Below are 72,089 nucleotides of genomic sequence, written 5' to 3'. Positions count from 1 at the left end.
TACAAAGCATGCCCCAAAGGGCAAATGGTAGTTTCAGTTCAATTTTAATTTCAGTTTGATATATAAAGTCAGATATCACAAATCATAATCAGCCTTGAGGGGCTTTACAACATACAACATGTATGATCTACCACCTCGTTTCTACTTTATAAAAAAGTCTTGACCTCAACTGCGCTGTGGCAGTACATGTCTATAAATATCCCGAGCACAGAAAATAGGAAAATGGAGAAAATTGACCTTGTTGAGCCTTTAAGTGGTTAAGCGTTCTAACTATTTCCTGGAGGTAAAATTCTTCTAGGTTGCATTGTCGACAACACAATTAATAACCCCTGCTTCATCTACATTCAGAATTGTGCTGCCTAGAAATAGAAAATGTGCTGTTTATTGCATTTGTCCTTTCATAAGAATATTTGATAAGAATTTACGCAATTTTTGTTAAAACTCTCCAAATGATATTAAGACCACACCTGCAATGGTGAGGACCTGTTGTACAGTATGTGTCAAATTATTTGAAATGAAGGTGGATTACAGCTTTAATCTCCACACTGGATTAAAATGCCAGAGACAGAGTCTGGGCAAATCCATAGCTCTCTATTCACAGAGAAGTGCTAGCCCCTACGCATATGTATAATCTGTTTAGTATGCCCAGGCAGGTCCAGTGCCTTTCCTTCAGATGCTCATCCCTTTTCTCTCCATCTATTGAATTGTAATGGGATATTTAAATTTAAAGAATGATGTTACACATTAGGGGGTGAAGAAACAATTCCCTGTGGTGGCCATTACTCCACAGACTAATGGGGGAACACCCTGCTGAGATATACAGCATAGTGTTATCTGGTGACAAATGTTTGTTTTATGCACGGTGGTTTTCACACAAGTCACGATGTGAGCCGCAAACTGCTGTTTTATTAAACTGTAGGGATGAACTCATCCATGACTCCATACCTGCAATGTAAAAGCTTTGAATTTTTACCTTTGTTTGATATTATAAATCCATTTCCACATCCATATACATAACTGTACATGCTTTATTTACAGTAGGAGGATCAAACCAGCACAGAGATTATTAGACTGAATATTTTAAAGTCCAAATCCATTTGCAGGCCCATAAAAGTCTGGGACAATATGCTGAAATGCTTCAGTAATTACTTCCATAAGACAATTTTTCCATTTATGCTAATTTAATTCTTGTTTGTTTCAGATGTTTTTATTGGAAAGCATAATATTCAAAGATAACAAAACATGGTATCAGCTTGCTTCTTTTCCATATGAACAAACATAATGACAACAGAATAAATAAAATTATAATATAATAACCAAAATAAATAATATTATTATTTTTATTATTGTTATCAATATCAGGTACATTATAACATTTCCATATAAACACTCAGAAAAACAAAAGACGTTAAAAGGACAAACTAAAATAAATAAGGGGAATGATATTTAGATAAATGGAATAATTAAAAACATAACAACAACAACAGAATCATGATAACAATAATATAAAAACACCAGAAGCAATAAACGTATTGTACCAGATATAGCATAAAGCTAATTTTTATCTTTCGTCCCTGGGCATGAGATAAATCGCACAAATAACAGTAGAAAAATGACAATTCCACATAACATTAATAAATACATATAAAAATATAAAATGATAATGCCACTCAACATGATGAAGATGACGATGATGACGACAGACCAGTGCATAAACAATAAAAGAGGCATTATCAAACCTTAATGACAACACAACTGTCTTTTTAACCATTTGTTCCGTTTGCTTGTTCCATTCGTCAGGAGCACATAGATTAAATACATGGTGCCATGTGGACAGAGAATTCTTTTAATTAAAATACGTATTCGCTCTGTTTTGTCTGTATCCAAAAGCTTTCAGAAAATGTGCATAAATATACTGTAGATGAAATACACACAGAGGACTCTGTCTGCGTCCATATATGGGAAACTACACTGTGAACTTTGCTAAGTTTGGTCTGTTTGTCTGTTGTAAATATCAGCAGGCGATATATAAAAGACCCTTTTGACATTTAGCAGGAAAAGCACAGCAGGTGTAATTAATTACATTAATAATGTCTGCATTCGGTTTGGATGTCTAGTTTCAGGGTGGTGGTGGTGTGCATGCTGGCTCACTGGAATTGCTTATGTGAGACACTTTGTGGTACAGAGCGATCATTAACATTATTAGTTACACCTGCTTTTCGTGCTAAGACAAGTGAACATGGCTGCGGTGAAAAGGTCTTAAAGTTGCACACATTTCCATAGCAGAATAACTCCCTAGTATACAGTATTTGAATTTTACATTTCATAAATTGAAACTGATTAATGGTTTGAAGTTTGTCAATGAGGAAATTAAAGACAAAAGTTTCATTGTTGCTAAATTGTTGCATTATTTTCAAGTCTTTTTCTAAAATCATTATTTAATTATTATTAATCATTTCCTATCACAACTTTACCCTCTTATCCAAATTTGGTCTCTTCTGGCTTAAAAAAACCAAAATAGCGAAGGCTGAAATGCCGAACTCGAGGCGCCGACAGTCATACAGTCTACTTTTTTTACATGCTACCCAAAATCCATCTCTGTAGTGTGTAATTTTTTTGTTGCCAAGTGACAACAGAGTTGGTTATGAAGGGGTTGTGAGCATATAGACTATAATAACTAGAACTGAAATCATTAGCCTGATTTATTTTAATATGAAATATAAAAAAAAAAAAACCAAACAAACAGAGAGGTTACTGTGCTTCATTGCTTTTCCTCTGGTGCTATTAGGTATTAATTTCAATCATTTAATCGGTTGTGTAAAAAAAGAGAAGAGCCACGCGATGCCCGGCTGGCAAGCATATTGTAGCAACTTCAGTTGATTATTGTACCCATGTATTTTGGCCATTGGCTATAAAGGGATGTTAGAGGAGCAGTTCTGGATAAAGCATATATAAAAGATTGGTAATTTGCAGCTTGTTCAAAACAACAAGCCTGAGTTCATTTGATGATTACAGTTTTGTCAACTGGAAACTAAACATGTTTCTAGTGGTATATTTTTAGTGCAGTATGGTGAAAAACAAATATTAGTGCTAAACTGAACTCAAGATTTGACTTTTCAGTGATTTTTGTAGGATGGAAAGGGGGAGTACCAAATATACACATTTTCTACTTTGGTGAAACTAATAAATTAAACAAGCTTTATTCGTTTTTAGGAAGAACTCCACTCTAATCCTTTTGGAGAGCTTCTCTGCCAGCAGGTGTAACTCCATTACCGTAGACAAATATTGTGAAGAAACTTGTGAAGAAATTTACTTTCTGAATTGACTCGACATCTTGAATAATTACCCGAGAGCCTGAGTGTGCTAACAAAAAACTCATATTTCTGTGAGCCTGTTTACACCTGGTATTAACGTGCATCGTGGGTGATTACATCACAAGTGGACAGCACTACGTCCGTCTGTTCATACCCGGCACTTGAGTGCGTCTCCACATGGGTCTTCATTGACCACTTGTGATCAGATCTTACTTAATTCATAAGTAATTTCTGCAAATTACTAAATTAACTAACTAAAGTTTTGTTGTGCTAATCCTTTTTAAAGACACGTATACAGTCATAGGAGGGCAGTCCGTACCACCTTTGCCAAAACAACTTTAGAAAGTGAAAATTTGTCTGTGTTGTGTTTATAGCTTATTCTGCTGCTTCCAAGAATACAAACTATCAGTTGTTGCTGCTTTAAATATATGTTAGTTTTAGTTGTGTATCCTTAATCACACCTTAATCAGACAAAAGTGTTGGACTTAAATCAAAGAAATTCAAAGTACATAAACAATATGTTAAGTTTGGCTATAATTATCGCTGGAGATCAATGCAGATTAAAAGATAAACATTCAGCATTAAAGTAATGTTTTCAGTTACTTGGGTTAACCCTGGGTTAACTTTAAACATCATTTATTTGTCATTTCATGTGTTTTAAGTTATTTAAATCTGTCCTACTTGGATTTATTTGTTAGATACTATATTTTTGAACATACACAGTTTAGCTTAATGCTGGGTATACGTATTATGAGAAGTGTGTTCTTGTGATTTAGCATCAGTGCAAACCCCCAAAATAACTGTAACCTCATGACCACTGTTACAAAAGAAATATCAGGTTTTTTTAATCAAGTTTAAAATTATCAGTGTACTTGCTATTTGGATCTGTGACCTAAACACTTGAGTCACTGTCAGGCTGTTAAAATTTATAAATTCAGAGTTCACCAATCTCCACATCTCTTGCGCTCCAAATATGTCACGACCAAAACATCAGGGAGTCTCAGTCACATCCATCTCCCACACAGGAGTCAACCAAACTGCGGGGAAGCTTTGTAAATTTGTCAGTGTGAGAGAGACAGAAACAGAATTTTTCACTGGAAGAATACATGATGATAAATGATTGTATGAAAGATAAACCATCTTTCGTGAAACGATCTAAAAGGTTTGTGTAGAAAAAAGAAAGCATTGAAAACTGTCGATCTGTGCATTAGTAGGAAACATTTGTGCCCATGCGTTTACTCTGACACTCATGAGATGCTCACATGAAACACACAACACTCTCAGACTAGATGGAGCCTCTTGCACAGAATTTCAATGACGCTTTATGTCGACAAGCTTTAGTTTATTACATAAAGATCCTGCAAAATAAATGTGCATCAAAGAATGTTAAGACTTTTAGGTGTTTAACAAAGAACCATACTCATTATTCAGTGTGACACAGCACAAACGCTTTAACAGATAGTACAGAAAACAAAACTAAACAGTTCAAAGTTGTAGAGAATGTTTGGTGGAACTAGACAGAGATTACAAAATATACTCAATATGAAACTGCTTAACAGCCATGTATGTTATAGTAATAGTAATGAGAGTTGTTTGTCTGTATTATGTACTGTCTACTTTTTTCGCCTAAATGATACGTTCATATACAACAAATTTGCAAAAGCAATTATGTTTTGAAAATGAGAAAAAAAAAGGCCGCCTGCAACACATTTTGTATTGGATCAGAAACACGTGGCCGTGTTTTAGTGATTAAAAACACATTTGTCCTATAGACAGTAAAACATGACGGACATAGCTATTGTGACGTCACGTTGGTTAGTGGACTGCCATTTTAAGCCTTGAGTTTAGCATTTCTGCAATCACTATCTTGGTTTTCGAAGCTATAAAATTAAAAATTGACGGGTGAGGTTAAAAAAATTTCATCCCCTGTACAGTTGTCATGAATGGTGAATTTAGCTAGAGACCAAAACCGTTTGTGAAAAGTTGGGCATTTTAACCTGGTTCTGTATCAGTATTGACTCTATTTTGGAGCCAGCCCTAGTGGACATTTTATGAATTGCAGTTTTTGGCACTTACGTTTTGGCTTCATTTTCAGCCTCAGATGTTGTTGCTTGATTTATCGTGATAATTATATTCTGTCTGTGTTTCACATACAGTGCATATTAGCGGGAAACATGATCTGCTCTGTGTAGCGGACAGTGGCATGTCTGCTGGAATTACAGCTGTCCACAGTGGTCGTAATCAGCTTGGGCAGCCACCTTTCTGAGATCTGTATTCTACTGAGTTTATTTTTCTAGTTTTAGATTTTAATTATTGTCAACAAATTCCATTAGTGGCTTTTCAGACAAAAAAAACAGGCCTGCATGTAAAAAGCAAAACAATAACAGGAGCTACCTTGGTGTGGGTATGTTGCTTCAGTTTGTTCCCTATCATCAGCCCACTTTAGGTCTAAAGCCTCCATTAGTAAAAAAAATCATATAAAAACAAAATTGTGTTTGACTCCTCTGAGTGGTTAAACATTTGGAATCATATGCACGAATCTCCCTGTTATAATATTTAGCCAGGTTTAAAGGAAATATGGCAAAATCTTTCTAAAGCATTGCGGCATCCAAACAACAGAAGGTGACTAGAAATGAGAATTTGTGCACTATTTGCTAGACTCTCAAAATCTTAATGGTGATTGACAGCCATAAACACCTACATACATAAAGTGGAGTTCAAAGGGGTTCATTTGCATCCACAACAAGATGGTTTTTGACAATTTCCCAGCTGCTCACTGTAGGAAACTTTCGAGAGATAATGATCCCCCTGACAGATTTGCTGCAATCAAACTTGTTTCTGCAGGTTCTCTTCATTGCGCATACTCCACCCTAACAAGGACAATTTCAAAGGAAGTGAGAAGGTGTGCATCTAGGAGAAAGCTTGTGTGTCCAAGAGAAAGTTTAACAAGATGATAATACTGTGGGATTGCCATGACTTTGTCAAATTACTGAACGTCTCCTGAAAGAGGCAGCACTTTTAAATGTCTCACTATCTCACGCGTTACCCACTGAGCAACTATATTAGGGTAAAAGATTAAATTGTGAACCCTGTCCAATTTTTAAAGTAAGTTTTATGTTTATGATTTTTGGATGACCAACCCTCAAAGACAGATGTAGCTGTCGACAGGAGCTATGATATGTTTGAAGTTGTCCAAAGGAAGAGAGAAACCCAGGCTGGGAGAGATAGAAACAAGGACAGATTGACAGATGGAATGAGAGGCGCCAGTGATTCATAGCATGTCAAAGAGCCGTGTGATGGTGAGAGGGGGAAAAAAGAGAACCTCGATCTCACCCCTAGAACAGTGGCATTGTTGTTCTCTTGTTCATTATTCCTACCACATGTGGTCTGCATGTTGATGTGGTATTAGTGTTTGAACTAGTGCACCTTACATCTCAATTTGTAGCAACAAAGGGTAGTGGCATCGAATTACACTGAATAGATTTGCTTGTCGGGCAAATAACGTAAAAAAAAAAGGACTATGTTTGGTGAGTGCATGTTGAGGTTATTGTGCCATTGTTTCAATCGCACTGACGATTACTAAAATACAGTAAGCTGCTTAGTAGTTTATTTTATGCACAAACAAAAACTGAGAAGTGATTAAAGGTAATTTAAAGGGGGAACAGGTCCCACTCCCCTGGCTTTTTGAGATGGTATTATTGTTGGTGCTACAACCAGATCACTCTCTATTTTCCTCAAAGCTTAGCAAATAATCATGCCAACATCTAGATTTCACTTATAAATTGCATACTCACCTAGAGCTGGGCTGGGCTATGGTTGGTTTAAATATATGGAAGATTTATTTTATTATATCGCTCAGCCCTATACTCACCTTTAACTATTTTCGCACAGCGATAAACAAAGGTAGTAAAGGTGAATAGCACCAAAACAGGAGAGAAAAACTGTCTTTGTTCCAACCCCCTGTAATTTTAAAACACCATGAGTCTAAAAAAATGCGTCACTGGACCAAAAGCTCATTTTTCTGGCAGCCTGTTATCCAAAAAACAAATGGTTGTTGCTTTGAAGTCTTGTTTCTCTAAAAACACACGCTCCCTGTAGTTAGTTTCCGTTTCCCAGCGGCGTTTGAGCCACAGAAACCTTGTTGGTTTGTTTTTAACTAACCCTTCCCTACTTTTCAAATTATTTTTATGCCAGCAAAAATTAGTGTTTTAAGCTAAAATATATCTTTTTCTTACAATAACCAAGTGGTTGTTGTCCCTTACCACAGATTAGCAGTTAGTGTCAGTTTCCGAGCGGCGTTTGAGACATGGAACCCAGGTGTATTTCACCAACCCGTCCTTGCTTTTCCAGCAACTTTTGTGGCACCAGACTTGGGTGTTTTAAACCAAAACGGGATCTTTTCCTAACCATAACTAAGTGTTTTTTGTGTCTAAACTTTACCACATATTCACCACAGCATTGTTGACAAATACAACATATCCCTAGTTTACAGAAATGTACAATGCAAACATTCTTTATGGTGATTGGATTGTCTAACTGCATGGAGTGTGTCTTTTTGGGACTTAGGGGCCAGTGCCATTTGTTTTTTGGGTAACAGGCTGTCAGAGAAATGGGCTTTTGGTCCAATGTGACATTTTTTTAACTAAAGCGGCTTCAGACTTTTTGGCTGTTGGATAAATGTGCAGTTTCCAATGAAACCTCATGTTGCTAGCTTGTTAACACAGCAGCGCTGATGACACCACTTTTGTGACACAAAGTAAAATACCATCAGAATGAATCAAACAGACCTGTAATGCAATAGACATTTATTACCCAACAATGTAGGCTTTCAAACTAACATTGATACTTTTTGGAAACTGCTTACAGCCATCGGGTTGTTCAATGGTTGATGTACTTCCTTTGTGCTGGAAATTGAGCCTTTACTCTCCCAGGAAAATTTACCTGGTGGCAGAACGAATTGCTCGGTGATACTGAGGCTTGTAGGGAACCAATCTAGATGCAGATGTCATTATTCTACAGCTATCACGATGTGCAAGCAACATTTCCTTCATAATGATAAGTTAAAGCAAATAAGATGTTTATTTCCAATAAAGTGTTCATGGTAATGGAGGAATGTGTCACCCAGTGCAAAAAAAGTGGCTCATTAATGTGTTTTCAATAGTTTTTGGACAACACTGAAGGTCTATGACAGTGAAGAATAAGCTGTATCAGGCTTTGGCTACACAAGCACTGCTTTTTAATAGCTTTTTTATTCTTAGTTTGTTGTTTTTTTCATGGGTTTTGTTGACTGCAAGAAAAATATAGATTATCGCTTGCCTTACCGTAAAAAAAGAAGAGTGAAACCATACACTACAGAAAGCCAATAAATGCTGTCTAGATAATACCCAATATTTCTACATTCCAGTGCTGTGATATGACCAGAAATATATTGTCCAATAAAACACTTTAGCACTTAAACTAATAGTTCATATTCCTCACAAACTGTAATATTGCTGTGTAATTGCAGAATAAGTAGCTTCTCACTCCAATCCAACTGAGTCCTCAGATTGCAATCCTTTTCCAAACGCAGTCAGGCCCATCGACAGCACAATTGATTTCCTGATTAATGCCCCGGCCCACCTACTAGCATCGAAGCCTAGAGACATAATTTCCTTGTGAGCGTGATCAATAGCTGCATCAACATAAATAAATGCTGGAAGAAAAGAAATTTTGTTTAGTTAGGGCACTGAGGCCAAAAACCTAAGTAATAGCTTTTTAGCCGTCTGCAGCCTCTGAATATTTTCATGGAATTAAGTTACAGAGTGCATGCTGGGAAAACAAAACAAAAACAAAAAAGAAGCAATACAGATGTCAAAATAGAATAGATACAAACAATAAGACATTCAAGGTTTGTAAGTTATGCTAAATGCTCTCTCACATAAAGCTTTGTGTTGAAGAGAAACCAGTTCAATGAATGCAGTCATCTGCAAAGTGAACAGAAGACGTGGAAGCTCGACCCGAGTGTAACATTTGCCGGTGACTACAGTGCGACATGAAGGAAGGGAAGTTGCCTCAGTGCTGGACTGCTGACCTCCCTCTCTCGCTCGCCTTTGCATGATGAACAGAGATAAAATATGTAGCAGGCGGTCGTCTAATTTTAGCTTCCAGCTCCTCCATCATCACTTTCTAAGTTTTGTGCTTAAAAAAGGTCTCTCGGACTCATCATCGTCTCCTGAGTATATTAGAGGATAATGTCTACAGTGTAAGACAGATGTGTGGTTAGAGACTTTGGTCTGTAAAGGTTATATTTCAAACTAAAAATAAACAAGAGAGAGCACATACAGTGTACTGGCAGAGCAGATATCTATCTGAACATGTTATTCCAGCTGTCTACTCAAAATTACCTTGATATCCAACTAATTTGAAGCAGAAAATACATTTTTAGTCAAAAGAAAGGCATAGCAAATACTTAACACAAGGAAATGTTGCTAATAAACATAACTGGCAATTTGCAAAAATGTTGATGCTAAACATATCAGCAAAATGCTTCCTGACAATGTAATCTAGTTGTTTTCAGCCAAAATAGCCAATCTTACAGTATCCACTTACAGCTTTATTCCTTTATGACCTTTTTATTAACATTAAACCAAATCCCAGTCTTTCATAACCTTAACCAAAGTGCATTCATTACCCAAACCAAAGACAAGAGTCTCTTTTTATTACTTTTTTTATTAAAATGTAATCACAGTCACTATACTTCCCTAACCTTCACCCAGGGGCGAATTATCAGAATATGGGCCCCTGGGCACTGATATGCAAAAGGGTCCCCCCACTCTCACACATAGAAGCAAGACACTCAGACTTTAGTAGTAGTAGTAGCGGTTTAGCTTTGTTTTTGTCATTGTCTTGCATCTCTTTGTAGTTGTTATCTCAGACTGTATAAATAATGGACGTTGCGACAATGGCGAAACACATTGGTCTGTGGTCTCCTGTTTTGAAGCTTCTTTCACCATGTTTAAGATGCTGTAAATGTACCACTAAGCCACAATCACATAGGTAAAAATACACACAAGCCCCTACTAGGACTGCAAAATAAATTGTTTTTTTTTAGCATCAGTGTGATGTCAGACATTATTGCACTCTGGGGTTACTTTTAGATAATTGAAAGAGATTATCAGTTGAAAACTGCACTTTAAATTGTGAATATCATTCTTTTTGTAATGGTGCCTTTTGTGCTCAGTTCAAGTGGTTGATAAAAAGCTTTGTTGGTAATGATGTTCTTTGATTTATTGTATTTTAGCAGTATGGACTGCTTCAGGGATGATGTTTTTCACAGAGGTTAGCTGTTGTTTTTAGTTTTGGAGCCAGCCTCAAGTGGCCATTTAAGGAACTTCAGTTTTTGACACTCTTAGAGTCACTTTTCAGCCTCAGAGGTTGCCGCTTGATTGTATTGCATCTTTTTGTAGTTTTGTATCTCTTTGTAGTTGTTTTGTGTCTTTTGGGGGGCATTTTGTGCCTTTTTGGTCATTTGTCTTGCTAGGGTTGTTTTAATCTCTTTGTAGTCGTAATGCATATTTTTGTGATTTTTTTAATTAGTCTGAAGTCATTTTGTGTCTCTGAGGTAATTTCGTGTTATTTTTGGTCATTTTGTCTGTTTAGGGTTGTTTGTCTCCTCTTTGTAGTTTTTTTTGTCTCCTTGAGGTAATTTTGTGTTTTTTTTGGGTCATTTTGTCTCTTTGGGGTTGTTGTCCCAATTTCTGTAGTTATTTTGTGTCTCTTTGCAGTTCCATTGCATCTCTTTGTAGTCATAATGCATATTTTTAAGGTTTTGTGTCTCTTTGTAGTTGTTTTGTGCTCTCTACGGTTGTTTATCCTACTCTTTGTATTTTTTTTGTGACTCCTTGAGGCAATTTTGTGTCTTTGTTTTTGGTCATTTTGTCTCTTTGGGGTTGTTTTCTTAATTTTTATAGTTATTTTGAGTCTCTGCTGTTTTTTTTTATCACTTTGGAGTCATTTTGTTCTCTGTGTGGTCAGTGCATGTTAATTTTAGTAACATCTTGCAGGTAAGGGCCAGGGACCGTTTAGTAATCCTTCCATGCCTTGACAAAAGTGCTTTTGTTGCTTAAGCTTAAGATAGACGTCCGGATGCAAACCTTAAGTTCTTGTCCCAAGGTCCTGCACTTTTAACACCGGCCATTGTCCCCAGCCACCTACCCGTGAAGCCTGCATGGTCCGTGAATGTTGTTTTTCATTCCCTAAAAGAATTGTTGTCTCTGGACACAGTCCCGGCAGTGATTACATTGCCATGACAAAGCAGTTGAGTAACATACAAACATAATTTTTTCTGAGACACTGCTGGCTCTTTAATTTAATTTGGACTTAAATATGTTTAGAATAATCAAAGCATCTTTATAGGTTGTTTTCTCCAATGTACAACGATTTTCCAATTTCTGCTGAACACTTCCAACATAAAATCTTCCACAGTGGCTATCATTTATCGTCGTAGTCCCCCGTGTCGTAAAGCGACCCTAAACAAAAACTGTGATTCATTTGTAGTATGCCCAAGACCAGTGTTGGTTCCAGCCACTGATGACTTTGAGAGAATAATTAAAGTGTGGGCTGAGCGTTGCTCGGGGATATTTTACATGCAGTAGAAGGGATGGGACAGGGGAAGCGGCCAGAGATATTGATTACTGCTGGGATTACAGCACCATGAGCATCGCTCTCAGTCCAACAATGTAATCATCAGCCTTCTACTTGTAATGCGCAGGTCGCCACAGCCGCACCAGGGGAGAGAAGGAGAGAGGCAGGGGGAGAGGTGCAAGTGGACACTGAACAGATGGATAATGTTTCATCTGCCGTTGTCCTTCAACTCAGGTTGAAATTTGCAGACTGGGAATTTGTTTTTAAGGAGGGTTTAAAGGAGCTGTGTCACACAGTAATTACTTGGATATCAGCGCCTGGTGTGTATTTATTGTCAAAAATATCTTTAGGAAATAATTGTTTTGTCTAACACCTGCTCTGTTAAATGAATTATATCTGTTGCTGAGGAATAAGGCTGTATTCTTCCCAGAGTTTAAGCCGATTGTTTCTCCTTTGCTCAGTGACTGTCACCATGGCTGTTAGCTCTAGATTGGATTCAGGGAATGCATTGATGTAAGTTGGCAGATACTCTTAAAAAAAAAAGCTCCTCTTTGAGAGTTTAATCTTCAAAATGCATGACAGTGCTGATCCAGCAGTTTTCCCTTACTTTTAGACAAATATTTTTCACATATCTCTCATAACTATCAACTTCCTCAATGAGGGCTGCATCACATTCATCCTGTATATATATTCATTCCCAGATATCTTTCAAACATTGATTTTAAAATGTTCTAAACTACAAAGTGTAACCTCCTACTCCTCCCTCTCCACCTTCAGCATTGCATCAGTGGCTTTATTTTTCATTACTGTGATGCATTTGTTGTGGAACTCGTTGTGTAGGAAGAGTCAGTAAGATGGTTCCTCACAATCTGATTTTTTTTCTTATGTAAGAGACAATAGAGTCCCAGTACACAAATAAAAGAAAAGCAGTATTGAAGATGTTTTTATGCTGCACCATAACATTTTCATTTTCATGAAATTTGAATCTAGTTTTAGGAGTTAAAGGGTTAAGTCATATTTAAAGTAAATTGATGTCACATTACAAGTCTGCCAGACTTTAACATTCAGGCATCTTTTTACAGTTAAAGAAAAACTCCTTTTATCAACCTTCATACTGTATCTGTGATAGATTTCTAAGACCTTCTTCTCTTGAGATTTAAAGTCACATTTGTCAACGTACAAGCATAAAATATAAATATTGGACATTATTGTGGACGCTGCACAGTCAGCTATGTTCTTTGTTTGAATGCACTTGCACTTTGAAGAGGAAGTGCTCTCGAGACGGTCAAGGGTATTTCTTGGAGTTCTTTGAGGCGACGTAGCCCTGGGGCGTCCCTTGCAACAACTCCCCATCTGAGGCAGAGAAGCCGGGACATCTGAAGTAAGCGGGCCAGGTGACATCACGGTGTTCCTGTCTTCTCCTTGCAAACTGTCACACTTGCCAACTGTCTGGCAAACTTTCCTGCAACTTCTTGACATGGATTCTTATATAAATGTTAGGTAAAAGTGTGCTGGAGTGGAAGGCTTAGTTGTAACACTTCTTAGTATGAGAGCTTACTTGTGGTTTTATAATATCTGCGCATATAAAAGCCCCCTCTTTACCCCGTCTAACCCTCACAGCAGTAAATTCTTTCTCTGTACGCCCACTCAAATTATTAGCAGTGACAACCGTTTTTATTTTCACTGGGTAACTTAATAAAAAACATTGTATGTGCTCTATTAAGGCTTGTATGTGTGTTGCATGCGGGGATGTATTTATATTAATGGATCTATCACCAGATGGCACCTAACAGTTGGTTTATCATTGTCGAGGAGAGACAGCAGTCCATGATGTCAATACTCAATCGAGTCATGCCTAGTGGGGGTGGTGGTGGTGGTGGAGGGGATCTGGACTTGATCCTGGATAATGACACCATCCAGCCTCATATGGGGAAAAGTGGAGCTACTTTCCCTCAAGGCAGAGGGAGGGGAGGTAGATAAGCATCCTCTCTGTGGCTCCCATCTGACTGAATAGGATGACCAAGGAAACTGGGGCTGGTATTAAGGTGGTTTTAAGACACAAATACAAATTACATAAACACCCATATGCAATCTATTTTCACAAAACGTGCTCACACTAAACTCTTACATGCCTGTAAAATTAATATGGATGCCAATTTGGCTTACAAAAAGTGTCTTCAACCTGGTCTCACAGAAATTTGTGAAAAGACCACAACCTCTTAACATTATGTTATGTGGTAGTAACACATATTGTGTTGAAATTATGTGCCAGCTCCACTGACAGTACCTATTGAAAGCCGATTTGTAAATTGATTGTAGTGGACACACAAATTCCCTGGTTCAACACTGTCACACAGAGGATGGTGGTATAAAGAACAAGAAAGTCTGCATAGGTAGGAGGTTGGGGTAGTGGATGGCTTAACAAACAATAGACTTTCACCCAGGAGACTGCTGTTTGTGTCCTGTTTAAAAACGAAAGCCATCTTAGACTTGTTTTAATTTAACATACTCACACCCTTTATGTAGTTACATGAGGTACTCACATCGCTTTACGACGTGCTTACATCGCGAATGGAGCAAGCATAGTTATTTTACCTGAAAACACAATCAATTTCTGAACTCTTACAGTGGTTTTTGTACCTAATCCAATTGTGCAAGCCCATACTTATCAAATATTGTTATTTTGATTATTTATATTAGTTATTTTGAAATAAAATCGTTTTCTTGACCTAACCCAACAGTTTTGGTGCCTAAACCTACTTATACTACAGTGTCCATTAATAAAATAGTTTTTTGGGGAGGTTTTATAAATCAGAAACACAATCTTTGCTAAACCTAACCAAGAAGTTTGTTCTTAATCAACCTTGCTATCCTATAGGTATCGTACCTAGTTATTTTAGTTTAAAACATTTTTTTCCCCCAAATTTAACCAAGAAGTTTCTAAATCTAAACCCAACTGTGCAAAACCAAAACATTTTCCAAACCTAACCAGGTAGTTTCAGTTTAGTTTAACTTAGTTACTCTCATCAGAACTACAACTATTTTCTAAACCTAACTAGGTAGTTTGTGATTAAACCCAACTATGCTTCTCCATATGTACCAAACATAGTTATTTTAATCAAAAACACAATCTTTTTTCTAAGCCTAACCAGGTGGTTTCGGTGCCTAAACCCAACCGTGCCACCCTGTATGTAAGAAATGTAATTATTTTGATCAGAAACACAATCTTTCTCTAAACCTAGCAAGGTAGTTTTGGTAGCTTTAACCAAACTGTACCACCACCATGTAATTCAGCGTTCAAAGATTGTGATCTTTTCGTGTTTCTGTGAGATCACAAAAGTCAGAGAACAAAACAAGGCTCCTCAAAACCTAGCACTAATTCTAGCTGAAGTGCAGCTGGAATGTAAGCACCAGTAATTGTGTTGGGTCACCCCTTACAGATGCCAGTCCGTGAGATTACACCATTTGTTTAAATACAGCCTGGTCAAAAGGATAAACTCAAATCAAACGGAACCGAATTGCCACCTCAGTTTGCACCGTTTGTGTGTTTGCGCTGGCAGCAGAAAACAAGGACAACTGGCACAATATTGACTGTCATCAAACACAGATGTTCAAACCCATGCAAAGGTATTGCTGCTTATTTGGTTGCGGTCCAATGTGCAGAATTAGATAAGAAAACTAAAAATGAAAACAATGATTAGCAGTCGTATGAACAAAAGAGTGGAATTTTCAACAGGCACTCACAGAAATGCAGCGAGTTTCCTGCTTGCAAAAACATTCCCGTTTAGAGGGTTTAATCAACTCTGTGTTAACAACCAGGTTACGCTGCAATTTGTGATCAATTATTGCTCTGCTCAACACAACGAAATCAACCTGAGCAAAACATCCGCTTCATGCTTGATCTGCATCGAGAAAGACAGAAAAAGTGTGTGAATTCCTTTGTTTAGGAAAGGGAGTGTCTGCAGGGCTTCTCTGAGGTGGCACTTGTCATTGAAGGAGTAGAGAGAGATAACCTGGGGGCCTGCAGATAAGTGAATCTAAAGACCTCAATAAAGCCCCAGCCAGGAGAGGAGGAAGACGCAGGCAGGTATTAGTCCATCCATCATTTCCTTCACCCGATCAGAGAGTACAAAAATATACCACTCTCATCTAATCTGCCTAGTTCTCTCTATCTTTGTCATCGGTGGCTTCAGATAACCAGCAGAGGCTAATCCCTGGATCATGGATGACTAGAGGTGGTGGGCAATATGGGTTTACGATTGCAGGATCCTATTCTCCAGTGTTAAAGGCAAAAAATAAAACCTGACCCAAGTTTTTTAATCTAATCTTAAAGCTCTAGTGTGTAGGATTTAAGAGGATATATTGGTGGAAATTTAACGTGTTTTCTTTGGTGTATAATTACCTGAAATAAGAATCATTGAGTTGTCATTAACTTATGAGCCATTTATATCTACATAGGAAGTGGGTCCTTATCTTTGGAGATCGCCATGTTGCACCTCCATGTTGCTACGGGAGCCCAAAATGGACAAACCAAATACTTGCTCTAGATAGGGTCATTCGCATTTTTGCATCAGCCACTGTATTCCATCATCAGTGACAAGAGTACTGGAAAAACCTTTATTTAATGTGAAACTTAAATATATGAAACTTTATTCAGTGTTTTTACCAGTTTAAATGAAAGATGTAGCAGGATTAAGGGACAAATTTTCATTCAATTTTTTTCTTACACTACGTTTTAAAAAAATGACAAATAAATCTGCCTTGTACCTTAGATCAGCTGGTCCGTTTGTCTTGGAGAGGAAGAGACCTCTGTGGACAATTTGGCTCACAGTAAAAACCTGCAATCTGCAATCCTCACCACTAGATGTCACTAAATCCCCCTAAATTTTACACACTGCTCCTTTAAACCGATTGTTTTTGTTATTATTTCATCACAGTTACCAGTGATTTTAGTGGCTTATTTAAATGGTGAGATTTGAATATAAGTTTTCCTAAAAGTCTCTTCACACATGGTTTATCTGAAAACATGCAGTTCATCACTACATAAGCAACATTTTTTTAGCAGTTGCTTTCTGTTTCATGTATTTAACAATGGCTGATTCTGTAGAAAGAGATGTGTTTCGAGATTATCCATTTTTAATTTCTTTGACAGTAGCTGATTATTGGAGGATCTCCCTGTCAAGGTTAAACTCTAACGGATTCAAGGGGCTAAAAAATTAGGAAACGTCAATTATTCCTGAAGCAGGGGAGACACAATGGCAATGACTGCCACTAAACCACTGCTTTAATAACATCAAAACCATAACAAGTGCAACAAGTCTGAATTGTGCTCGCATCAACATGCAGGAGTATAATATCTGCACTTAGTATTCAGCTGTTGTGCATCAAAGTGGCATTGGAAATATTGTAATTACAAATGGAGCACAAACAAATTAGTGAACATGTCTGGCAAACATTATTATGATGCTGTTTAATGGTGGGTGAGTCAGACTTTTCTTTGATATCAAAGTTGCAGGAATGTGATGGTTAAGGATGTGCGGCTGTATCAGTATTAAACAGTGAGTCAGATTTGTTTAATTGTGTAGTCATTAAAAGTCCTTTGAATATGTACTGAAATGTGTTGCAGTGATTGAAAGCGAGAAGAGGTGAATGGTTATGGGCTCTGATGACTGTTGGTAAATCTTTATGGTTATATTGTGACACAAACAGTGACATTGTGGTACATATAGAATTTTGTCGTTACCTTCACTGCTGATGAAAGAGCCCTGGCCTCATTGAAGTTACATCAGGAGAAAATTATTCAAACTGCAGTGTTCTAATTTTTGATTAAATTTGATTTTTAACAAATTACAGTGTTAATGCATGTTACATTTTCATCCTGATTTTGCTACTGATCCTTAAGGATTTAGGACTTTAAAAAGTTACAGAACTGATTGAAAAAGAAATATTATTTTGTTATTGAGATGATCCGATATAGAATTTTTCCTATTTGTATTAACTGTATAAGTTGACAACCACATTTTAGAGGAGCACTATGTAAGATTTAAGGCAGGGTTTCCCACACATACACTTATTTGCGGCTACCCGCCATGATTAGAACGTCTGCTGCCCCGAGTAGATTTTCTATTTTTGGAGCTGGAGCGTTAATTATGAATGCTGTTACATGCTGTGAATATATGTACCATTCAGTTTTTTATTGCACCACATTCTTGGTGTGCAGAGCATACTCTGGGCACAGATGGAGCAGCAGTATGTCAAGTGCGGAGAAAGTGAAACTTAAGTGTTCATTCTGCTGGGTCTAAAAGTTTGCATTCACATGCAGCAGCTGCTCCTCTTATCACTTGATCTGATGAGCTCTGATTGGATCAACAGATCCATTATCCACATTACTGTTAGCTCAGGAGTTTGGCAGGTTTAATGATGCTCCAAAGGATAGACTGTTTATTGTGTGACCTAGGTGACCTAGGTGATATTTAGAATGAGGTTCATGTTTTGTTTTGTTGCCCTGTTCATGATGACTTGAGAAATGTACTTTTTACTAAAATTTCGTCAATTTAGGCCAACTTCTTTTGGTTGAATTAAAACCTTTTTTGTTGCAAATTTCTTCGCTCAAGTTTGGGAAAATCTGTGTTTTCCTGATTCTCCATGTCACAGCGGGGCTACTGTAGGAAACATGCCGGTGGTACATAGATTCTGGGGATATTGATCCACTCCCTATGTAGTTGTAAACGACTCATTTTAATATAATGAAAATGCAACAATTCTTATTTTGTGGTAACATATTCCATTTCTGCTCATATATCCCCTAAATCCTGCACACTGGATTTTTAAATGGTATTTTACAGAACAAATATGCTATGCTGCAATTTTGATCGACCAGTGTGTGTCAAAATCCAAGTTTATACATGCAGTCCACCTTTGATAGACTGTATAAATGTACTGTGCCATTATGGTGTGGCATTAAAAAAGAAAAATTCCCCCATAGGTCTGCATCGCCACCCATCAAAGCATGACAGGAAATGTTGCCGAGACTTGCCACGGAGAGATCAATAGCAAGCTGACCTTTGTCACAACCTACACGACATTTAGCATCTTACTTTAAGGTCATTGTGAGAGATCGGGGTTGTTCCTGCCCCATTTGATCTTTTATTGTGGGCTTTGATGAGGAGTATTAAAACAGGTCATTCGCTTTATGTCCCTCTCTGTCCCATCAGCAGGCGGATGATGTTGGCTTCACTAAAACTCAAGCCAGAGGTCGGCGTCAGTGAATTAATTGTGTAGCGCTAGAGACGCTATTCCCCGGACAACATATTGATCCCAGGATGTTAAATATGCTAAACATTTGTCTGACAGAGGTGCTTTGAAAATCAGTGATACTACCTCCCCAGAATACCAGCAGCGAGTCTGTAGGAGACTGCGTTAAGTTGTGAGGATGCAGAATTGTGGTCATCAAGTCTTTAATCACGTGGTCCTTTGCTTTTGTCACCAGCAATTACCATGTTAAATAAGTCCTTGATTAAAATTCTTAATACCTTTATTATTGATGTTTGCTTTTGTACTGAGCAGGTTTCAAAATGGCTTTTCCAGCTAAGACATGTAATCTCCTCATAGTGAAGATGTGTGTGTGCATATTCTCCTCTTCTCATATGTATGCTTGTGGGGATGTACTCTTTCAGGAGTACACATTCCTCTATAACTTTCTCCAAAAACCTTGAAATCTGGTGATTATGTGCTTTTAATGCTTGGAATGATGGTTTAACCCTTTGAAACCTGAGCAAATTGGCTTGGCAATGAGCAACTAAAGAAAAAATTACCCCAAAACTAGCAAGACATTAGTAAAAGGTATTAAAATTAAATTACCTGAAAATTAAAATTACCTAAAAAATTGTGAATAAATAAATAAATCAAAACAAGGCAAACAAGACTTTGAAAAGTGCTTAAAAATTATAATAATTATGTAACAGTTTCAAATATGTAATTCTGATAATTATGAATAAGTTTTTACCTACCTTTTTAGACTTTATTGTCCACCTCAGTGGAAATTTGTCTTTGACTTCACTGAAACAGAGCAAAGGTACATACAAACACATAACACAATACACAATTAAAATTATGTTAATTATAAATATGGTCTTCTGGAAATATTTTCCTGCCTTTTTTTTAATCTAAATTTACCAATTTATTGCAATTTACAGAACATTTCTTGCAAAGTTTTGCATTGCCTTTCCCCCCCATTTTTCAAGGCACAGGCACAGGAAAAGTAATGTCCAAACAGATGTCAAATGGTTAAAAGTGTTAAGAATTTTCCACATGAGGCATCTTTTTTAAACACAAGGTCCTTCTCCTTAACTAATTTTCCATCTCTAGCTCCCTCTGTGGAGACGCTTTTGCTGCTGCTGACATCTGCTGGTGTTTAATTTGGGGAAAACCTCACAGGACTATATTTTGCAGAAGTCTGGTCCCTCCAAACTCCCAGCTGATTTGTGCCCAACTGTCCATCCTGTCATACATGTCAAAGTGCCTTGAGCAAAACAACATAAAATACGTTTGACAGTCAATATCTGAGTTCCTTTTGGCTTTAGACAACCAGTCTTGTATTTCAACAAACCAGATTGTTTGCACCAGCCACAAGCCCTGCAGGGTATCTTGTCCATATTTGATGTTGAACTTTATCCCGTTGACCTGAGCGCCCGTGAGTCTGCAGCCTGTCATTAGTCTGAAGTCTGAGGGAAAATGTTTCTCAGGTTCCAGCAGTGTGAAATGGACTGACTGTAAAACCTGTTTAATTACCGCTACTTCCATCCGAGGCCCATCTCAGGACTTTTGTTCCACCGCAGAGTGAGACTCCCCCACACTGTGCGGCCTTCTGCGATTGAGGAGACATGTGTTTGATAACCAATCATAGCGATGCTGTGGGAATTGCTGGGAGGGAGAAGTGTGGAAATTTTCTTTTGATTATTGGAATCAGAGCATTATGAAATTCATGTTTCCAGATCTTTTGGAATTTTAATTATTAACTCCCCACTGTTTGCTTCAATGTCAAAGTTACTGTCAGAGTCACTGATTAGTGTTGCGCATTGTGACATCAAATGAGCTCTTTCCAGCCAAAAACAATTAATCACTTATCACCTGTAAACTTTCCAGTACATTGTTATGATGTTTTTAAACTTATATATTGATATTACAGTCACCTGCGTGGAGAAGTGTGGTGAAACAATGCATGCAGTGTGATTGAAGAGATACTCTAGCCATTTAGCACAGATTCAAGAATAAAAAGTAGCTGAAATTACACCCCTGTCTCCTAGACATAGAGCATTTTGTGCAACTAATTTGAAACATTTGAAATACGCATTTTGAGGGAAAGGTAATGCTAAGTAGTTTCCATTTTCCACTTTCTGGTTTTCAATTTTTGCTGTCAATAGGCCATTAACCGGTAGCTATCTGGTTAACCCATACAGACTGTTTGGCACATTTTATGTCCTTTTCATTCTTCTTTTTTTAATTTTGGCTGTGTTCATGCATATGGTATGGATTTTTTCCAAGATAGTTCATATTTGTTTAATCTTGGATTTCCAGCTTAGCTCCTACAGTAAATCTACTGTCACCTCGCACATAAATGTAGTGTTTTTATACCTGAAACATACATTGTGTCTGAACATAATCCAGGCAGCAATTAGTCTGCCAAAACATCATAATTATGAAAGCAGTTTTGTAGCATGCAACGATAGTTTCTATAAAAACAGAAGTTAGTGCCAGTGAGGCAGGACATTTCTGCCATTAATGTCCACAGTGGTGTAGATCAAGTTACAAAAACCCCAAATCTAAACCCATACTTCTTTTGAACTCCACATTTGTAACACAGGTTTTCTGTCTTTAGTATCCAAAGATGCCACACCAGCAATCAAGTGAGAAAAAAAATACGGACAAACCCAACATGAAATTTCTGCGTCACCTCTGCTGCTTGGAAGTTACAGACTGCTGCTTAAACTGTGGTAAGAAATTGTAATAACAAATACAGAAGACTTAAATTATATTGCAAAGGACAACAGAATAGTGTTGAGCACAGGTCAGAGCTAATGAGAGAATAAACCTCGTAGCATTCAGCTCATTATGCTTCTCCTACAAACTGGGTCAGAATCAAAGGTCCATTGGGGAAAGAGTGCTAACCACCCAGATCAGAGTGGCCAGAGCACTTTCTCTAATAGACCTTTGAGAGGCCTCATTAGCTGCAAACATTTGAACTCAGATCTGCAACACGTAGCCAACTTTAAATTTAAATAAAAAAAAAAAGTCTCCACTTGCACATGCACACAAACAAGAAATGGAAAGAAACATGCTAGGAATTGCAATCAGGCAGATAAACCTAGAACTCAGTTTGGAAGAAATACACATACACAAGCCCCCGCCCTCCTGCTGGTAGAAATATTTTCAAGTACACTAAGATATTCATGCTAAAAGATCTAAAAGGTGCAACACAACATAATTAATAGCTCATATTACTTACTCACTCAAGAGACATCAACCGATTTACTTTGTTCAGATTTGATACATTTTTGACAGAAAGCCATTTTAGTCTGTTTTTTATTTATTTTTTTTTAAATTTATTTACATATTTTATCATTTATCATGTATCTACTGTTTAGATGGTTACTTGTTTATTTATTATTATTACTGTTTTTGATTTTGATTTGTTTATTTATTATTACATATTTATATATTTATTTGATTGTTTTTATCTTTGTGCTGTCCTCATTTTATTTATTCTAATCTAATATTTAGAGTATTTTACTTATTTATTATCAGTATTACTATGAATTCTTTATTTTATTTATTTATTTGTTTTTTTTATTTAGGTTTTTTCCTGCCTCTGGTGTTTGGTCACTTATAGTAATGTTTCCTTAGTCCTTTGTTTTAAGTACTCTAACTTTAGTGCTTTACTTAATTTCAAAGTCTTGCTTTTTTGCATCCATGTGCTTTTGTGCTTGTGCATGTGAACTGTAGCACTTCGTGTTACAGTTTTGTTTATATGAAAAGTCCTATACAAAAAACTTCTGATTAATTGATTGAATATTTAAGCATTCATTTTCACAATTTTTCACCATATTTCGTTTGACAGAAATCCTCATTAAATCACAGCTGTTAGATTGCTGTGCTTTTATTTCTCCATCCGCTTCTCAACTGTTTCATTATGCATTGTGCATTTCAGCTACTACACAATACAAACCAGCCATTCCTCCAACTAACGTCATTGTCATGCAGCAGCTCTCAGTTCAGTCATATTCTCCCCTCACATCTCCGAACCAAAGCCCCCCTCACAAAGCCTTATAAAAATCTGTGCCCCGGGAGGGAGCAAACTGCAGAATACCAAAGCGTGCCAGGTGCTGCGTTCAAAAAAGCAGGACTCTGCTTAAACAGGGATGCATTATTTAAAAGACAACTGAGAGGCATAAATAGAGTGAATGCATGACAAGGCCCTACAATCTGTAGCCCCTAATAGGCCCCCAGCGGTCTTGGTGTGGTCGTCTTGTGCGAGATCAGTCGACTCTGTCGCCCCTCTGGCTCTGGATAACATGCTGTTTGTCTTAGTTTGACCTTGAGCAGCTATTTCCCAGTCAAACCACGATAATTTAGCCCAGTCGGGCATCGATGTGAAATCATAGAGCTGTGCTGAATGGCAATAAATGCGACTACAGCTACTGTATTGTGCACATAGAAACTTAGTTTCTTTTCTTTCAATTACGTCAAGGTCAAAACAATTATAGATACAATGCTGCGCTCTCTCTCTCTCTGTGTGTGTGTGTGTGTGTGTGTGTGTGTGTGTGTGTGTGTGTATGTGTGTGTGTGTGTGGTGGTCTCGACTGATTGGATGAATTATTCCCTTTGATCGGACATAGATGACTTCATTAACATTTACAGGGCAGATTCCATCCGAACCGTTGTGCAGCATCCCCTCCAGGGCCCTGCAGCACCTGAAATCTGGCTGTCATCACCACTGGCTCACCCTCACAATCACATCATTGTCATGTGACACAGACGCCACAAAGGCAGCCACGCCAAGCTGCGAGCACATGGCAGAAATGAATCGCTCAGCCATGTGGCGGGCAAATGCCCAACTCGCTGCTACAGAGAGAGATAACATAGGCAGAGCCGCAGACGCTGTGAGTCACAATCCACTCGGGGCCGTATCCAATCTGCACGGCAACCTGCGGAGAGCCAAATGACCATCAAACACATGCTAAAAAGAATTACAAGTAATACCTGATTAGCTTTCTGTGTTGCTCATCGACAACAGAGGGAAAATCCAGCAGTGCTGCAAATCAGGACTCTTGTCCTAATCAGGCAGACTAATGCATTTACTACAGTTGTTGATGAAGTCAGTGCCGCATTTTAGGCACTCTCAGGCTCTTCTATTGCACTTTACTCAGCCCTTATACCTCTCTAGGCTCTAGTGAGCAATCCTCACAGATTGCTGGAGTGCAGGTGTGCCACAGAGACTCACATCTCATTAAAACGTGCATTACCCCCTTCCTGTCTGCTTATCTCCGCTCCTACCCAACCCTGCTGTAACCATATGGACCCCATACCGACTCTCATTATACAGCATGAAGTGAATTCATTCCCCGGGAAGACGATGAAGGCCCAGAAGTGTTTGCGTGTTCAGGGTGGCGTGTTAATAATCAGATCTGGGGGTGGAAAAAGGCGGTTATGCTGACTCATTAAATCATGTCTGATAAGCGGGATGATATGGCTTATTTGAGAGATGAGAGAGTGTCTGTTACCTGACACTATAGAGCCACATACAGTAACTATTATCAGCATATCACAGGATTAACACATTAACTGAATCTTTTACATTGTTTTTGGGAACTATAAAAGTGAATATTTCAGCGAAATAACAAAATTGTTAATACTTATGCATTTTTTATGGTCTTCATTTAGAGAATTTGAAAAGAGATGACTTAAAAGATATCAGCCAATCACACATACACTGCAACTGAAACCTGGATCTACATCAGTTTCTCATGCTGCATTGCAGAGCAAAATGGTTTGATTTCTTTCTAAAACATGGGTCCAAGTGACCAATTTGGCAAGATGTGTCCTTCAAATTGCAAAACATTAGTAAAAAGGATGACCTAAAAATTGACTTTTGTAAATATGGAAAACTATATATATAAGTATTAGCATTATATGTTTCAATTTATGTTACAAGAAAAAATACTTTCTTATTTCTGCACTTTTTGGCTCATTTTCTTTTTCGATTTTTTACTTTTCTTTTTTTGTTCTGTTATTGTGATTTACTTGTAAGGTTTTACTAATTTCTTGCCAATTTTTGGGCCATGCTGGTCAGGTTGTTCCACTCGTGTTTTTGAAAGAAATCAAACCAATTTGTCCAATTATCAAAGGGGTTAACGCAGCAGGCAATGATGTCGTTACAAATAAAAGTCATTCAACCATGAAAAATTTTGGCAGTCAGTCATGATTAAATGTGGTGAGACCATTTGTTAACTGTGTTGAACTGAGGATTCAAGAAGAATCAAACTTTAAATTGAATAAACGTTATCAATTTTTACTGTGGGGGTGCATTACAAAAAAAAAACATTACATAGTATGTTAGTATGTAGAGTTTTATATTTCGAATTACTGAACAAAAATTTAACTTTGACACTTTTTTTGTGACAGAACTCCATGACAGAAAGGAGAATGGACTTTGTGGTCAAAAAAACGTGAGTAAGAAACTACTATTGTCTGTATGTCACTATTATTTGAATGCCTCTACTCGCTGGTTTCTTTCTTAGATGTCTCTCTGTGTCAGCTGTTTTGATACTTTGGTAGGTGTTTATATGCCTGTCTGTTTGTCTGTGGACAGATGTTTTCACCATAATATTGTCACAACCATGCAAGATGTAGCCAGGACTTCAAACAGGCGTGTAGTTTAGGGCTGCCCCTTAAAAATCGATTCGAATCAGCAGTCAGAGACCCCTCAGTCTGCTTCTACTCGAGCAGTTGTTAGTGTTTTGCTAATCAGTGTGGTGTGCTGTGTACTTCTGGGGATGTTTTGGTCTGCAGAGTTTGCTGCGGAGTGAGTGCTCTTGACTGTTATGCTACTCTTTGATACAGAGCTGCGGACATGCAGGCAGTGAGTGACACGGAGCAGATAGGGACAGAGGGAGCGAGAGGCTGCTCTTCGGTGTAGAAATGGTGAGACTGTGCTCATGACAAGTTAACACACTACAGTTTCTGACTTTTGCTCAATATCTGGTGACAGCAAAAAATGTTATGCCTGTGTGACGTATCATTAGCACCGTAGGCTTGTCTACTATTGCTCTTACTGCTACTGAATGTCGCTGTCACACTCAGTGTCCCACTCAATGTCCCGCTGAGCCTGTTTAAAGTTTACAAAATGAATGAAAATGAATCGAATATTGGTACTGAACTGCCAAATCCGATTTGACTGACATAATTCTGAGTCGGGTGCAGCCCTGGTGTAGTTGATATCACAATTAAGACCAAGGTTGAAGATTGGTGTGGTCCAAACTAGGACACCAGAGGTAGTGAGGTAGGAGGTAGGGGAAGAAGTTATTCACCCCCTCACTTTATGCCCCTGGGCCATGTATGCTTAAGGTCAAATACCCCTTTCCCACCAAAATTATGATCTGCACATGGGTTTTTCAAACACAGGTAAATCCAGTAAATACACGCGATAGATTGCATTCTTCCTCTCTTGTGTGTGTGTGTTGGTTGTTTTGTTGGTGTGTGGGAGAACAGGTAAACAGTAGACAGCAGCAGGGACAGACGTCTGTGGAAAACTTTTCAGTGGTCACTTCTCTTTAAATATCTTGTACTTATTCAGTCTCTCTTTCAAACTTGGTGCAGATCAACTTGTTTTCTAACTTGAATAATGTTTTAGCGCTGCTTAGGAGGAGATGGACAGTAATTAGTGCCAGTGCATCATTGTGTCTCGGTGGTTGAGGAGCTGAAATAACCGTGTTCACTTGGGTGTGCCGATCGGAGCTGAAAGTAATAAATACTCCTGTCTACTGCAGTCATTTGACCTAGGTGTGAATTCCAGTCATACACATTCCCATTGCATTAAAAAGCCAAACTTTAGCAGCTGTTAGTGGGTTTTTCGTGCAGTGGGAATGAGGCTACAGATTGCTGTATCACAGCTGTTGTGATCCCATTGCAAGATTCTACCTTCTTTTACCTTTTTCAGATTTGTAGTCACTATCATTGAAGTTGTTTTCCAGTGTTTTCACAGTTGCTTACAGTGAAAACTTCAAAGGCCAACTGCTCTTTTTAACTTTTACTTGGAGTGTGAAGCTCGCTGCATATAGTAGCTGTGCTCCTACATACACAGTGAGGGCTGAAGACATATTTTAATATTGCATTACAATACTGCAATACAGCTGCATATGTATATGTCATTAATTGCAGTTCTAATGCAGAATATTTGATACTGTATATAATCAACAATAACATAATCAAAAAAATATTTCTAAAAGCTGTCATTGACTCAAAATATGTTTGAATAATTTTAAAGACTTATTTGAAAATACACTTGAAAAACGGTTTTGGATGCATTTCCTCCACAAGATTTTTATTTTTATTTTTCATACTCTTTCAATATGTACATCATTTGAGACATAATCCATCTGTAAGCATACAATATTTCAATAAGAAGATACAGAAAACATGTATATAAACAGGTTAAAAAGTACTGCAAGGGCTTTTTACAGTCACACATGCACAGACATGCACCGCCCGCTCCATCCCACTTCTTTTAATCCATTAGATACTCTGAAGTTACATGTCCTGCGAGGCGGGGGTGTACCGAGGCACTCTCAGCCCCCGAGTCATTAACCCCCTCTCCATCTGCTGACACAACAAAGTGAACGACCGCATAATCAGATGACAAGTGATGGAAAGAAATTAAGCAGGAGGAACAGGGAGGGCGCTGGAGAAGATGTCTTAAGCTTTCCTTAAAAAGACAGCGCGCAGCAGGCAGCTCATCAGGAAATTGGGGTGTCAGCTAGCTGTCAGGGTGCATTGACCTAACAGGGTTAGTTTGCCGGGCAGCTGTCGTTGACGTGTCAATCTTGCTCTCGGCCAATCAATCTTTGGTGGAAAGGGGAGCAGCTCTCAGAAAGAGGGGAGAAGAGGAGCTGTCACTTATCGCATAATATATATTTTGAATATTTTTTATTTTAAAATGAGACTTTTTTTTTTTTACTACATTTAACTTGTAACCCTTTGAAACCAGAGCAAATTGGTTTAGTTTCTTAAAAAAACACTAAAAGAAGGCAAAGAGCAATGAAAGAAGAAGGTTATTTTAAAAAAAACTCCAAAAACCCATATCATCAAAAAAAAATTAAAAAAGCACTCAAAAGCATTGGAAAAAAATAGAGAAAACAACCCAAAAACTTTAAATAATTTAAAAAAGAAGCAAGCACATAGAATAATTATAACAAATAGAAAAATACCCTTAACTTAAATTTCTATCAAAACAGTTGGCAATTAATTTCTTTTCAACTGACTGAAATCATCTAATTGTTGCAGCTGTCTTTGTATATAATTTTTGGTAATTTGATTTATTACAAAGCATAAAAAATCTTAATTAGTGGGGGTAAAAGAATAAAGTGGCATGAAGAGAAAATACTCAAGTAAAGTACAAGTACCTCAAATTTGTACTCAAGTGCAGCACTTGAGTAAAAGTACTTTGTTACATTCCTTTACTGGGTTTAATACTTGTAAGAGCTGTTAGAAAGCAGCCCTTGATAAATGATGTCACTCCAGGTTTTAAAGGGTTAAAGCACAAAGCAAAAGGACCTGAGTTTAAGCTCCTGATAATTTCAATCACTATAATCATTAATGTATACACTTTTGAATATGAGCTTTAAAACGCCATTTGCCACAGCCTGATTCTCGCCAATAAAGAAGTTGACTTTTTTCTCAGTCTGCCCTCGCCCACTGAGCCCGCTCTCTGTCTCTGAAGGTCAAGCGAGTGCTCGGAGAAAGTGTGTGTGAGTGTAGAGGAGGAGAACTGCTGCGTGTGTTTTGTGGCGGCTCTGTCTGGGTGACCACGAAGCTGCCTATCTCCCCCCATTGCTCCCGCTCCCCTCAGCCTGGGCATGTCAGCTTTCTGGGGCACAGCGGCCTGGCTCCCCAGGGAGAGGAGACAAAGCAGGAGGGGAGGGTGGGAGATGGGTAGGGCATAAATAAAATAACACTTGTGTTTCACCTTGGAGAAGCCGGTTGCCTGTTGTTGTTTTTCTCTATGCAGATTTAAAATCCAGAGAAGCTCATTAATATCCCTGGGAAATGTGACATCTTCCCTTGGGTTTACATGTCTGCAGCCCATGGTTCGGTCATTGTTTGGGAGTTCTGCATTTTGAGTGACAAGTTATCAACAACTTACAATGGACTGCGCTTGCAGGGAAAGCTCGCTAATTCGATTTTCATGGCAAGCATACAGTACACAGAGGACGGTCTTACAGTAAACAGCAGTCATAACAAATATGGTAACCAGTGGACACAACATGCTGCACCCTGAACAGAGAGAGGAGGAGAAAACAAATAAATTTGGGAGGCTATGGGAAGGTGGAGTGAATTATACACTGAAGGCGAAGTAGGGTGTGAGCCTTTGTTTATCAAAGGAATAGTTTTTGCACTGTTTTGGGGGAAAAAAACTTTTTTCAATAGAATTTACTCTTAGACCAATTAGCCATCAATATTGGCTGAAACTACCATTCACACTGATGTCACCAAGCTGTTCTCATGCGCTGTTTGTATGTGTTCCTAAAGAGAGTAGGGCAACAAAATTAGTACATATCCCATGAAATGATGAGACAGCAATTCGTGCATAACCCACATATTTTGGAAGACTGCGATCATGTGACCAATGGGCTAATGGGAGTAAAGAAGGAGGCGAGAGGCAGATTTGGGTGGAGGATCGGTCACAAAACACTGGATTTCTGCATGAGGTCAGTGTTTGGGAACATGTGAACTTTGAGTTAACTTTCAGTCAGTTTAAAGTACAGTCTTATCCTGTTGCTTTTCCCAAACCTAACCACAGTAACTTAAATTGCCTATTTCTAACCTCTGCGATGTTACGTTAATTACGCCACTTTATGTTAAAAATGTAACATTATTCATGGAGCGCTTGTCCATGAATACCATACAAACCATTTTATGAGGACACAATGATGTCACAAAACATGTCTGACATCACACATTTACAATTTATGACATTACAACCTGTGTAGTGTTATTTTTTTTACTAGATAAAACTTTTGTCTGATATCCATTGCCTAACCTTAACCCCGTGTTAGGGGTTAGGGTTTTTCGATTTAAATATTGTTAATATTCTCTGAGCTACTTTTGACAGATGGCACATTTTTCTTCACATCATATAAAGCTCTCTTCAGGCACATTTTAAATACGTATGCTAATATTAATATATTTGTTGTCGCGGACGTTAAATTTTTCTTTTTCTGTGAACACATGCAGTGTACAGGCTACAGTCCAGTGGTGGATGTGCTGCACAGACAACTGTTTTAACTGACTGTTAATCAGGTTGACTGTTAAATATTGATGTCGGGAATATAGGAATTGATTTAAGGTTCATCATTTCCAAGCGGTTTTAATGGAAAACTGCTCTACTTTGTGTTTTTACAAATTAAACTGGGAATACTGTGGCAGAGCACTGGGCTGGCCAGGTCACAAAACAGATTTTGACATACTCTGTCTAAACCAAGCCATGCAACTTTAATGTTATGTGTTGCCCCGGGCTGCCATGTATAATTAAAGTGTTTCTGTGGGTTTCCACCCCTTGCAACGCCTGGTAGACAGATAGGGAATTAGGTGGGGAAAGTGTTTTTGAATCAGTCACGAGAGATGAAAATAATAAGGACAGAAAGTGTGATAAAAAAAATAAAAATGTAGCCCTAATGAGATATACTGCCAATACAAAACCACCATCTTCTGCTAAAAGTTTGGAGAAGTCCATTCGTCCTGAAGAAGTCTGCATGTCAGTGTGGCAAGTATGTCAGAGAGGCAGTTATGACCTTGATGAATCTGCCACTCTGCAAAATCCAGTGATGATGGGGCCATTCCAACACATCAATTATGAGAAGCGTTTGTTGAGGTAATGTGCTGCACGCGAGGCGATGGGCGGGGGTGGACGGGACCTGCTGCACTATTCATGTCACCATCTGCTCCCTTTCAGAAAGTCTTGCTCCACAGGCCTGTGGGCTCTGGAACCAGGCCGTGGGCTGCGTCCCCAGTCCAATTCCTCCAGCAGTGCTTGTAGCCTCTGCACAAACATATGATTTAGACCAGCCGGCTCTGCTGCCATCACTGTTTTGGTCTCTGCTTTACCGCCATGTGCAGTACAAACAACCAGGCGGAGCACCTGTGCAATTGGAATCCGCTGGAATGGGGAGAGAGTGTGAGGACGCAAACACAAGCAGCAGGGGACTTCCACAGCAATAACAGGGATCAATAAAGAAGGCACAAGGGCGACAGCTGAAAGGGGTCCTCACATAAGATCCCAAAGCCAACACATGAAATATAAATGCTGCAGAAATGGACAGGATTTCTTTTCTGGAACAAGACCAAATGTGCTTTGTGTTTCCAATCTTTTCGATCCGTGTTAAACCCCCGTATCTAAGGCACTTCTATTGGCAACATGACTCAGAAAGCTGTTGACCCACTGCCCAATTTGTCTTTGAGGTGATTAAGACCTGGCGATGGCCTAATTGAAAGCCTTAGTTTGCGCTCCTCTGAGTGTGTTTGTAAAGTAAATCCGTGCTCTGATTAAATGTAATATCCACAGTGAATATCTGTGAGAGGGGGTTATGTATCCTGGTGGAGGCATCTTATCAGTATGCAAATTGAACAGCTCACTTTGCTCATTATATTAAATGAGCCGCGACTGAATGAGTTTGTCTCAATTATCAATTTCAAAGTTGCGCCGGGCGCCTGTTTCACATAGTGGTGTTTTAGCTTCATATTAGAGTCTGGCTGGAAGATTCAGGGCTAAGCAGGGCTTGTCACAATCTGCATTTATGCAGCCCGGGGTGCAGACCACACACACACATTCACACACACATGCACACCATAGAGTGAATATTGGCCACCCTGTGGGGTGTCAGCTATAAAAGATGACTTAGCCAGGCAATGATATCATTAAAGACTAAAGCAGAGAAATGTATGAGGACACAAAAGGCCAACCTTCACGTTGCTCTGTGTGCCGCTGTATAATCTGTTGGTGGGGGGTATATGAATAAGCTCACTGCAAGGACAGCAAAGGTGTTGGAAAAGGGTAACTGTGACACAGACCAATGAACTAATGTATCAACACATATTTATGCTATTTTCGGTTCTCTGTTGCAGGATTAAATTGGAAAGTGTGGTTTGGGGGAATATGATTCCATTTTGGCTACACTGATTTTATTTCATTGACTAAATTATTATGCTATGCTGCATGTAACTGTATGTAGCTGATAGAAACTTTTTTCTTTCAGTGTAGTTGTATGATACTTCAGTTTCTTTGGGAATATGCTTAATACATACAATATAAAATATTCATATCATACTGAAATTAACCACCTCAAAAACTCTATATCCAAGTCTCTTTATACATCCATGGATGTGACCAGAGATTGCAATTTTTAGCCTGAAATTGATGTGTTTTGATCAGAAGTGGCTATATCTATTACTTAGAACACTATTTACAGATATTTTTGATCACAACAGTGAGAGATTGAACACAGCTTGCAAAATGAGGAATTTCCTTCAGTGCAGATATTGACACATTATACTCAGCTGTTACTCATAAAAAGTAGATCCGTACCAGATAGTTGTTTCAGTCAAGTATCTGGCTCAAACCTTGTGATTACAACCTAATTCATTTAATTTAAGTTTCCTTTAATTATACATTTTTTAAAAAATCACTTATTTCAATTAAAAATACTGTCATTAAGGTTAAAATTGTTTTTTTAAGAGAGACCTGGCCAAAAAGTGCAGTATGAAATCATTATACAATACAAACAATGTAAAAAGGCCACAACAACATGCTGTGAAAGAGTACAAATAATGTTCAATCAAGATGCATATATGAACAGTTGTATTTGTAAATAAAAGTTGTTATAGCATGTTGCCGTTCTGAAAAGGTCACTACACATTGATATGGAGTGACAGCTATAGGGTGAGGAGGCTGGGAGCTTGGCGGGACTTGCCAGTGACCAGAAAATGGATGAAGATTCCTGTTGAGAGCTCGGGGATCGATACTTTTCTGCGCTTTGTCACAATGGTTAGTTTAAAAAAAAAAAGATGTTAATATCCTAAAAATAAACAACGCGCTACTCAAATTAATGGACAATGAAGGCACACGCTGTATCCGCAGGGAGCCAACACTGAACATTATGCAGTTTTGCATGTATTAAGTTTGTATGAGCAATACATCAATCACCCCTTTTATACTGTCGTTGACAACATATATAATGCATGCTCAATTCTTCGAATTACACATCAGTCATGAATTCTTTTCACTTCTTGAATAATTCTGCGCTGAATTCCAAGCAGTTAGGAAATAAATTTCACACAGAGCATGGAGCTTTTTCATTCTGTTTTTGGAGGAGCTCCTGTCTCACAGTTCTTGCTTCATTACTGCCCCCATGTGATATAAAGCTGAATGTTACCAAGGTACCACTGTTGCTAATATGTTGTGCTCTTGATTTCTTCATGAACAAGAAACAGTCAGCACCAATCAGACAGACTTATTACAGTAAAATAATAACAAAATAAGGCCCTCTTAAGCCAACTTTTTTTCTTTGTTCCAACTTTTTAACATCAACTATTTAGGATTTATTAAAAAATATATAAATTTGACAATGTAGAATAGCCCCTGTGCCTTGTCTTTATCAGAGCACTGCATGAACCTCACCTCCAGTGTCTTTTCGACTTTCTCGGAGCCGAGTGAGAGACAGCTGAATAGATCCAAAAAACTCAGTTGCTTCGTCTTTAAGTTGATGACTGTCTTTCTCCTTGGGTGATGTGACAGGCAGGTCTGGTGCACCATATGAAATATGAAACAGGATGGGGACACCGTTGACAGCCATGTCACAAAGCATCAGTGAGGATGACAGGACCAAAGACCCCGGTCTGCTACACTGACATCTCTGCAGCTAATCGGAAGGTACAGGCCCTCACAGCTGCCGGACCAAAAGATGGAGAGAGGGTCAATAATTTAGCAGTCGCAATATGTTGAGGCTGGTCCAACGTTAAGGTCTCCTTCCATCGTTCTCCGGCACTGTCATTTTCACTCTCTCGCTCGCACATTTTGTGAACAAAGATTCATCACTTGCTTGGTGCTGTAAATTCAACAGCAATTTACAACAGAAAAGCTTCAGAAAAGTGAGGCGAATGCAGGCTGCTTTTTTATTATAATCTGGATGACTCAACTCTAAAGTGGTTTAACATGTCTTTCCTTTTAATTTGAAGACACATCACAAACCATGTGACCTGTCCTTGTTTCCACTGAGTACATACGACTCATCCAGTGCTACATATGTCTTATCGTTTTCATAAAGGCATGAAGCAAGAATTTCACAGGTTTTCTTTGCTCAAGGGTCACGTTACCATGACAACCGAGATGAGCTGAATGTTCTGGCAGGAATCACCTTTGCTGTCTCACCTCTGGTGGCTGGCGCTCCACTGTCACCGGTCCAGAGCTGCTGACGGCAGGAACTCAGTAGGTTGGCCGGGGAAAGGTGGAGACGGGGAGAAAGCGAGTGTGATGGGCAGAGAGAGAGTGAGCGAGGAAGTAAGGATGGAGAGTTGGCTCATTGGCCCTTCTGGGCCCCAGCGCTGCCCTAATGACGGATGCCAGCGTTGCACTCAGGTGAAACTGAAGTGGCTGCAGTGTGATGGCACGGAGTCATCCCAGCGGAGGAGAAGAATACACAATGCGGGAAGGACATTCGCAGGCAGCGCAGGGGTTGCGCTGGACACTCACTGACTGTGTAACTGTCTGAGGAAACAGCTTCTGAAAAGAATTTAAAAAAACCACTCATTATTCAGTGATTAAACCTTTTCTTTGGCTTTCACAATTGACCGTTTGCTGAACTTCTCCTGGAACAGCGATCATCCAATCATAACTCAAAAGCAGAGTGCATGTAGCTCTACAATAACAATAATACTCAATATAGCCTAAAGTCTTCTTTTTTAGCTTTTGCATAGCCAAAAACAAAAGATCATAAGTGTAAAGAATGGGTTAATTAGTGGGCCCTATTTAAACAACAAAATCCACCCTCTGTACAGTTCTAATGAAAGCTGAAATTAACTACAGAGACCAAAACCTTTTTTTGTACCAGACTGTGAACATGTTTATTTCTGATGTAAAGTTGTTGTGGTGTTATTTCTGGTGTAAAGTTTTAAGATTGGGGTCTATGGGGATTGACTCTGTTTTGGAGCCAGCCTCAGGTGGCCAGTTGATCAACTGCAACTTTCAGCACTTCCACATTGACTTCATTTGTCAGGTTGCTGCTTGGTTTGAAACTAGCAATGACACTTTTCCTGCCCAGCTTTGCACGGGGTGTAAGATCGAGCACAGTGTGTATCTGCTCAAGTGTAAACTGCATACGTTAGCACATCCAGTTAACTAGCTTACTACTTGCATTGCTGACAAAGCGGACAGATCTGAGCAAAACTTCTCAAATCACTGTATTTCTAACTCTACATTATGCTTATAAATATTGTTTAAATAGCAAATCTCTGGTAATTATTAGAGTTGATGCTGTAACTCTTGCTACCCTGGCCTTCAGTGTTTAAAGTGTCTGACAATCTATTAGCCTTTTAAATATTGTGTAACTTCCCATGAAGACAGCTGAACTGCTGTCACTGCAAAGGCTTTAAAGGATACTAAAGTTTGATTAACACAACTTTTTGAACAGTTGGTGGTCAAACAGTATAATTCTTCATGTCTGATCTGACCAGATTTGATGAACAGATGGACACTTTTTTGCATATGGGTGATTCATCCATGTTGTCCTTTAATTTAGCAAATATAGATGGGAGGCATTAACACTTTGCAAATGATGCAGCCCCTCTCACACATGACAGCTGCGATGTATGGGGAGAACAGTTGATTGCATGATAGGCTTTTATAGCTTTACCAGGGTTTGTGACGTTATATTTATTCTTTCTTCATGTGGATGCATCAATGGAAGACACTGAATTTTTCACTCAGTAGGGGGTTACACTGTAAAGTCAATTACCAAAACTTCTTAGCCCCTATAGTGTTTTCCATGCATGTGATACTGCAGTCAATACGAAGACTAACTTCACAGTTAGTTGTGCTGCTTACACATGCAGCAGTGCACATTTTTTTGAGAAATGCAAAATGAAAGTCTTTCCCTTCTATCAATCTGCATGTTCAAGGTAAACCAATAGTCAGTGGCAAAAATAATTTGACAGTTTTAAAATTGTATCCATAAAAAAAGCTCATCATTTAAGTTGAACGATATGATTTATTCAAAGTTGTACATGATGCTTTTACAGTTTGGACTCAGCATGGATGGCAACAAAGGGGTCCTCATCTCTGTTGCTGATCTTGAAGTGGGCGCGGCCATCACCGCCAACATGGATCTGCTTCCCAGTGCACCTGCCTCCGTCTTTCTGGCCAGAAATGACATCGCAGTAGGTGCCTCCGGGCATGCCAGTGTTCAGGGTCACATCCAGGTTCCTGAAGGTGAAGACAAGGTACATATTGTTTTTAAAACCGCCACAATGAAACTTTGTTAACAAACGGAGGGAATCTTGCTCTCTTATTTTTCTGTATTTCCTGTGAAAGCCTGTTGCAACCAGGATATGTAAACAAATAGGATGTCAATTTGGGAAAGAAAGGATGTTTTATGCAGTGGTAGAAACAAAACAGAAGTAAAGGTTTTAAAGCCAAACATGTATCACAAGAGATTATGCCATAATTAATTTAATATCCAACAGTCAGTAAGATGCTGACATACGTCTTCATCCAGTCCTTAACACTTGTTTAATGTGGTTATTGCTTTAATTGAGTGGATGAAATCAGTATTATGTCAGTATCAGTTAGAGTTAAAGAGAGGCAAATGAAAAAAAAAAAGTGGTGATCCATTTTCTCGTCAAATCCAATTTGTTTTCTCTACTGTGTTTATGACTTAAAGCCAAGATGAAAACAAGGTTTTGTCAGGATAATCTTTCTAAACTGTTTTCACATCTGTGAAACTTGGGTTAAAAAAAAAGTTGTCCAGGATTATTTTTCTAACTTTATTTATTTTCATCTGTGAAACAGGCAGGAACAGTTTTGGAAAACGTTTTGTTCCAGATCATTAAATTCAAGTGTTTGCTGTACATACTCATTTCTTTTTTTTTATCCGTGAAAACAAATAGAGAGAAAAAAAAGGGTTTTTTGTAGTTGTTTGTTGGATAATTTTTCTTGATAATTGTTGTTGTACTACTCAGGCGAGTTTTAATTTCTCCATGCACTCTTCACATGAGATACATAAATTGTCTGTTAGTAAGCTATTATTTAGAAACGTTATCATGGCCAAACTTTTTTTCACCTGTTCTTAAGTCATAAACACAGGAAACAATTTCAATCAGGCTTGGAAAATGGTTCACCAAAACATCTCACTTGCCTCTCAGGGCGTTCGTATAAAGTAGATAGTTCTTACCAGTCATCGTTGTTGAAGACGATGAATCCGCGGTTACCGCGTCCAAAGGCAACCTGGTTGCTCTGGTTGTCCCACCAGTTGGAGTGAGGCTGTCCGTTGACGACGTTGCGGAAAGTAACCATGTTCCTTAAAAGGAGAAATGACACAATAATATTAATATTGGAAATAGTTTTCACATCTATATGACCCAGCAGAAGTGAGTGTAAGGTCAGTAGTTCCTTGTCTCTTGCTTTCTGAGGACTCACTTAATCTGGCGCCATCTGTGCTCGCACACCCATCCGTCTCCACAAGTCTGGTCAGGGTTGATGGGAACAGGCTTGGTGGATCCGTCACCATGGCTGGGAGGGCCCATCCAGTCATTCTGATCCTACAAGATAATGACGGATCAATAAGTTTAACAAAAAAAAAAAGTTCCAAATTCACCTTCACATTTTAACATTATTCCTAAAAAAGGATAATCTACCTTTCCATTGACAATGTTGCGGTTCCAGCGGAAGCTAGACATTACTCTGGTTACTCCATAAGGGTGAGCCAGCATGTAGCCAACAGCCATCTTGTAGAGCCTGGAGTCCCAGAAGGTGACGACGGATGCACCACCGGCACCGTGGCCTCTCTGGTTGTCGTGGTTGTCAACGAAGACGAGAGCATTGCCGTTGGGCATGAAACCCCATCCCTCTCCCCAGTTCCTGAACACAAGAATACAGTTTCACTAATGAGGAGTTCACTTCTAAAATATACAAGTTTGGACAAAATACTCCTCCAGTTTTAGTCAGTTCTGTCAAACATTTTGTCACAATTCGCAAGTTGGAAACTACTTGTCCAATTCAACAGTTCATGCAGAAAATTGGATTGATCTCAGGGTTAAATAAATATTCTAAAACATCATGAATCAGGCACACGGGCAAAAACACACATACTTGGTATAAGACAGCTTCTCCCCGTTCCATTTTCTGAAGATAGTTCCCAGCTTGGCACCATATTTGAACTCAGTCACCCTGCCCAGATGGAAGTACTCTCTGGATGTGATTGGTTCACCTCCCAAATCAATAACCTAAAGGGGAAATCAGCACATAATCCACAGCATTCATATTATTAAAAGCAGATATGGTTTAGATTACCTGCACCATGTCAGTGAATATTGTGGATGAACAAAAAGTAATTCAACAAGTAAGATCTTTTTTTTTTGATTCAGCAATAACAAGAACCATATTTCTGCCTGTAAACATTAATGTTGTTGTTGAAGATAGAGCACACTTATTTTTTAAGATCTCAGGCTATTTTTGCCAGTTACTACCTTTGCTGTTTTGCACTATCAGTTATAACAATTGCTCATGGTACAGTGTTTCTCACAGAATTTTAATCTGTGTGTACCCTATCTAAATTCAGATGTTTTTGTGAGTTCGTGAGTGCAGCATAGACAGAACTTGTCACCAATTATTTTTTTCCTCATCAGCACTTTGAGTAGTTTGAATAGCAGGGTGGATAATTTGTCTTCTGATCCGTTTTGAGCTGATCAGATCAATGGATGAGGTGAATGAAAGCTTTTAGACCCAACTCAATGAATGGTTAAGTTTGACTTTTACTGCAGCTGGCAGTCTACTGCTCCATCTGTGCCCAGAGTATGCTCTATGCTCCGAGAATGTGGCGCAAACAATACCCAAACAGTATCTATATTCCAAAAACACTCCTAATTAATGCTCTAGCCCCAAAAATTTAAAATCAATACGTGGTGGCAGATGTTTTAATCATGGCAGACTGCCACAAATCAATGAGGTGTGGGAAACCCTGTGTTTGCAGTTAGTAGTCATCCAGTCACATCTTGCTATGTTGGCTGTCGGCATGTCTTCCAAGTAAAACAAAATCACCCAGCCTTTTGGTTCAACCAGTTATGCCAGTTAAACACAACTATCAAATACAGAGGTGTGATAAGAAAACTTGACATATGCATCAGTAGATGTTTTTAACACTACAGTATAATGTAAGTTGATGGTTGTGTTGTAAGCTTCTAGGAAAAAAAATCATTCAAAACAACTTACCTCCTGGTAGATGAAGGGTCTAGAGCCACCAGGGAACCACTTGGTGTTGAGGTTGTGCAGACGACTGTAGACGGCAGACAGGTCACCAGGCCACATGTGCTTGCTGGCATCCACTCTGAATCCAGCCACACCCATATCAATCAGCTTGTTCATGAAGTCGGCCACCTTGCCCCTGACGTAGTCTTTCTCCAGGGCGAGGTCCAACAGACCGTCCAGACGACAGTCACGCACCTGGAGCCATAAATAAGCATTTAGATTACAATTTATTTATTCTTCGTCCTGGTTAAGAATAGTCATTGTGGTAGAAACGATCCCTTGAATGAATCCTTGAATATGGAAAATGGTAAGAAGGTAATAAGCAGATGTGTAGACTTAAGTCACATTACTCAGACTCAGCTCGACTCACAAATTTGAGGACTCAGACCTGATTTGACAAAATCAAGACCTGCATCTCAACTTGGACTTTAACACCAATGTCTCATGACTTAATCTGGACTGAAGCCTTTTGACTTGAAACTCCTTAAAACCTACAGCCAGTTTCATTTATTTCAGCAACCAAAAACAGCAACATGAATGTGAGCTATCATGGAAATACGTGGACTAAAGAAATGTTTAATTTGGTCCACTTGTAAATGCTGCCCTGAGTACACTCAGGATAAAGCCATGGTAACTTAACCTGTTATAGTGATATAAAATATGTCAATAATTTAGCACAAGTCAAGACAAATGAAATATAGTGTAGTGTTTGGTATATGTGAAAACATGCAGTAAATAATGAACTATAATTTTCCACCACAAGGCAATTTTGCAACTTTTTAATATGATTATTCGGACCGGAGCATTGAAAACTTAGGTTTAAAAGCACCCTGACAAAAATTCATTACCTGATTGGCATCACCGTAGTTCTCGATATTGCCACTGCCAGTCTTGCATTTGTGGTCATTGATGTCTAAGTGGGAAAAGGGGATACTGGGGAAGTCCTTCCTGTTAGCACTGAACCAGCTTCCACATGAAGAGTGGGTTCCCTCTCCACTGCTGGCGCGGCACATGTGGTTGATGACAGCGTCCGCATAGATGTTGACCTATGGTTAGATACAGGATTAAGGGTGCAACACAACTAATCAACACCTCCATAATTAGCTGTCCTCATGTTCACTTCTATCCTATGGCACGTTAAGTTCACTCTCAGGTCACAGGAATACGTCAAAGCTATTGGTTCACAGTGATGTTGGTGGTCCAGACACTGAAGCATTAAACTATAAACAAGAGACAGCAGCTAATAAAAGAGTGAATGATTATTCTTCAAGACAGAGGCATTAATTCATTAAAAATGTCTTTAGTTCTACAAAACAATGTGATCATGATGAATGACGCGGCAAATGTTATGCGGTGTATCTGGTAAGAATTTGTTGTCTTGAGTGTATAGAGTGGTGAAGGGATGACGTATTTTTGTAGGCCAACCATTAAGTTGCCATCGGACTGGTTCCCTCGTGAAAAACCTTATGGGATGTTTGAATGGGATTTTCGATTATCGCCAAAAATAGGCTCTCTGTCGAACACAAGTTCATGATACTTACGTTTTGTTCAGCGTGATAATCTACACAGATGAACACTGCTTTTGTGTGTTTTGAAGTGTAAATGAAATCGCCAGAAGCAAAAAGCTATTGTTAGGCTTTACAATAACTACATCGTGGTCGCACGACTTAAACGTCACAACTACAAACACTGTAAAAACACATTAAAACACGATCAAAAAATATTATAAACAGATAAATCTACGAGAATGTGACTCTGTAAAGCTGTAAAGGTGGACAAGTGGGTTTAATGAGTTTCTGTGTCTGCTGTGATGACGTCTAACGTCCCCGATAAACACCATAGTCCCATTTAGCTACTTGTTAGCAACCGCCTTTTTAAGACAAGTAAAACGTTAAAAGTTCAAGTTCGTGTGTAAGCAGATATTTTTTATGTTGCAGGATAAAACATCTAAATATCTTTAGCCTGTGTTAACCACAGACCTTATTTAAGGCATTTTACCGAAAACCCATTCAAGAAACCCATAGACTTTAAGACTAACCGCAAGTGCTAAAAGGCTAACGGACTTCCGTGTTTTAGGGTTCATCACTTCTCCACTCTATAGGACCGCAGATTTACGAGGTGGTGTCGAACGCAGAGGAGTATTGTTCCTGAAGCCCTCCACTAAATGACTGCAGTTTACCCCGACGTTGTTGCATCTGGTGATCATGTCCCTCAGCTCGTTCTCATTGCCGGATCTGGAGCACAGGTTGTAGCCCACTGGTTGGTATCTCTGCCACCAGGGCCTCCAGGGATTGTTCAGCACAATGTGCTCATTTGGAGGGGAGATCTGAGCAACAGAAACACATCACAGCCATTCTCACTTTTAACACATGAATTATCTGCAGGCAGAAGACTGTGGTAAAATATACTTACTATGTACACTACAGCTCTAGCGATTTTACACAGAAACTTCAATTTAATGATCATGAGGAGCATTAATCAGCTTGTGAGGGTTAATAAAGACAGTTATAATAGACACTTTAAAGGGGCATTTTGGAAAATGAGTGTTTTGGAGCTTGATCTGTACTATGAATTAGATTATGTCTGTTTTCAATGCTCCGATTTTCACCTTCTTACTCTTGTGATTCCTTCAAAGGTGTGGAAGTGTGAAACTAAATCACTGGTGTACCCCTTTAAATTTTAGTGAAGGGAAAGAGACAGATATAGACTGTTGAACCCCTTTAAAAGGCTTTAAGATTTGTATTCGCTTTCTCATTTTGTATTTTTTTTATGAGGCCAACAGAAGAGACTCATTTTCCCACTCATAAACAGAAACTGATGAAACAGTAACATTCAAGACAAGAAGCACCTTTTCTTTGTTATGTGTAGCTAAAATAATCTGTCACCTGTTGATTTTACTTGTCTGATTAATTTGATATAATTTATGATAATGGACTCACACTTGCAGTGCACTTTTTCCACTCACACTTACTTAAGTACACTACTTGAGTAAATGTACTTGGTCACATTCGACTACTGCAGAGGCACCCATACAAATAGCCGCCTGCCACTAAGTTAAACATTTGTACCAATCACACACGTGCAATTCTGGGTTCAATATCTTGCACAAGGATACTTTGACGTGCAGACTGGAGAAACTGGAGAACCCCCTCAACCTCCTGAGCCACAGTCACCCCCCCCCTTTTTTTAGTATAAAGTCATCATGCTTCTTGGTAACAAATCTTATACCGTTGAAGAACCGGCATGACCAGTATGAGTAGGAGGTGCCAGGCTGTTGTGGCTTTAGTCATCTAATCCACCAAACAATGCCAAACAAGAGTCAGGAGCAGAATAAGCTGTTGACATTGGCAGAGAAGATTTGGCAAATTGTTCATGGGTGTAACCCACATACTCAGCTCTGCTGCTCATCCCACAAATGCATGTTCCTTACAAATGTGGCACCATTTAAAAGGGAAATAGACAGGCTTTCCAACAGTATAGGATTTATTGCCAAGAAGCATTGTTACAACAAGGAAATAATCTACCCAACACAAATTTACTTACTTTTTGTGCTTAGTTTAGAAGGTAATTGTGGTTTTACAATTCATACTTCATGGCACTATGAATAATGTCTACATGTTGCCATCATCATTTTAGGTATGGCATAAAATATGCCACCTATTTACCCCCCTCTCTAGACTTAGAAGCTATCCAAGATTCAGCTGTACATACCTGAACTCCGCCGTAGCCATTTGGACCCAAAAAACGCTCACACTCTGCAGCAATGTCCGCCCAGCGCCACTCAAACAGGTGGACGATGGCCGTCCTGCCGTGCTTGGTGTGGGGGTTGTGCTGGGCGAGGCCGAGCCCGAACAGAGCCACCAGAATGAACAACATTGCTTTCCCTGGAAGAGCGAGAAAATCAAATTCACCTGCTGCCAAGCAGTTTGTCTTTTTTATTGTCCCTTCTTCTTTCCGCTGGACCAATGAGAAACTGGCAAATATTGGCAGGCTAAACAGGTTTTTCTTTTACATGGTGCCTCTACTTGTTTAGAAACTGGACGCTTCTAGGCATGTACAGGTTGGAAACATGAGGTTGTTTTAATGTCTTTACTCAAATGTAAAAAGAGGAAGCTCAAAGAGGGTGAAAATGTGCCAAAGATCCCAACAGTTACACTTTTGCAGTTTCATTTTCTCTTCAGGTCAAATTAAAATGAAACTTCAGTCACACTGGTTTTGTCATGTGCCAGTAACTTTAGGTTTATCAGTCTGAAGTGGCGTCAGTAACAGATGACTGTACAGTTGATCACCTGCCAGACTGACAAGCAGGGAGCCCTTATTAAAGAACCATTTCAGAACCTTACAAGACAGCAAAAAGTAGGTCAATACTACACAGGATGTCTTCATTCACTTATGTGAATTGTTTAACAGCTGATTATTGGTCGCCTATAGTAGGTCTATTATTACTCATCATTTAATATTCCTTTATAGTCTAATAGGGATTATTAAAGCCATTTATTTCGTTGCATTAATATCTGAACAGTTATACACCACACAGTCTCTCTGTGTAAGAATGTGTGTCAGTGATGATTCGCAGCCATGGATGTATTAGCAGGTGCCCCCTCCACCTCCCTCTCCCTGCGCGGGTCGGTCGTTTTGGGCGAGCTTATTAAAGAATATCGCAGGTTTTGGGTGGGCAGGTCATAAAGTGACAGAGCAAAGCAGTATTCTTAGTAATTTATTAATAATTAAAATAAAAAAAACATTGCCACCCCCTCGTCCTCTCCTCTCTCTCCATCTCTGTCACACAGCAGCAGCCTCATCATCAGCTGCTGCGCTGCGTTATTCTGCATCTGAGCAGGAACATCTGTTCTACATATTTAGGATTAATTTCTCCGGTCATAATGTCCAGTAAAAATATTTCCCTCTGCAAATACAAAAGTCTAACAGCGTGTTTTAATATCAAGGAAGCGTCTCTGTGTCCACACTGAACAGGCTTTATTAAATGTACACTATCATTTCATAAACAAACCTCTGAGGATATAAGCTGTCCGTGTGAGATTATACTGAAGATGTAATCACATAAAAGATGGGTAAGAACTTGCTGTATGAATGTACTATGTAGAAAACACGTTCATCGTAATATTTACTGTAAATGAGATAAAAAAGAGCCAAGGTGTGTTATTATCAGACAGTTTCAGTGTGTGCGGGTTGGGTTCGGGTCATTGATTAATGCACATGTTTAGGGGTCAGCCGGTGGGCGGCCTGACCCGTGCATCATTCATTGTACTGTAAATTAAAAAAAGAAAAGGCCTAAATTAAATAAGCTGGTGATTTGTGTGATGCCATAACACTTACAATTTAATTATCCTAACACTTGTTCACTGTTAGTTTTTAGAACACACGAGGTGACGGCACATTAAATTAGGCTACATATGGTGTCCTATGATATTATTTGTGTATCTCTTTAGTGACTCTGCAGAATTTGCACTGTGAGAATAAACTGTGTGAATAAATAAAGACGCATGAGGGGGTGCGGCATTTATACGGCACAACACAAATGAAGAATCTCCATGGCCCTCGGGGAGCTCCGTAAGCTGTCCACTCGATAAAATACTTCCGTGTAGGATACACCAGTGTACCCTCTCTCTGTGCTCCTCCAGAAGCCTCCTCTCTCCTCCATCCTTGCCTCCTCCAGGTGCATTTGTGCAATTCGAATCCTTTATGATCCTTCTTTGCTCCAGGCAAGGGGGGTGGTCCAGTGAGATACCTAACTCATGTTTCAGAGAACCAGGGTTAATTTCTTCATCTAAAGTTCTCTTTCAACACTCGTTTCGGTATCTCACTGTGGGATATAGAGACTCCCGTATTGCCAGACAAGCTTACCTCAAAGACTGGTATTAAAACCCTGCCAGTTAGACTGCCACAGTTGAGTCTGAACCCACGCTGAAGACTGTATGGGACAGTGTAGGCGCAGTCACATCCAACCTGAAGAATATGGTGAAAGTGTGGGACATAGCCTACGGCACAACTACACATACCTCTTCAACAGAAACACCTTGAAATAACGCCCCAGATGCGGTCATCCCATGAGTGGAGTCAGCATGCAGACCAACGGGGGGTAGCAGCTTGCTGTTATAGGCCATAGCAATAGCCCCCATGATCCAGTGTTTGTCACCACGGAAAACTGCATACATGATGGGTTTACCGACAATGCATGAATGTCACTCATGCGCTTAGCAGAAGCCAGCGTGAGCAATAAAGCCGTTTTAAAGGAGTGCATCTTTAGGTCTACCTGCTGCAACGGCTTGAAAGGCGGGCGTGACAACGCATCCAGATAGATCCCACGGGGCCGTTAATACTGGCCGAACGCACCATGCTTCTTTCATAAACTGACAAATAAGGGGATGTTAACCTGCTTTTATATCCCCAAAGCACTCGTGGCACGCTGATATAGCTGCTAAGCACACTTTGACAGTAGAGAAAGCTAGACCCTTGTCCAGCAGCCCCTGTAGAAATGTCAAAATGACAGACACGGGAGTCTGGAAAGCCACAATGTCAGCCCTAACGCAGCACTCCTCAAACGCACCCCATTTGCCATCATATGAGCAACACGTAGAGGAGTGACTGAATATTGGTAATCACACTGTGTGGAAGCCTTGAGACAGTTAGATTTAGCCGTACAAGGGCAAAGCCATGCGCTCTGGATGAGGGTGGAAGATCTCCCCGTCCGCTTGCGACAGGAGATCTTTGCGTAATGGCAGAAGCCATGGTGGGCAAACAGCAGCTGATATATCCCTGCAGTCAGTGTTTCCCTGGTCATCGGGGAGCTATCAGATTTAGCAAAAGACCTCTCTCCCACACCCTGGTGAGAGTAGGAGTGATCAGCTCTAATGGGGGAAAGGCGTACAGAAGGACACACGGCCACTCGTGTGCCAGCGCATCCAACCCCATCGAGGCGCTCTGATCGGTCAGGGAATAAAACAGAGCACACTGCGTGTTCTCCTCTGATGCAAAGAGGTCTATCTCCACCTGATCGCATCTGTCCCATAATCTGTTCACCACTTCGCTGTGGAGTTCCAGTCTTTGTAGCGAGGATTGCCTCTGGAGAGCAAGTCCGCCCCTCGGTTCAAAATTCCCGGCACGTGCGTGGCTCTCAGCGATAACAGACGAGAGCTACTCCACACAATCAGTCTGTGTGCCAACATTTGCAGATGACCCCCTAGTCTGTTGATATATGCCACCAGGCAACGAAGTTCCGGGCAGTTTATGTAAACAAACTGCATCTGAGCTCCATGTGCCAATCGCTGTTCTGCCGGTTCGGCACCACAGCCCGCGAGAAAGGCGTCTAATTTTCCTTGCCAGGATCGTTCCATGGTAACACTTGTAGTCAGAAACGCCATGCATTCCCAAGGGCGCAGAGCACGCCAATATAATTGCGGCGAGACCCAGATGCAGCCTCACTGCCGTGTTCGACTGAGCGTCTACAGCGCTCATTCTGCCCAATAAGGCAGTGGGGCTGGCTGGCTGTGGCTTCATGTGCGGCTGCACAGCCATATTCTGTTCCTGTTTTATTTTCAATGTCTTTAAGTGTTTTTAACATGTTTTATGAACAAATGTGGCTGTGCCCTCGGCTCGAATCCTGGGTGCACCCCTGAAAACATTTTTATTGAACATTGAACTGAGAGGAAAGGACACTAGTATGTGCTTATGAGACAACGCTGGGGCTCCACAGAGCTCTCTGCAGGTCCGACCCTCCTCCGCTTCACTCGGCCGTGGAGATTTTCTTGGGGAGACACAGTTGCAATGCTTCGCCCTCCCTCTTCTTCTCCTCACAACGTTTCTAGATGGTGGCTATCGCTGGGCCGAACAAGGCTTTCGGGTCCACTGTAACATCGAGGAGCTGAGTTTTCTCCTTCTGGGAGAGGATAGATAGATAGAGGTTTAGCCACGTAGCTCTCTCCTACGCCATCATCAGGCCCATGGCTCTCCCCGATGCCTGGACGGCGCACCTGTGTAGACGCAGGCAGAGGTCTGTAACCATGCACAGCTCGTCCCACAGCTCCGGAATAGGCGAGGTTGACATTTCATCCTCTAACTCAGCCTGGTAGGCTAGCAGCAGTGACGACGCATTCAATGCCTTCATCATCATGGCCACCGCCTTGTAGCCTTTTTCCGCCAGCAATGACTGAAAGCAATCAGCTTTGGGGGGGAGGGCAGGGCCCGCAGAGGGCCACGAAATACAAGAGTTAAAATTCTATGTAAATATGGAGTCATATTAACTGTCTTGAGAGCCACCTCATGGCACTGTCACACTATAACATTTTAATGTCAGTGATAACCCAGGGCAGCATGTTATAATGGTTATGATGGGATGTCCTTTCATACACCAATAGCTCCCCAATGGTTCTTTAGAGAAAGTGCTTGATTTAAAACATACCAGCACATTTAGGATACCTACTGTATATCATTTAGTGTTAACCTCATGTCCCATAAAATATTTCTTGTCCTTTGAAATCGACAGGCTTTTACAGCTTTACCAGGAATTGTGACGTTATGTTCATTCTTTCTCCATGTGAATGCATCAATGAAAGATACTGAATTTTTCACTCAGCAGGAGGTTACTCTGTAGTAGAAAAGTCGATTACCAAAACTTCTTAGTCCCTGTAGTGTTTTCCATGCATGTGATACTGCAGTCAATTCAAAGAGTAACTTTATGGTTGTTTATGCTGCTTACACATGCAACAGTGCACATTATTTAAGAAATGCAAAATGAAAGTCTTTCCCTTCTATCAATCTGCATGTTCAAGGTAAACCAATAGTCAGTGGCAAAAATAATTTGACCGTTTTAAAATTGTATCCATAAAAAAAGCTCATCATTTAAGTTGAACGATATGATTTATTCAAAGTTGTACATGATGTTTTTACAGCTTGGACTCAGCATGGATGGCAACAAAGGGGTCCTCATCTCTGTTGCTGATCTGGAAGTGGGCGTGGCCGTCACAGGCAACATGGATCTGCTTCCCAGTGCACCTGCCTCCGTCTTTCTGGCCAGAAATGACATCGCAGTAGGTGCCTCTGGGCATGCCAGTGTTTCAGGGTCACATCCAGGTTCCTGAAGGTGAAGACAAGGTACATATTGTTTTTAAAACCGCCACACATGAAACTTTGTTAACAAACGGAGGGAATCTTGCTCTCTTATTTTTCTGTATTTCCTGTGAAAGCCTGTTGCAACCAGGATGTGTAAACAAATAGGATGTCAATTTGGGAAAGAAAGGATGTTTTATGCAGTGGTAGAAACAAAACAGAAGTAAAGGTTTTAAAGCCAAACATGTATCACAAGAGATTATGCCATAATTAATTTAATATCCAACAGTCAGTAAGATGCTGACATACGTCTTCATCCAGTCCTTAACACTTGTTTAATGTGGTTATTGCTTTAATTGAGTGGGATGAAATCAGTATTATGTCAGTATCAGTTAGAGTTAAAGAGAGGCAAATGAAAAAAAAAAAAAGTGGTGATCCATTTTCTAGTCAAATCCAATTTGTTTTCTCTACTGTGTTTATGACTTAAAGCCAAGATGAAAACAAGGTTTTGTCAGGATAATCTTTCTAAACTGTTTTCACATCTGTGAAACTTGGGTTAAAAAAAAAAGTTGTCCAGGATTATTTTTCTAACTTTATTTATTTTCATCTGTGAAACAGGCAGGAACAGTTTTGGAAAACGTTTTGTTCCAGATCATTAAATTCAAGTGTTTGCTGTACATACTCATTTCTTTTTTTTTATCCGTGAAAACAAATAGAGAGAAAAAAAAAGGTTTTTTGTAGTTGTTTGTTGGATAATTTTTCTTGATAATTGTTGTTGTACTACTCAGGCGAGTTTTAATTTCTCCATGCACTCTTCACATGAGATACATAAATTGTCTGTTAGTAAGCTATTATTTAGAAACGTTATCCTGGCCAAACTTTTTTTCACCTGTTCTTAAGTCATAAACACAGGAAACAATTTCAATCAGACTTGGAAAATGGTTCACCAAAACATCTCACTTGCCTCTCAGGGCGTTCGTATAAAGTAGATAGCTCTTACCAGTCATCGTTGTTGAAGACGATGAATCCACGGTTACCGCGTCCAAAGGCAACCTGGTTGCTCTGGTTGTCCCACCAGTTGGAGTGAGGCTGTCCGTTGACGACGTTGCGGAAAGTAACCATGTTCCTTAAAAGGAGAAATGACACAATAATATTAATATTGGAAATAGTTTTCACATCTATATGACCCAGCAGAAGTGAGTGTAAGGTCAGTAGTTCCTTGTCTCTTGCTTTCTGAGGACTCACTTAATCTGGCGCCATCTGTGCTCGCACACCCATCCGTCTCCACAAGTCTGGTCAGGGTTGATGGGCACAGGCTTGGTGGATCCGTCACCATGGCTGGGAGGGCCCATCCAGTCATTCTGATCCTACAAGATAATGACGGATCAATAAGTTTAACAAAAAAAAAAAGTTCCAAATTCACCTTCACATTTTAACATTATTCCTAAAAAAGGATAATCTACCTTTCCATTGACAATGTTGCGGTTCCAGCGGAAGCTAGACATTACTCTGGTTACTCCATAAGGGTGAGCCAGCATGTAGCCAACAGCCATCTTGTAGAGCCTGGAGTCCCAGAAGGTGACATGGGATGCACCACCGGCACCGTGGCCTCTCTGGTTGTCGTGGTTGTCAACGAAGACGAGAGCATTGCCGTTGGGCATGAAACCCCATCCCTCTCCCCAGTTCCTGAACACAAGAATACAGTTTCACTAATGAGGAGTTCACTTCTAAAATATACAAGTTTGGACAAAATACTCCTCCAGTTTTAGTCAGTTCTGTCAAACATTGCAAGTTGGAAACTACTTGTCCAATTCAACAGTTCATGCAGAAAATTGGATTGATCTCAGGGTTAAATAAATATTCTAATACATCATGAATCAGGCACACGGGCAAAAACACACATACTTGGTATAAGACAGCTTCTCGCCGTTCCATTTTCTGAAGATAGTTCCCAGCCTGGCACCATATTTGAACTCAGTCACCCTGCCCAGATGGAAGTACTCTCTGGATGTGATTGGTTCACCTCCCAAATCAATAACCTAAAGGGGAAATCAGCACATAATCCACAGCATTCATATTATTAAAAGCAGATATGGTTTAGATTACCTGCACCATGTCAGTGACTATTGTGGATGAACAAAAAGTAATTCAACAAGTAAGATCTTTTTTTTTTGATTCAGCAATAACAAGAACCATATTTCTGCCTGTAAACATTAATGTTGTTGTTGAAGACTGAGCACAGTTATTGTTTAAGAAAACAGGCTGTTTTTGCCAGTTACTACCTTTGCCTTTTGAGTTTAACACTTTCATTATATAGCATCAGCATTGCCTGTATTTATACAGGTGCTCATCAACTAGTAATATGCTCTGGGTTAACAACAAGCGCTTGCAGTGTGCATGTGTTTGTCATCTTGGTTCTGCGCTCATTTTCCCACGAGTCTGTTGACTGCTGTTTTGCGCTATCAGTCATAAATATTGGTCATGGTACAGTGTTTCCCACAGAATTTGAATTTATGTGTACCCTATCTAAATTCAGATGTTTTTGTGAGTTTGTGAGTGCAGCATAGACAGAACTCATCACAAATTATTTTTTTCCTCATCAGCAGTTTGACTAGTTTGAGTAGCAGGGTGAATAATTGGTCTTTTGATCCAGTCTGAACTGATCAGATCAATGGATGAGGCAAATGAAAGCTTTTAGACCCAACTCAGACTGCCACAAATAAATAAAAGTTTGGGAAAACATGTGTTGGCAGTTAGTAGTCATCCAATCATATCTTGCTATGTTGGCTATGGGCATGTCTTCCAAGTTAAACAAAATTACCCAGCCTTTTGGTTCAGCCAGTTATACCAGTAAAACACACAACTATCACAGACAGAGGTGTGAAAGGGACGCTAGACATGACGAAATATGAATCAGTAGATGTTTTTAACACTACGGTATAATGTAAGTTGATGGTTGTGTTGTAAGCTTCTAGAAAAAATCATTCAAAACAACTTACCTCCTGGAAGATGAAGGGTCTGGAGCCACCAGGGAACCACTTGGTGTTGAGGTTGTGCAGACGACCGTAGACGGCAGACAGGTCACCAGGCCACATGTGCTTGCAGGCATCTACTCTGAATCCAGCCACACCCATATCAATCAGCTTGTTCATGAAGTCGGCCACCTTGCCCCTGACGTAGTCTTTCTCCAGGGCGAGGTCCAACAGACCGACCAGACGACAGTCACGCACCTGGAGCCATAAATAAGCATTTAGATTACAATTTACTTATCCTTTATCCTGGTTTAGAATCACCATTGTGGTAGAAACGGTCCCTTGTATGAATCCTTGAATACGGAAACGTCCTATGAAATGTAAGATGGTAATACGCAGATGTGTAGACTCAAGTTACGCTACTCGGACTCTGCTCGACTCACAAATTTGATGACTTTAGACCTGATTTGACAAAATCAAGACTTGCATCTCAACTTGGACTTTGACACCAATGACTCATGAGCCCAAAGATTAAAACCCAAAGATTAAAACACGGGCTGCCTACCAGTTAATTTGGACTAGTATTAATGCTTTTCATTCCTCGCAAGTGAACCTCAAATCTGTTTTTTTAACCAATCCATCAGCATTTAATCAAGTTGAAAAAGAGAGAGTTTGCCCCCTAAAAGTTGTATGTTTGGGTAGGTGTGGACACAGTAATCAGACTCAGCTGTGCACCAAATAACTGAGCTGAAACCTTCCTTCTTGAAGAGGTAGTCGTGTTCCAGTTATAAACAAACTTTGTTTTTGGTGAGAATGTGTTCCAACCAACAGCAGTTGCATTATGCATTGTTTGACATGAACCAGCTCCCGTAGTCCGCTGTGCTTTGCATTATGGGCTGAGGTCTAGCGCCAGTTTCATTTATTTCAACAACCAAAAACAGCAACAGGGCAGCATTTACAAGTGGACCAAATAAAAATAAATCTTTTGTCCATGTACTTGTGTGATAGCTCAGATTCAGCAATGAAGACAAACTAACTGGACGCAACTTTGTAACAACTCTGTGTTCCCTGATTGGAACCAAAGCAGTGAAAATCTAGGTCTGAAAGCACCTTCACAGAATTCATTACCTGATTGGCATCACCGTAGTTCTCAATATTGCCGCTGCCAGTCCTGCATTTGTGGTCATTGAAGTCCCAGTGGGTGAAGGGGATACTGGGGAAGTCCTTCCTGTTAGCACTGAACCAGCTTCCACATGAAGAGTGGGTTCCCTCTCCACCGCCGGCGCCGCACATGTGGTTGATGACAGCGTCCACATAGATGTTGACCTATGGTTAGATACAGGATTAAGGGTGCAACACAACTAATCAACACCTCCATAATTAGCTGTCCTCATGTTCACTTCTATCCTATGGCACGTTAAGTTCACTCTCAGGTCACAGGAATACGTCAAAGCTATTGGTTCACAGTGATGTTGGTGGTCCAGAAACTGAAGCATTAAACTATAAACAAGAGACAGCAGCTAATAAAAGAGTGAATGATTATTCTTCAAGACAGAGGCATTAATTCATTAAAAATGTCTTTAGTTTTACAAAACAATGTGATCATGATGAATGAAGCAGCAAATGTTATGCAATGTATCTGGTAAGAATTTGTTGTCTTGTATAGGGCCGCAGATTTACGAGGTGGTGTCGAACGCAGAGGAGTATTGTTCCTGAAGCCCTCCACTAAATGACTGTAGTTTACCCCGACGTTGTTGCATCTGGTGATCATGTCCCTCAGCTCGTTCTCATTGCCGGATCTGGAGCACAGGTTGTAGCCCACTGGTTGGTATCTCTGCCACCAGGGCCTCCAGGGATTGTTCAGCACAATGTGCTCATTTGGAGGGGAGATCTGAGCAACAGAAACACATCACAGCCATTCTCACTTTTAACACATGAATTATCTGCAGGCAGAAGACTGTGGTAAAATATACTTACTATGTACACTACAGCTCTAGCGGTTTTACACAGAAACTTCAATTTAAATAACAAACCCAAGTAAAGTAAAAGTACCTCAAATTCTTATTAACGAACAGTACTTGAGTAAATGTTCTTAATTAGATTCCACCACTGCTGAGGCTACCAAACAAAGAGCCGCCTGCCACTAAGTTAAACATTAGGGCCAATCACACATGAGCAATTTTGGGTTCAGTTTCTTGCACAAGGATACTTTGACGTGCAGACTGGAGAAACTGGAGAACCCTCTCAACCTCCTGAGCCGCAGTCACCTCCCCATTCTTTAGTATAATCACAATCTAAAACTTAATTATGATTTGTACTTTATAGTGCTATATATAATGACTACATGTTGCCATCATCATTTTAGATATGTCATAAAATATGCCACCTATTGTCCTCCCTCTCTAGACTTAGAAGCTATCCAAGATTCAGCTGTATATACCTGAACTCCGCCGTAGCCATTTGGACCCAAGAAGCGCTCACACTCTGCAGCAATGTCCGCCCAGCGCCACTCAAACAGGTGGACGATGGCCGTCCTGCCGTGCTTGGTGTGGGGGTTGTGCTGGGCGAGGCCGAGCCCGAACAGAGCCACCAGAATGAACAACTTCATTGCTTTCCCTGGAAGAGCGAGAAAACCACACTCACCTGCTGCCAGCAGTTTGTATTTATGCTGGTTTTCTCTCTCTGCTTGACCAATGAGAAACTGGCAAATATCAGCATGCAGGCTAAACAGGTGCTTCTTTCTCACGGCATCCCTCCTTGTTTAGAAACTGGCAGCTTCTAGGCATGAACAGGTTGGAAACATGAGGTGTACATAATGTCTTTACTCAAATGTAAAATCAAGAAGCTTAAAGGGTGAAAATGTGCCAAAGATCCTGACAGTGACACTAGTGCAGTTTCATTTTCTCTGCAGGTCAAATCAAAGTGAAACTTCATATAATCACATTGGCTTTGTCATGTGGCAGTAACTTAAAGCATTCACCAGCAACACTAGCACAAGAAAACATTATTTTCAGGCTTTAAATATCACCGTAATGCCATCTTGCATTGGTTAAAATGCATAAAAAAATATTTTAAAGCTCTTACCAAAGAGGTCGGATGTATTCAGCTTTAGTGTTTGTTCATGCAGTTCAATAACCAGATGATGTTGCAACAGTTTAAACTCTCACAGAGTTACAAAACTTTGATTTGGAACAAAAATCTATGTGTGTGTGTGCATGGGTGTGTGTTTGTTATTCTTGGGGTTTTATGGGGGATTATGGGAGCAAAGTAGGTACAAGTGGGAAAATAAATACAGACAGCATTATTCATTTTTTCAAGTTTATACATAATCAAGCATGTGAGTGTTTATGTAATGAAAATTGGCAATTAGCCTTAAATGTTGAATAACACTGATAACAGTGAGTTTTTCTCCAGTGGCAGTATTTATCTTGTATCACTTTTTATGTAAATTCAGAATTTTGACTTTTTGCATAGAAATTTGAAAAATACTTTGGATTTATGTCAAGCAGTGGTGGTGGAAGTATTCAGATCCTTTACTTTATACCACACTGTGAGAACACTGTTGCAAGTAAATGTAATGCATTCAAAGTGTTACTTAAATTAAAGAAAGTAGGTGTAATCAGGAGCATTTACTTTAAGTATTAAAGGGGAAAGAAAATGCAGAAAAATCTAGAAAACCCTCCAACCCCAAAAACGTATGAAATATTCAAATGAATTAATTCTAGCATACTGTTTATTTTAAATGCTTTGAAATATATATTACTGATTTTGTTTTCATATTATATTTTCACGGGGTATTGTATTCTTTTATTTTTGTATTATTCCAATTTTATTGATATTTTTGCCTCATTAGAGTCTGCAGGGCAGTTAGTTTCCAACATTGCATATCTGTGTGATTGGTGGTACTTATGTTTATTCCTGCAGTCCCATTTTCATTGTGTTTCTTCAAAATACCTAACTTTATCTGCCTCAATCCTGCATCCTGTTTTAAATCCAGGCTCAACCATTTCAATTATTATTATTATTCATGTTATCACACACAGATGTTTGCAGTGCAGCATTTCTAAAACATGCTGTGTCCTTGTGTAACATGTTATTATCTGCTTTTTATCAAGGAAAAACAGCACAGATAAGATACACTCGGGTGAGAAAGGCTAGGAGGTCAGATATGTTATGTAAAAAAAAAAAACTAACTAAACCAGCCCTGACAAAACACAAGCTTTTTCCCATGAGGGGCTTCAAATGTGACCCTCCAGTTTTGTTACCGTTTGTGGGTAAAGGGTCAAGTAGGTAAGACTTTGAATGTAGGACTTTTACTTAATGGGGTATTTTTGTGTGGAAGAACCGCTTCAGTAAAATATCTCAATACTTCTTTGATTACTGCCTCCCTACTTATTTACCATAACTCCAGTACTTCACAGCATCGTGGACCATGCACAACTGAATCCTCACTGACCCTTCTCACAGCAGCCACACTTCATGACGTTTATACAGTATTGAGAACAGAGTGCTGAATTATAGATGAGGAAACAGATCGATTGTCTCTGAATGCTTTTGTGTGTATCACTCTCTTGTGTTTAAATTGTAATAGTTTACATAACAGTGCTGTCGAAATCATGTCTTGGCTTACACATGTTCGTTTATTAACCATTCTGTTTTTGGGGAGTCCTGAAAACCTTAAACTCTAAGCTCAAAAATATACTTAACACTGTTTTATCATTTTGACTTAATTTTCCTATTTTTTTAAAGAATAAAATCTGTAGGATAATGTTAGTGTGGGTACACTGTACACTCATCAGTCTGTGTGTGTATCATTCATGGACTGTATATAAAGAAGGTTAGTTAACCATAACCCTCTTTATATACAGTCTGTGTTGCCATTATCTGACTTTTCAATAAATGCAGTATGTGTTAATGCATAGTATGTGAAAAAGAGGTATTTTATGTTTTTCAGGCTAAGGACAGAAGAGGGACCCCCTACTACATATATTGTATGAAACTGAGTTGCATATTAAATGGGGTGGATGGAGGTTTTCAGGCAGAGGGCCATATCAGCCTCAGGCTGCAGTCTTGACCTGTTTTTTTAATTCATTTTTTTAAGGTAGGTTAGGGAGGAACATTCAGTTTCACAATGATAAATTGTTGCAAAAGGAAAAATTGACTGGATTCGTGTTTATGTGTATTTTCAGACATATTTTAATTTTTGGAAGAAATCAAACAAAAATTGGCCTCTGACTTTTAGTTACTCTGTTACTAGTATGAGTATAAAACCTGAAGTAAATTTTATACTCTAGTATCAGTGATTCATGGTCATTTGCAAATTTGATCATCTTCACCAAAAGTGCAAGCTGGGTTTATAAAATTAGAATAGTTAGAAACGTCTTGTTACCACTCAGTATTTGCATTAATAGAGGTACACTCATTCTTTGTAACACTGTCTTAGCTGTACAATAATTCGTTCAGTAATAACAGCAATACTGTGCAGTTCTTAAGTATCTCAATTTACTCGTACTAACACCACCCTTGAGTATAAATTTAACATGTGAGTTACATATTGTAAATATTTCTTATTCCTATTTAGATTTATGTATGCATTGTGTTGTACATTGTGGCAAAATGCACATTTTTAAACCTTATTATTCTAGTTTTGTACATTGTAATGTAGCATAAGGCACATATTTTTATATTTTTACACACCTTACATATTGTACATTCTATATTTTCAATATTTTAAATAATATCTTATACTGTTCTTCTGTTTATCATACTTGCTATTTCTACTTTCTATGACTGTCTATGTTTTACACGTGAGTGACTGTAATGTATCACAGTCCAGTTGCATTTATTAGTAGTAATTTTATACATACAGAAGTTTGACTCTAAGAAATGAGGAACAAAGATCATGTCAGCAAAGTAGTTAAAAGAGTTAAAATTCTGTGTAAATGTGGAGTCATATTAACTGTCTTGAGACACTTGCACCACCTCATGGCACTGTCGCACTGTAGCATTTTAACGTCAGTGATAACCCAGGGCAGCATGTTATAATGGTTATGATGGGATGGCCTTTCATACACCAATAGCTCCCCCAATGGTTCTTTAGAGAAAGTGCTTGATTTTAAGCATACCAGCACATTTAGGATACCTACTGTATATCATTTAGTGTTAACCTCATGTCCCATAACATATTTCTCTCACCCTTTGAAATCTCACTTAAATCTTGCTGTCAGACATCCTTCACAGATATTTAAACCTGTGAGCAAATTGGTGCAATTTCTTTCAAAAACATGAGCACCTTGGTAAGAAATGTTACACAAGTTACAAAAAAGAAAATTATGTTTGAAAGCTAGTGAAAAAATGTCTGGAAAAAAAAGAAAAGAAAAAAGCTAAATATGTTACTGAATTATTTTTATTTATGAGCACTTTTTCCAGGTCATCTCCTTGTTTTTGTTTTGTTATTTTGTTGTTGTGTTTTTTACTATTTATTTAGTTAGTTAGTTATTTGTTGTTTTTTCGTAGTAATTGTCAGGTAATTTTGTTATACTTTTTTACAAATTTCTTGCTAATTTTTAAATCATTGCTTCAGTCATTGCTCATTGCCTTCCTCTCATGTTTTTGAAAGAAATCAAGCTCAAGGTTTCAAATGGTTAAGTATAATAAAATGTGTAACACTGGTATGTAGAGAGAATTCATTTGTGCATGATATAAAATTAATACATTAGTTATTGATAAATCATTAAAAATGTATGAAAATCATCACAAAAGTTTTTTATAATCAGTATCTGATTGTACTGGATTGCATCCTGCATCATTGATCAGTAAGGACAATATTACAACAGCACAGCAACATTAAGGGGGTTCAGTACCCAAAACTAACAACACAAAAATGTGTGTCTGTTAAACAGCGCTGCATAAAAAGGGGGCAGTAAAGGCCACACCGACTGTAGGTTTGTGTGTCTTAAAGCTTTTGTAAATACAGCCTGGTGTGCCTCATCATGCCTCATCCCACCTGCTTCCTATCTGACCCAGCTCCTGCCCCCGCCCGTCCCCCCTGCGGAGCGCGTGTCAAACAGACATCTGACCTGCCTTACTGGGTTTCGTTCCGGGTCACTCCTCCCAGTGAGTCTGTGGGTCTCGGCATGTAGAAATGAAGGGGCCCCGACACGTTTGTGGTGGAAACACTCACTAATAACTCATCCCGGCGCAGACTGTGAGTGTTGACACATAAGGACTAAAGGGATAAAGATCTAATTTTACAGTGCAGGTTCTGCTCTCGGGTTGCAATGGTCTGTTCACAGCAGCAGTGCACAGCAGTGTTATTTCAGGCTGTAGCCCAGACAAAAGCAGAAAGGTACACAAACCTTTTATATTTGTGAATCTTTATCTAAACAGTGAAAGCAGCAGCACCATAGCTGAACTGATTAGTAAAGAGAAAATGTTTCCTGCAAAGTTGTATCATTTGAATTTTTTAAAATTGTTTTTATTTGCTTTTTAAGGGTCAGAATAATATTTTTCATCTGCAATAAGGGATATTTTTGGTTACTTGGGCGCAGCAGGGACAAGATTTGATCACCTTTAATTTGATATCATGACTGTGTAAAATAATAGACATAATTACTGTGAGTCACTGCAACGACCCTTCCATGCCACTAGGGGTCGCTGTGTCATGATGCTGCTTGTCTGATTGTGTGGTGCAGGCGCTGCATGAAGGCTTGTCAGCTGGTTGTCACTTAATTCTTCAGAAAAAAAAAGACATGAAATACAGGTGGCAGGTGGTCCATTGACTCAGTGAGCTTTGCCGCTGTATTTCAAAGCGCTATCCATATAAAGGTAGTGAAATTTATGTTTTGTGATAGAAATGTCTTGACTTTTATTTTATTTCATGTTTTCTTTGCTGACAGTCAGCGGCCAGTGCTGTTAGCGTGTGGAAACATGCCCACCACCTGGGTCAGGACTTGGGATGGACTTAATGTTAGCCAGCTGGCAGTGACACACCCCTGCTGAAAAAACCCAGCTAATTACCATCTCATGCTGGAAGCTGGTTTTATTTGGTTTTAGCTGGTCAAAAATGGTTTTAGATGACCCTGACCCAGTTCTTGCTGGTCTTTGGTTTTCACACATCCCCTTCACGATACTGTTTATATGTTTATTCTCCTCTTTATCCTCATACTGTAGATAAATATGCTTTTGTACACTCATCCTTACTCCCATCTTTGTTGCAGCCATTTAGAGGCCTTAAGTTTGGCCGTCGCCATCTTGGAGCCAGAAGTGACTATATTTGGACGAGAGGTTGGAGCTGTGAAGGAGCTCTGACACATAAACTGAAGTTACGCCTTTCAGAGGTACGTTACTTTAAAAACTAACTAAATCCCCAAACTGCTTTTTTTTTAGTTGTGTGTGTGCAGGGGCCCCCCTCCCAGCTGTGTCCGTTTATTGAGATTTTTTTTTCACATTGAGAAGGCACTCAAACCAAAAGTGGAGGGTTTAGTTACTCTTTGAGCTTAAAAAATGTAAATGAGTGAGTTGTAAAAACGTCATCCCATGCACAGTTGTCATGACTGTTGAAATTATATATAGAGACAAAAACAATGTTTTTGTTCTTTTTGTACCAGGGTGTAAATATGTTTTTTTTGTTAAGTTGGGCATTTTAACTTGGGGTCAGCGGGGATTGACTCACTTCTGGAGCCAGCCCCAAGTGGCCATTAGAGGAACTACAGCTTAGGGCATTTCCACATTGGCTTTATTTTTTGGCTTCAGAGGTTGCTGCTTGGTTGATTCGGTGGACCTGTAAGCAAACAGTTGCATACGTACATCCAGCAGTTAAAGAGCAATATTATCATACATCTGTTTTTGGTCTTGACATGCTCGTGTGTGGGAAATATCTGGCTCTTTAGTTGCTGAAAGCTACACTGCATATGTGAGAAAAAGCTGCCTGCTGCAGCCAATAACAATATGAGAGTCAACTGAAACAGTACAGTTTGCAGGCAGGACAGCTAAAAACAGGCTGAAACTCTAAAAAAGTTGCCTAAAGGTGAGTGGAGCTGCAGATTCAAGTGATAATTCTGTGTCACTACCAGTGTTGGAAAGGTTACTTTTGAAATGTAAAAGGGTTACAGATTACCCTGTTAAAAATGCAATAAATTATCTATTTTAATAACTTAATCAAAGTAATGTAATAAATAAGATTATTTTTGATAACAAATATTTTAAACTTGGCAATAAAGCTGAAAAGACCTAAAAAAATAAAAATAAGTGCATAGATGTTGCGCTCAAATTTATCTCAACGGCTTTGCTGACCCGCATTGTCAACAGGCAATCCTGCATGGCAAACAGATGTAAAGCAACAGAATTAATGTTTTATTATATATTTATTACATTACTTTGATTATATATATATATATATATTTATATATATATATATACACACACATTTTACTTATTTTTTTGTAAACTCTTTGTAATTTCCAACATTTTGATTAGTAACTGTAATTTAATTACATATTTTTCTTAGTAACTGTGAGGTGCTATATAAATAAAATAATAATAATTATTAATATTATTAATAACTGATTACAATTAAAATTTGGGGGGGGGATTCAGTTTTTCCCCAACCCTGGTCACAACATGGGACCCTGATCGCAACTTTCACAGTTTTCACATGACAAATCGCTATTACAAAAATAAATAAATAAATAAATAAATCGATTTAAGCACCTTTCTGGTTTCTGTTGAATTCCTTGTACTGGCTTTCACCGAAATGTGGGAGGAGATGTCAAAGAAAGTTAAGGCCCCTGCTCGCTCACTTTTTCCCATGGGCCCCAAAAATTACAGTCAGACCAAAGTCCTTTCCTGTATGGACAACACAGGACATACCTCCGGAGGCGATGAAGGGTTTTGGGGACAAAGCTTTCTTTCACAGCTCGAGCTCTGAGACCAGGTGAAGGGAGAGAAGCTGGTCATTTGATTCCCGCCCCCTGGTTCTGTCATGGGAAAGTGGAAGAGTTGTGGCGCAGAGGGGAGGCCGGGGGGTTCACTGTAGACGAGGGGGGGAGAAAAAGTGAGGAGGAATGAGAGAGATAAAAAGAAAGGGGGAGGAATGGGGTCAGCAGGTTAAGAGAGAGAAGGAAGAAGAGAGAAAAGAATGAGAGGTGAGCGTGTGGTTTTAGCCAAAGACAAGTGAGGAAAAATAAGAGGAGAGAGTGAGTGTAAGAGGTGGTGAAGGGGTTTGTTTCTGTAGTTCAGGGCAAATGAGGAAAAACACAGAGGGGGTGAGTGGAAAAAGAGAAGGGGGAGTTAAAACCATGAAGGAAAAAAAGGGAGAAAAAAGGGAGTTGGGGAAGGATAGAAGCTGTATGTACCTCGTCTTCTTACACCTCAGGTCGCTTATTCAGCCAGACAGCTCAAGTTTAAGAGCTGTTGGTGAACAGATAGCACATGGCATGCTGGATTAAAGCTGTGTGCAGAGATAAAATAGTACGAGTTTAAATGATGTTGACGACACAATACGAGCAGGGTCATTTTTAAAGGTTCTACATATGAGATTTGAACAGTAATATAGCAGCAAACAACTGTTTGCTATGTAAAGATATAGTGGATAATGGCCACCTGAGTAGAGACGAAGTCACACTCCTTTTGTGTGTGTTGTAATCTGAGCTCCTCTGTTTTTTGTTTTTGGAGCCAGGCCATCCGCACAAGCATGTTAACGAAAATGTAGTCCCAACCCACAGTGGTGGAGAAGGGTTGTTGCAGAAGCATAACTCCCACCCTCCAATTCCCCTTATGTTAACACTGGGTGCATTGGGTAAAAAGGGTTCTGGGGACTCCCTGAGAGGATCTGCGTATGCATTGACTATAGGAACTCGAAGTGATGTAAGCTGGTCGCCAGGTGGTAAAGTCACTTTTGCATGACATACAGAGTCACCTCTGTGCCACATACGAGGCAGACTCACGTTGTATTCCCCCGTCGCATATGCCGAGTAAAACCTCGACTCCACTGTGCTTTCATTTATCCATGTTTTCTTTCTTTTTTTTTGTTACGAGCTGTTGTTTAAACTTTGTGTTTTCTGTTGTTTGTACCAGGCCCCCAGGAAGTGTGGTGGGCTTTTAAGCCAATTTTCATAATGGCTAAACAGTGAATTACACAGTCACGTCATGCCCTGCAACCCAAAAAGACTTTTTCCCATTGACCTGCATGGCGAAGGAGACGTCTGTAAATCAGAGGAGAGAGTGTCCCCACAAAATTAGTCACACCTTTTGGTCCAATAATATTTGGAAAGTCTAGAAAAGCTGCACAATTTATTCATTTTGTCCTCATTCAAGTTAGCGGAGCACTAAATCAGAAGTACCTGATCGTAAAAAGTAGCCAGCTCTAACGGCAGAAGTCTCCAGGGCAGCTGATCTATGGGTTGCACTGTGCAGAAGCAGTGCTGATCATCCCTGGGTCATTTGGGTAATTTTATATGAGGCAGTTGAACCATTTTGGCTTCATGCGCCAGTGAGCAGCTCTCGTAGGAATGAACGTGGTACCGCCTCGAACACTGTATCCAGGTCTTTTTAATGCATCCATTGTTTGCACAGCTAATGCATTTTTATAAATGGTGGGTGCCAGTGCTGCAACGCCCCATGTGTTCGACCAATCACAGTACACAGAAGTTTCCTCTTATGTTGGGAAAGTACATACTCTGAAATAGGAGCTATAAAAAGTCCCCAGAAAAAGGATTCCAAAAACTATGATCGTTCCTAGTTCTTGTGGCGTAACGCAATAAAAAGGCGGGTTCTTAGAACTATCAATAAAGTTCCTCGGGTCTGAAAAGGCCTCTTTTTAACTCTGTCAGCCCTGTTGCAGTAGTTAACATTGTTAGCACTGCTAGCTGCCGCCATTTTGGCTTAGCCAACTCTATTTCTACTTGTGACAACACGAAATGAGCGCTTCGTGCAGGCAAATCCGGCCCAGACTCAGTATGTCGTACATAGCAACTTTTACACAGAAGCTGCATCACTCACTGGTTTTGGGAAACCACTTTATTAGATGAAGAGGTGTCAAATGAAAACTCTTACCACATTTATAGTCCGGTAACTGTCTGATTTAAAGCATTTGTCGCTTCAGTGGGTACTGCAAAAATTTACTGCCCTTTACTTCACATAGCGTTTTAATGATCCCAGTAATGCCATCAAGTGTACTAACAAGTGTTTCTTGCTCCGACAAGAAGCGTGTCACCACTTTCCCCTCCAAGGTTTTAAGTTTTTTTAGTAAATTAATCCCATTCTGGGAACTTTTCAGGTTTCCTCAGCTAAACCAGGCATACCAGGGAGGGAAAAAGTCCTATAAAGTGAAATCTATGAGCTATTCCAAAGGAAAATTTCAGCCCAGTATCCCCCTCTTTTTTTTTTTTTTTTTGCCGTGATGATATGTTGTGCAGATGTTGGGAAAAGCTTTCCATCTCACTGCAAAGAATAACAGAAGCAGCGGAAGTCCCCCAGGAGACGTTCACGCTCCGAAACTTGCTAACGCACATACGCACACGGACAAATAAGATACACACACGCATTTGCAGACACGAACTCAAATACCTTTACATTTTTAGACAAGTCATGGGTCCAGACACTCCACCTCTCTTTCTCACACTCACACATGCTCTCCATCCAGCCTGAGAAGACGCTCACAGGTTCTTGTCGAGACACATGCTTCTCGCTTGAGACATTAAAGAGACACATGTAGACAGTAATCCTGACCATATAAATTACAGTGTGTCCCAAATTATTCACGTCAGTACCACTTACAGTACCCTTTAAGCAGGACAGCAGGAGTCCGGAATTTCATAATCAATTAATCCTTTTAATCTAAATGTTTTCAAATTAACTAATTTTTTGATTTTAAGATTTAAATGTTCCCAGAGCCCAAAGTCCAAAATCAAATTTGGTATGAGAAAGAAAAAAAAGAAAAAAGACACGAGCGTGAGGAAAAAATGTCAGATCTCACACTGGAAAGGCTGGGATCTAAAAATGTTTGGAATTTTTATGTGATTACTCACTCCTTAAATAACCAAGTTTTGGGGGGACAGTGGAAACAAGTTGTATGTGCTGTAGAGTGGGTTTGGGTTCTAAGTTTTTTTTTCTGAGAACAGCTTTCTGATGCAGCTGAGGCTGATGAGAGCGGTGAGGGGGGGCCAAAACAATAAAGTTTCAAGTAGTAAAACAAAAAGAATTAAGAGACACTTTTTTTGCTTGATATTTGACAGAACTGTTGACTCGTTACGCTCCATTTAAACGTAAACTGAAGACCTTTTTTTTAGTCTGGCTTTTATGTTTATGTCTTACTTTCACAATTGTATGTTTTATACGTAGTTTTCAAAATAAAACAGTAGCAGCATTTCCAAACCGCTCTATTTTAGGGCTGCTAAAATGCTGGATTAGTGAGAATGCCACGCTGAAATGTAGCAGTATTGATGTGTCTTAAATTTAAAACAGAGTGATGTGTATGTAGCTTAAGGTTTAAGTTTCGAAGTTAAACTTAATGAACTGGTAACCGCCATTTAATCCACTGATAACAGCTCTCTGAACCCAAGCTTTGTTTCAACATTGGGGGGGGGTTAGGGGGGTACATATAAAACCAAGGGGGTTTGTGGGTCCTCTGCTACACACAAATACTTGATTTTCTGCACTCCGCTGAGTTTTTATTTCCAGAGTGAGCCTTTTCAACATCAATTTCTGCACTTGTTCCCCCAAATCTAAACCTGTATCTGAACCCACCAGTAGATGTAGCAGACCCCCTCTGACGCATAACTATGACACCACAGATAACGGCCATTTAATGGGCCGATAACATCCCAATAGGATGATTTTGCATTCTCTTTATCTTACCTGTCAAATATGGCCACCCCTGATTTGGTACTTTAAAAGAGACACTTATTTGAAACAGCAACCCACAAAGCCCAATTTATGCCAAACACTAGTGCTATGCAATACATGCCTTGAAGTGGATTTTAATAGCACTTAATAGAAGGAATGCCGTTGTGCTGCTTGTGACTGGAAAGTTCACCATAAAATTACAGATGGAGTCAATTTTATGATCCTCTTTCACAGTAGTCAGCGGGAAATGAGAGCTTTGCTTTCATGGTCAGAAGCTGAGCAACAGTTTTACTGTGAGGAAAAATTCCCGTGCTCCCCTGCACTGAAATGTTTGTAGTTTCTGCTCCTTAGACATTTGTTACCTTTTATGCTACAATAACAGAGGATTGACGGGTGCAGAGTTTCAGCTGCTCGGCCTTTAGGGAATCACCAGAGTTTTCTGTGATTTTCTTCAACAGGTATACTTCTAAGAAATGCAATCACAGGGCAATACGTTATGATAAAAGTACGTTATTGATTTTAACTATCTATACAATATTTAAAAGTAGAAAGCTCAAAATGAATTCCATATGAATGCAAGCTTAAGATAAGTCACGTTTGCTAAAAAATCTCGAGAGCAGCAGTAATCCCTTTGACTCTCTCCCACACCTGACTGTCAGCCTTTTCCATGATATCACTGCTGGCTTTGAGATATAGAGAGTTTCCTTTGTTTCACAGGGCTCTGCTCCTCCAGAGCGAGGAGGGAGGAAGATGAGAGGAGGCTCGGTGAGGGGGGCGGGGGGTAGAGCAGGCAGGCATCTTTCAAATAACACAATATCAGCCTTGCTTTTATCAAACACATGCTGGATTCCTGCCTCAACTCACTGGCCACATCGGCCCAAACATGTCCCCCAATATCACCTCAGTCTCACTCTGCTGGTTATCTCTAGTTTGTCTCAGATTGGTCATTTCAACCGACACCAGGGTTCACTAAACACAAAGTGAGTGTGAGGGACCACTGCTGTCAGAGTATCAAATATTTTGGTGAATGGAAATATAGGGATTTAACTGGCAGCCCGAAACGCTCACCAGATGATGAACATCCTCGCTGCAATGTGCGGGGCAGATGTTTGTCTGTGGCACAGGAGGTAGCATTACAGCACTGAAATCATCTCTTTAAACACTCCTATCCTCTCCCTCAAGAAAAAATAGCAACAAGTCTTTAAAGGCGAAGACGCAGTGCTGTAGGTCTCAGGGTTATACTTAAAGAGGAATAATCACAGGTTGTATAGTTGGCACAGAGAGGGGAGAGGTTGGCTGTAAACGCTGACCTGATCTCACACTAATGAGCTTTTGTATAAACGCGCTGAGCACCCGTCATTTGTTCTCTGCTGACTTTATTTGTTTTCAGTCGTAAACTGCGGAGCCCGAGATGTGCCAGATCTGTCCAAGTTCCTGTCTTCAGCTGGCTGCCTCTCTGCACTCGCTGCCATAACAGTAGCCAAGAGCTACCTCTGTGCGAGGCACTGGCATAGACATTAACGCACATACAGTACATATGTGGTGGACTGGGAGAAAGTGGGTCAACAGAAGAAGTTAGTCTCACTTTCATGACTTTTGACAGTATTACAGTCCATTTTGAACTACCATACTGAAATACATGTATTTATGGGAATGTGAGGTGTAAAAAAACATCCAAAATGAATTAAAATTGATAAACTATTCTTAATAAAATGCAGGTTTTATCACTTGAAATCAGGCCAATAAACTTTCAAAAATGTGTTTTCTTGTTTGTATGTCCCTTAAACACAGACTGCACTGGCTCGTATCAGTGCAAGGTTTTTCACTAGAGCTGTGTTTTCACATTCCTCTACTGAAAGGGGGCGATGTCTGTGCACTCCCCTAAACTCTGAGATTCAAACATACGCACGATAAAACATATTATGTGCATCACCGATACAAAAGCCAATCACTGCCTAACACAGGAAACACATATCAACGGGGGATACAGGCTTTAACAAAACAGCAACAAAGAAACTGAAACCCCAGCTCACGTATGGACCTACAGAGAGCAGAGTTTGCATTAACATAGTGAAAGTTTTGACATCTACATACAGAGACAAACACACAAACACTGACTCTAAATAGGAACATTTGCATCATTATGTCGCCAACCATAGTTCTCCAACAAGCCTGAAACGATAAAACGGTTTCGGCTGAAAATCTTACCCCTAGATGTCGACTGTGTCAGCCAGTTAGCTTACAAGCTAACAAACAACAAAAGCAAATAAAAGATGCTAACTAGACTTGCCATTCTTAAACGTCTGATAGCCACAGATTTTAGTGCACCACGGACTCCTCCTCATGCTTTAACATGTACGGTAAAATCTCTCCTATGTCTCCTCTAATGTTAACACTGGCCATCTTAACGTGCACTGTTCGGTCACCAGTCAACCAAGCGTGAGCACCGCTGGAGAAAGCAAAGGGCAAAACCATGGATGTGTTAAGAGAAATGGATACAGCATTGGCGGCAGCCGGCAGGGCCCCGTTCTTTTCTATGAAAGTTGCTCAATGGTGCCAAAATGGTTCAACTGCCACTTATAAAATGAGCCGGATGATTGGGCACTGTTTCCACACTGTGCGGCCCATTAAGCAGGCGCGCTCGAGCCTCCTGCTGTTTGAGCCTGCTACTTCCAGTTCAGTGCTTTGCTAACTTGAATGGGGATAAAATAATTAAAACATGCAGCTCTTCTAGACTATTCAAATATTATCAGACTGAACGGACTGAATTCAGTGAGTGCAACAAGTCATTTCACAAAGGCTGTAGTGCTCCAAAAAAATGTATCTACTGATTTATAGACGTCTCTTTCACCATGTAAGTAAATGGGAAAAAGTCTTTTTGGGCCACAAGGCATCATGTTGCGGACCCAGAAATTTTAGTTCCACTTTTTGACCCCTATGAAAATTGCTTCAAAGCCTGGCATGGACGAAACCTACAGCAAGCAGCAGTTGTGGGTGGTGTGGTGACCAGATCCAGAATTACTCAATGAGGGAGAAAGTAGATCTGCTTCCAGCCCCTTTTCTTTCTTTTTTTTTTTTTAACTATTATGTTGGAAAACCACACTTGACAAAAGATCGTATTAGTAGAGAAGTATTAGTATAACTATTCTTTAAAACATGCCTGGAGGGGAACTTTAAGTGACAAAAAGTTGCTTCCTGTTTGATGAGTTTACTTCTTAAATCTCTTTCAGCCCACTTAAATTCCCAAAACTGAGCGCTCAACTTCATATGTGAATATTGCCAACTCGTGCAACTTCACACAGAACACCACAGGAAATATCCAAACTGTAGATACTTGTTATTCCTAATTGATGTCCTATGTGGGGGGATATCATTGGCTATTAATCTTTCATACATTGCACCTCCTTCAGTCATGAGCGCTCCAAACACATGGTGTATTAATTAAGAAACAATGGCCCCTTTCTCAGAGAGACAGAGAGAGAGTAAGGGAGGAAGAGGGGGAGACAAGAGACAAGAAGGTGGAGTAGTAAAGCACATCCCTTTTCCATATTGTAAGACATTTAACCTAGTTTTTCATGAGGAAAAAAACGTGTGTGAAAGTAAGGCACACTGTACACATAACTTTGTGTGGCTGATATGTATTTTTTTCTGTTTTCCTTTAATGTTAATAATCTCACGACCCCTGAACCCTTTGAAAACTGGAGTGACATCACTTAGCTGCATTCGGACGCCTTTAGCACATTTTTAAACCTTTGAACCCTGAGCAAATTGGTTTGATTTCGGCCAAAAACATGAAAAAAAAGGCAATGAGTAGTTTGGTGAGAAATGTTCCACAAATAGCAAGAAATTAGTAGACTTACTGGGGAAAAATGTCTAGGGAAAAAAAAGGAAAAAAGCTAGGGAAAAACTATATTTATAATTATCTTAATTACATATTTCAAATTATTTTACATAATTATTATAATTTTAAGCACTTTTCCATGGCCATTTCCTTGTTGTCTTTTTTTTCTTCTTTTTGAAAACTAGTTTTTAAGGTAATTTACTTGTACTTTTCACAAATTTCTTGGTGATTTGGGGGTAATTTCTCCTTTTGTTGCTCATTGCCTTTTTCCCACGTTTTTGAATGAAATCAAGCCAGTTTGCTCAGGTTTTAAAGGCTTAAATTGATCTTGTGACCCCTTGTATTAGCGTTGACACTAAAATTCTCACCTAGTAATCTTCATTTCTGATTATTGTAACTGAATTATGTCTTACATTTTCTTCAGCCTTTTTCTGCTGTTTCTCTTTTCTTCATGCACCTTTTTCTCCTTTATCTTCTATATGGATTGCTATATTTTCCGTCATACCCTGACAAAAGCACACAACCACCGTAAAGTTGGCCAGAGTCACACTTGGGTATGAGAATTGTCGAGACTTAGAGGCCCTGTAGAATATCCAGGAAGTTAATTTTGGAGGCCTTCCACGAGGCATTCTGGAAAAATCCACTTCCAGCCAAATTAAATTAAAACCTCCAGAGCTGTGAGAGTTTACAGCTGAATGAGATTCACCCCGTCCAACCTGTCCTGTGGTGTCTATTTACTGTCTGTTATCAGCTCATCCGAAAACACAGCGCAGTCACAGAGGATCACAGGCACCACAAACACCACGCTCAAAGAAAGTGAGTGCAGTTGTGAGTTTCCGACACTAGGGGTCTCTAAGGACTTGCTGAATGAGAGCCAAATTGCTCAGCAAACAAACCTGACAATTAGAAAACCCCACTGGTTCCAGATTACGCTCACCTCATCAAGCAGGAGGGGAGGGCGAGTAAGAAATCTTGTGTCCTGAGACTCCACCAGTGCAGTCTGGAGGTGGGCAGCAGGTTTATTAACTCTTAAAGCTCACTGAGGAGGAAACGTTTGAGATTTCTGTTGGCCTCTCTCTCTCTTTCACTGACTTTCAGTCTCAGTTGCTTTGCTGGCATTAAATCTGAAATATGTTACCACTGAGGCCTACATTAAAGAGGAAATATCAATGGTGATTTCAGTCTATCAATTCAAATCAAGTTTTGCTCTTACTGTAAGCCAACAAATCTTTTGATTGATGAGTTTTGTCATTTTAATCTCTTGTTTTTCTTACACACAGTCCTCCAGTGGTGGAACAAAGTACGTTTCCTAAACTACTGTTCTTAAGTGCAATTTTGACATACTTCCATTTTGTGCTGCTTTATACTTCTACTCCAATACATTTTAGTGGGAACTGTTGTATGTTCACTTTAGTGGTTTGTATTTTATATATAAAAACATCAGATTAGTCTTAGACATTTGATATACTGCTTTACAAACAACTGCAGGGCATAGTCTTTTTTATAAGTCAATCACCCATATAGAAAAATTGAGCGGATCAACCGAAAGTTTTGAATCCACAATTTCTCTGTGAAATCATGGACTATCACCTCCCAGAAATCCCTCTTACATGGCCAGTCCCACATAAAAGGCCTTAGCTTTCCATTATCACACACATTACACGCCTACGTCGCCTACGTCGCCTACGCCGCATACGCTGCATATGCCGCCTTCAATTGGAAATAATGGCAGCTAGTGCGGTGGCTGCAATAGAATTAAACCAACTAATGTCCATCACTGTGCTTCCTGGAATGTTATCAGTGGAAGAGAAGTCGATTAATATTGCGATAGAAGTCGCATTACGTCACTCAGTGGAAACGCAGTCAACCCGTGATTGTGTTTTATCGAAATTTTGAAAATATTGCTTAAGTTTTGCACGAAAATGTAAAGGAAACCTTCCAACAGTCCATAATTTAAAAAGCTAAAACCCAACAGGGAAAATATGTCTTTGTAGCAAATATTTTTACTGATGATACTTTGAATTCATGTTGCTGATAACACTTGTGTACTTTCACTTTACTAATGTTTGAATTTGAGACGTATGTAAAACATCTAAAACGTCTCCCACTGTGGTCCTCACATCAAAACAGATGACGCTGGCAGTGTTATCACCCCATCAACATGAGAATGGGTGAAGTCAAAACACCAAAGAGCTTCATTCAGACGTTTTTATGAGTCAAGTCATCGCCCAAAATTTCAATTTGAGGTCGTTTTTTAAGGGATGTTTTGCACTAAATTTCACAGACTCTCTAATCGCAAATCAAATTTCTAATTATCGAACTTCCTTGCTGTCTGAAGTGCTGAACGGTGGAATAAAAGCGGTCTGTCAGTCAGTTGTATATGCTGCTTTATTGAGTGTGATCAGGCTTGAGCCAAACGTCTGGAGCCAAACCTAAGCCCAGACCGTTATTAAGTGAGTGTGTTTCACATATCTGGAGCTTGTCTGACAAAACCACCCAGTATTGGTGAATGTGGGTAACAGCGGTTTCTGTAACAGAGCTGCAGCAAAGGCATTGATGTGACATCATGTCTTCAATTACAGAGGGATGATCGCGGGCTGACGGGGCCACTTGTCACATTTGTCAAAGGAGTAAGAGCTTTCTAT

General features: G+C 39.5%; 2 protein-coding genes across 2 annotated transcripts; both read right to left on the bottom strand.

Moving 5' to 3' along the window:
- Positions 1-37,644: 37,644 nt before the first annotated feature.
- Positions 37,645-43,636, bottom strand: LOC121951176 (alpha-amylase-like). Its single transcript, XM_042497416.1, has 8 exons — positions 43,432-43,636; positions 41,900-42,046; positions 40,569-40,766; positions 39,685-39,915; positions 38,566-38,699; positions 38,112-38,334; positions 37,894-38,015; positions 37,645-37,774 (listed from the first exon to the last, which is right to left on the bottom strand). The coding sequence occupies exons 1-8, from the start codon at positions 43,594-43,596 to the stop codon at positions 37,645-37,647; spliced, it is 1,350 nt and encodes a 449-aa protein (XP_042353350.1). The 5' UTR covers positions 43,597-43,636.
- A 4,942-nt stretch (positions 43,637-48,578) lies between these two features.
- Positions 48,579-61,647, bottom strand: LOC121951811 (alpha-amylase-like). Its single transcript, XM_042498292.1, is given in 11 exon segments — positions 48,579-48,794; positions 48,796-48,814; positions 49,787-49,912; positions 50,032-50,153; positions 50,250-50,472; positions 50,692-50,825; positions 51,786-52,016; positions 52,887-53,084; positions 53,503-53,649; positions 54,199-54,374; positions 61,629-61,647. Coding segments are annotated over 10 exon segments (1,539 nt in total). The 5' UTR covers positions 54,367-54,374; positions 61,629-61,647; the 3' UTR covers positions 48,579-48,623.
- Between the last annotated feature and the right edge of the window lie 10,442 nt (positions 61,648-72,089).

Source organism: Plectropomus leopardus, chromosome 12 (genome assembly GCF_008729295.1).
Source record: "Plectropomus leopardus isolate mb chromosome 12, YSFRI_Pleo_2.0, whole genome shotgun sequence".
NCBI classification, from domain to species: Eukaryota; Metazoa; Chordata; class Actinopteri; order Perciformes; family Serranidae; genus Plectropomus; species Plectropomus leopardus.
The sequence above is the reverse complement of the archived record's forward strand: the minus strand, read 5'-3'. Positions and strand labels throughout refer to the sequence as shown.

Excerpts from the sequence above, each read along its gene's own strand:
- LOC121951176 (XM_042497416.1), bottom strand. The coding sequence starts at position 43,596 with ATGTTGTTCATTCTGGTGGCTCTGTTCGGGCTCGGCCTCGCCCAGCAC. Across the intron at positions 40,767-41,899 it reads CCAGATGCAACAACGTCGGG|GTCAACATCTATGCGGACGC; the intron begins GTAAACTGCAGT and ends ATCTAACCATAG. Across the intron at positions 38,700-39,684 it reads GACCCTTCATCTACCAGGAG|GTTATTGATTTGGGAGGTGA; the intron begins GTAAGTTGTTTT and ends TTTCCCCTTTAG.